We start from the raw sequence: 65,629 nt of genomic DNA, 5'->3' as shown, positions 1-65,629 counted from the left end.
GAAAGGGTATTATTTTTTCCGCAACGTAACTAACGTCATCGGGGCAGATTTAAATATATACAGGTCACGAGTCAGGCAGTGGTACCCTGGTACGCCCGAGAAAGTCGGACTTGTAGTCGCTTTCTTTTGGAAACGCTGATAACGTTGCAGTTTAAACCACAATTGAACTTCGTACAGAGCATTTTTACCAACAGCTTAACAGAAGGCTATTCAGTCGTGATATTAAACTTATAACTTTTTAGCAGAGACACTCTCCCATGACTTCAACATATATACAATAAAGGGCTCTGTAATTTCCACCGTGACTTAACCTAGGTACGTTGGCGTACTTGATGTAATCCCGTCAGCCTACTCACATATACCGCATTACTAATCACATCTACCATGGCCTCGGCTACATCCCAAGAAGCAATTGCCTACCTCTTCTCATTGCTAAAGATTCTGTAGGCGTAAGACAGGCCAAAATTAGAATATGAATGCCCTGTATGGAATTAGCATGGAACCTTCAGTGATATAGAACGTATGCATTACACTCGAGTCTGTCCAGAAACGGGCAGTAACATTAATTTACTCTGACTATTCATTTGTCATCAGTGTTAATAAACAAAAATCACGCTAAGCTTCTATCGCTAGGTTTGCGTCGTGAAGTCAGCTGACCTTGCACAAGTTCTACAATTCTACGCTCTAATATTCCATCATCAAGAGCTCGGCGCTTGTCATCACGTATAAGCTAAAAAGCAGCCTGGCCTTCAGGACGTATAGTCAGCGTCCAAAGCTTTCGCATGCCTCAAGCTGAAAAAATATTATATTTCCACGCCTGAGGCACGGATCGGGGCATTCGGATTTACAGCGTATACTAGTCTAGAGTAAACAAAAGTTTTGCATACTTTTACTGGCTGTGGGCGTGGCTGCGTTGAAAATGAACTTATTCGCAGAATCTCGGCCGCGTAAACTTTTGACGGTGACTGTGCCATTGAACACCTGTATTTTCTTTATCCTGCACATGTTTTTTAATGAATGGCCTTCCAGGCAACGTCATGCAATGCTTACACCTGGTTAATTTTCAGGACAGCCATCTCAGACATGATGTATTAAGTATAAGAACTGAACTACTATGTAGTGTCCTTATTATCACCAATGAGGTGTAATAAATTCGTGAACAAATAAAGGATAATAACATTGCCTATGAAATTTTACTCAAATCTCAGGACTACTTCAAAATTTCGCCTGTTCGTCTTGTGTACCTCCCTATGCTTTCTAGGAAACTGAAAGGGCGAAAATCAAGTGTGAAATTGACATGTCCTGTGGCACCACGGCAGAAAATGGAAGGTTTGGCTTAGTAGGACCATGTGAAAGGTTCAGCTGCCATTGTGCTACTCACACACACGGAACGACACTTTTGTATTTTATTTATAGGCAGTAGACAAAATGATAAATGATGCTCAGTGCACGCTGGCGTGATCATGACAAAACGACCGTACCGATATGGGTCATAAACGATTATAATAAAGGAACATTTCTGCAAACCGTCACGGTCCTTTCTCATGTTTCTTCAATTATTCAAACACGTTAAATTTAGGGTAGAATATTCGCACATAATTACTAAAGAATTGCACCAGTAATCACATCATGGTGCTTTGACCTGATTCAGCAATAGAGTTAGTCAAGAACAGAACAGCAGAATGCTATATGGCGACTTCGGTAATTGTAGCCGAAAACAGTGTCTTCTTGCACAACTTTGTGGGCATAATTCAAAAAGGGTGTGGTCTGTGATTGTAGTCGTTCTCTATTTTTACACGACAGGCTACATTAACACGTCCCAGAGTCTTTTCGCATAACTTCCAATACTCCTCTGCGTAAGTTGTGGTAAAAGGGTAAAAGGATATGAAGACTTTTAGTATTTCTGGAATTTTGTGAAGGTATATGGGAATGGTTCAAATGATAGGACACGTGCGCTGCATATTGAGGGTAGAATGTTTATGTTTCGAGGTACTGGTTTGTACTAAGCAAACACGCTTGTGCAATAATTCGGACAGCCTTCATTTGCACTGAAGGTCAGGGATACGCAAAAATTCTGCTTTGATATAATGCAAATACACTCAGTCAAATAGCTTCAACTGTATTCCTTTGTAAAAATACTACGTCTGGGGCTGCAGCCAACTTTTCTACTTCTGCGTCTTTTAATTGCACACACTGGGCGCTATTTATTTTTGTGGCACGTTTCAAGCCGCACAAGAGTTGCACAAAACTCGCCTTTCCCAATACGTAGCTGAAAAGGCAAAATATTTCTTAGTAATGTCTTCATAAATGTTTGCCTTAAGAAAGAAATCAACTTTGAAAACACAAAGTTGGGTTTATTGTCTAAAATACATTACACCTAAAGTGCAAAAGAAGTTTGGAAGCACGTTCGCATGTTCTCTAAACCAGCCAGCTATTTTTTTAGGAAGACGTTGGTACAGTAGAAAGAAACTAAACAAGAACCGTAACCAAATGTCCTGCATTTCGGAATATGCCATCGGGTGGAAAACTGCCAAACTAAACAGCGACAAAGTGATAAGAAGCAGCGCGGCACAGCTGGCTTCGAACCTGCGAACTCACGATCGTGGTTATCAGCGATCTTGATCTGTGGTCGCTCAACACGCTCGGCTACCGCTTCGAAGCGCTGCTATTGGCGAAAACTGGGTTTATATATGTACCACAATAAATTCCACGACCTTTTTATGAAAACTGCGATTTTGGAACGACTTCTTTGCCATTTCAAGAACTGCTGCTGCAACTAGCTGAAAGCTCATTCATTGAAGTTGATAAATCATTGAAGTTGATAAATCATTGAAGTTGATAAATCCCCAGGAATGCGTCAGTCAATGCAATAGGCTCATCGCAAATTGCTTTTTACTGGCCAAAAAAGCCTCAAAAATTTTGGCTTTTCAATAGACTCCCATAACTGAAACTTCACCTGCAATATGGAACGAGTTTTCTGCCGTAAGTAATGGTACCACTTGCATGTTATTTCAGGCTAAGCGCCAAGAACCTATTTCCACGGGAATATTTTAAACACGGCTTCTATGATTAGTTATTTGGAAAAAAAACGACGCTCTCCCGTAGAACACGCGTATGTTTTCAGAGGCGGCCGCTAGAGGCGTTGTTCGGCGATGTCCAAAATTCCTGGTAATGTATAACAATTTTACACGCCTTTAATTTTAAAATCTTTTTCTTTTAGGCTCATGGTAATTACGAGGCTATTCTTTTATTTTGTTTTTAATGCCTCACCATAATTTTTTTGTATGCTACATACTGGGGCCGGATTCACAAAAACGTACTCACGCTAAAAATGTTCGCAGAAGCAGGTGTCAGCCAATCGTGGTGCAGCACTTACGATCGAAAAGCTTTGTGAATTCGGCCCCTGGTGCTTTGTTACTCTGTTTTAGATCCTGTTTGGTTTGGGTATCACTTCTTATAATGTTACCTTGAAAAAAGTTTTAATGCGTGTATACATGCTCCCCGCTATAATCCTCCTCGAGCGAATATGGGACTGTGGGATAAATAAATGAAAGGCTGTTCCAGTGACTGAATCGTCCTGGTTCTGTTTTCAAGAAGGCTTAAATGTGCGTGCGATGAGGCGAAATTTAGTCACGGTGTTACGCAGGCTAATAACCAAAGTGGGCCATGCAGCAATAAAACATATACGTACCACCGCAAATATACACAGGCTTCAAGCGTTGAGTTGTACGAACAATGCTGAAAATGTGTTCCTATATTAAAGTTTTACCGCATGGCCTGCATATTGGTTCTTGGTTCACCAAAGTCATGTTATTCTATTGATGGTCTAGTCGTATGCACGCCGTCATATGCAACAGTTGTCGCCTTGCGTCACCCTTGAATCACCTGTTAACAATAAGATTGTCGAACTTGGTGTGTCCTAGTGGTTTTTCCCACATTCCTTTGGTGCGAGATATCATTTTGTAGTTGGATTCATGAACTGTCTCGTTAGCGAATTTCTTGTAAGGATAAGACTATGCCGCGTGCAGTTGGGCCTTTTCTCTGTGCTCTATTGTGTCTGAATAGCGGCATTTTCAAGCTTAGTACATTAAATAAAAGAAGCAAAACAATGCAGCACTTACACCATAGAACATTCATTTGAAGAGCACAAATTTTTCATGTGCCAAGAAAATGACAACGTAAGGGTGTGTAAATGGTGTCATGCCACCCAAAACGCGTTTAGCATTTAACGAGAGTGCAGCAATCAGCTGCTCAATATCGTATTTGACCGTTTTTTCCCCCAAATCTCTACACAACGCCACCTCACACGTCGAACTGCGGTAGAAGACGAACACTATCGAAAATGTTAACTTCCTATTGAGAATGCTTATTTTAACCAGAAAAAAAATTCTGCCGACTTTTTTATAGGGCAGTATGGGCTTGAAAGAAAGCAAGTGCTAAGATCCAAATACAAAGAGTTGATAGACTGTCACTATCCGCTTTCAAAAGCACAAAGCCAATTCGTCTTATTTGTGGTAAGGTTATGACTGTTATTTGACCGACTAGGGGGGTTGGACGTTTTTTTGGCGAGAAAACAAAAGTAGTAGCCCTGGCATTGTCCGATAAATGACCATACTCTGACAGTCCACGTCTCGGCCGCACGAGAGTGGAGCCACGTGTGCAACTTTCAATAAAAAACGACTACAGCGCAAAAGCTTGTAATACTCGTCTTCGCGCACTACCGTTAAATGTCGCACGTTTAATAAAAGGAAAAGAAAGATGAAGTAGCACTGTGCTTTTTGATCACCTCGGAAGGAGACTACTTCCAAGAACGCTGAACGCAAATGACTCTACCTTGTATTTGACTCTACCTACTGCAAAAATGTTTAGGTGTTTCCGTCGAACGAGACAGTGACCTTATGTTAATGTATTGAGACGCTGCCCAAAACAAACAGGAAGAAAACAACAAGAGACGGGAAAGAGCGCACACTACCTAATACCACCATTTTGGGCACTTGTACTTTGGATTCACTTTTAAAGCAACGGCTTGCGCGAGACAATATATCCATTTTTCCAACAAGGAATCGACCCACCACCCGAAATTCTCTTTCTGCGTGCTGATATGCGCCATCCAATAGAAAACCGGATTTACAACATGTCTATGCCACCGTATCCGCAGTGGCAGACACCAAGCTGCTTTTTGTAAACGACACGCTGTGCCCCATTTGCTCGAAAAAAATTATCGGCACTCAGTCGCAAGAAGACAGAACTGCGCCTGTATTCGAAACTTGTATGTGTATTGCGCCTGGCTTGAGCGTAATAAGTAATAATAATATTAACTACAATAATATTAACAATAAGGTCAATTTCGCCCGACAGGCGAATCACTGATTGCGACAGAAATTTGTTAGACAGCTGTGCAAACTAAGGTTAGTCGTTTTATCAGCTGCATAAACGGCTGTAAACATTCGCTTACTAACTAAATTAACCTGCACGTTGTCACGCGCGCACAATCACAAACGAGCACATCTCTCTCGATAAGCGCGGACACTCGCTGTCAAAACGATGGCGTGGGGGAGAGTGGCAGCAACAGCGAGCGAATTGTCCATCGTGCTACTTCTAGCTTCAACGCTAACTAATTGCGCCGAGAATACACCACACACGAAGGCATCAGGGGCACCTTAATGAAAAGCTATTCCAAACTGATTCTATTCTATTTTTGCAATCAGGCCTCCTTGATTGCCCAACTTCACTTGTATTTCACGCAACGTAAAGGAAAAATATTAGCGTAGCTTGCAAGGGAGGCGCAATGCTACAGAGAAAGAGGAGCTGATGGGCACCTAGCTTGGCATGGCTTTTGGACTAGGCTAAGCACTACCAAGTCATTCCCAGCATTTTCCGGAATTTATTTATCATTTATCGATTATAGATTAGTTGCTGGTTGACCATCGATTGTCTATCGATGAGAGACTAAGCTTAAGTAGTCCCAACCATGCTTAGCTAGACTTATCCAGGCTCAGCTTCGCCAGTTCACAGAGGTATGTGTCATTGCGCTTGGACGCTTTCTGCACTACCGCCAGGATCGGCCCACAATTTCTGTCCGCAGGTTACGGACTAACGCTCGGCTTAAACAGCTCCGCTGTCAAAAAACCGCGAGAGCTACTCACTCTTATATGACGTGTGCACACTAATCATGCATGTGAGACCGAACAACAGAAAAATATTATTTTTCGATTCTATGCCTTTTTACCATCAGCCATCCGCAATTGGTCAAAAGTTTTCGGGCTGCGTCCACTTCGCCTGTCTGTCACCTGACGTCCAAAAACCGTGAAAAATCACTGCGTCAAGGTGGCTTGTACGCATTAAAGATGCATTATTACGCCGATCAAAACTTAATTTTCTTTTTAATAGCCGGACACTGCCCCGTTCCGACATCAATAGAAGGTGGGTACCCGCCGATCGCTCTGGCACTGGCTAGTCGGAGCTGCCGTGGAGAATGGATTTATTTGCCTATATTAAAAATTTTGCGTGACATTATATGGTTGTCGAGTCCTTTCAGCACGAAAACGACATTGCTATGTCAAATTTTCTTCACTGAAGATTTGTTTTAGCTGCATTGTTACGTTTCCGTTGCACGCCGACGTGATTTTATAGCAGACACCGAAAGCTAAGTAAGAAGAAGCAGGGCAAACGCAGGCGCCGGCAACACCCTGCTCATCAGGTTATCTACTTTCACTGCGCTAGCCCGGCCCCACGTTACCCCCTCCACTTCTGCGTGCTCATCGCCCTTGGTCAGCCAATCAGGTAAGATATATATGTTAAGTTAGGCAATGCTATTCCTTTTGAAAGCAAACATGTGACCTCCTATAAAATAGGAGAGCGTTTCAATAGCCTTCTCAAACAATGCTGCGAGTCACCGCCCGATGCTTGCGTTGGCGGTTACGTAAATTGGACATCAGGTGATTAGAAGGAAAACAGATTGGAATAGTTTTACGTTATAGGGTCCCAGCCATCGGCCCGCCTAGACTTTGTACCCAGCGCAGATCACTTTCTAGATCGGGGCCGCGCGGCCGCGCTCAGCTGCGCCATACGTAGCCGCCACGGGAGTAAAACGTCCCCCACTTTCACTGCGGCCTTGTGCGCGATGGAAGACGGAGCGCTTTTTCCCCGCCTTCCTCACTTGCGCACGCGAGACTGAGCAACCATTCTCCGCTCACCCTCTCACGCTTTCACTTTACCAACACGGTACGGCGCGCGGCCACGATGTTATCGCACTTGGACATTATACGAAACATCACGTTGACGACGACGGCGGAAATGTGCCTGGAGTGTCCATATATTTGCAATCGCAATAAAATTATGTGGATCTGACTCAGTGTGGTAAGCAGAGTAAGCTAAGCTTTCTCTGGTGTTTGCTTTGACTGACGATAGTACACGGTGATCTTAACAGTGAATGTTTAATTTCTTCAGCCTTTAGTGCAACCCGAGAGTGGTGAGTTGATGTTCTGCGTGCACCTGTTTGTCCGTGTAATACACACAATATACAGCGAGACGTGCTTGCTTGAGGCATTGTTGTGCGCCGTTTTTCATAACCTTCGAGATTGAGCCACCAGGCTTCTAAGATGAATCTGGCACGCTTCCACTCGCACCGTCAACATACGGCATCCGGCCGCGATGTTATCGCAGTCGGACTTCACACGGAACATCGCGGCGACAGCGAAGGCGACGCGGATGACGTCGGCGTAAATGCGCCTGGAGTGTACAAGTAACTGCTTTCACAAAAAAAAAGTTGCAGTGGCTCAGCTCGGCTATGCCAGGATATACGTAGCGTTAGCAAAGGTTCAGCTGATTATTCTTAGCTTTCCTGGTTGTCTAGATTGTCAAGGATTAGCTTGATTGTCATGCTTACTGCTGCTCCAATGACACACACGCGGTATACGTATTATGTGGCACAGGTATATTTATTTTTGCGCTTTGCTAGACGTTCTTCCCTTTGCTCCAGTGTCTCCGCAGCACGTTTAGCCTTCTTCTGTTCATTCCTCCTACGCTCAACCTCTAATTGCCAGGCAACTACTTCGGGATCCGATGAGTCAAGCTTCTCCGTTCTTCAGCGCTGTTGAGCAGCATTTGCGCTCTCCTTCTCCATGGCTATACCACACTGGCAAACGCCAGTCAGAAGCGCAGCGGCTCCAGCGCAGTGTCAGACGGCGACTGCACAGCGAGCGCGCGCCGGCGCAAGTGCGTCTACCACGGCTACGACGTCACTCCTCTGGAATGCGCAGACCGGCGGCGGTCGCGCGCGGCGGCGGCGGAGTGCGCGAGAGGTGCCGGCTCCGGTGGCTCCGGTGCGCAAGCCGTGTGACATCACTGATCCTTGCGCATGCGCAGCACGGCTCTTGATGTGCCGCGCGAAACGGGCTTGGCTAGGCCAGTGTAGCTAACGCTACAAAAAGTTGTGTACGGGAAATACCGCTGCCATAAACTAGAAACTTGTTTCCCCACAGTACGACTGAGTCTGTGGAGAAACAAACGCATTGTATGTTTCCTTCGTATTTCCAAGCGATTTGGTGCGACTGCATTTAAAAGCCCGGAATCAGTTTAGTCATGTCCGAACGATCGTCAGACCAGTGTTTTGCTGCGCTACGAGGACATTGTAAGAGTCACCTTACGAGAGGAAATATTCCCGACAAAGCGGGGCTCCGAGAAGTATTCTCAAGAGATTACCAATTTGCTCAGCTAAGCAATCGTGTGGCTCACAGCAGGCCCTACAACAATTGACCCGGTGTAGTTCAGTGGTTGCGGCTCCACTTTCTCAAACCTTCACAACCTTACCTTCGCGTATAACGTGCGAGATTTGCGTACACTTAACAGGCACGCATGATTTTAGTTATACTTCCGAACTGAAAAACGAAATCACGCAGAACCTCCTCTGGGAGTTGCCTAAGTATGCACAAGCATTGTGCCGTTTGCTAATCCCCACGCTGCCCGGTGTCATCATCAATGTTATGAAACTTGATTCGACCAGCATAAACCCTTATAAACCCTCATCGGTCGTTATCAACCTTATCGAACACGATCCGACCCTTACGAACTATTATCGGTCCTTATCAACCTGTATGTCCAGCTAAGCTGTTACAAAACCACCACTACAATTGCTGAGGGAGCATGCAATGTTTATTCATGGTTCGGATGCTTGTTTTGCACTTGTTCTTTATTGAAACGTGTGCTGTTCTGTGTATTGTATGGGTGATCTGAATGAATGTATGGGCTGTTCGCTTCACTTCGCTGAGCGCTTGTAGCCTCTGCTTTACGTGGTTATGAGCCATTGCATTCGTCTTACGTAACGGACGGACAAATTTCTCATTTGGTAGGCATAGAAATGCTTATGCATTTAAAACTAAAACGGGATGGTTTATTAAACGAGACGAAGCTGCTGATTTTCGCTGTAACACGGGGACTATCTTTTCCTCTTTATTTCGTTCCCTCGCGCGCACTATAGATCATGAGTTTTTCCTTTCAATTTGTTTTTACACTGATAATATTCAAACCTTCGCATTGTCGGCACATTGCACTAAACACACGTAACACACGTAACAAATTAAGTAAACACCTAACAAGTAACACGTAAACACACGTAACAAGTGCTCTATTTGGCGATGTCCTTTTGCGTCAAAAATTTGCCTAATACTAAATCTGTCTAAGCACCGTATCTTTCTAAATACCAAATGAAACACTTTACCATGCACCGAAACTTGAGAAAAAGGGGGGAGCGCAACTAGGCTTCGCGCTTCGATGGCACTCCATAAAGCCATTTGGCCCGCTCCTTCTTGCAGAATCTAATACCATCATCTTTTCTTATACGTCATGGCGCAAATATGCATCACAGCTGCACATTCGTGTCCATTTTTGACATGGTCCGCAAGCTCTTTCCCATCAATTCCACGGCAAACGAATCTTTTGCCCCTGTAGAGATGCTTTGCCGCATAGTAGCCAAACAAAAGCGCCCCAGGAAAAAAATTCAGCCGGCGGATTAAAACCAAACTGAACCTACACATATAGAGAGACCTACAGTATGTGCCACTAGAGTGCAATTAGCGGATGAGTTTTTACTGTGCTGCAAATTACATTTTAAAAATTACCCCATGCATTTTCAATGGGTCTACAAAAGTGCCCCAGGAAAAAATTCCAGCAGGTGGAATTAGACTACACTCGACATATACCGTGAGAAAGTTGTCGGGAATTAGTGCCTAAAGTGCAAATCGCGAAAAACGAGCCATTGCTCAGTAATCGATTTTTAAAAAATGCTTCCCTTAGAGTTACGCAAACCCCATCGCCCCAGGGTCGGCTTCGCCGCAGTAGTCGATGTCCCAGATTGCTGGACTTGCCACATCCATCTACATTGGCTGTTTCTGCGAGCAAACCTTGAACGACTACTGTGCGAGTGTCGGTGGAGGCTGCGAGGCGCGCATTTCAGGAAGTATGGAGTGATGTAAATAAGACGCCTCAAGCTCTCTCTCCCCCATTTTTTGTTTTTCGAAAAGAGGTCAAGGGGAAAGTGGAGGGAGCATCTGGTTAATAGAGTTCTGAAATGTTGTTGCCAACTTGTGGCATGCAGACGGAGGTTGTGGGTATACCTGGATTAGCCTACCATTTGGCGAGGCTTTATTAAATGAGCGCATTGCGGCTCCATTTCTTTGCGACTCAGTCTACTCGCATTTCTTCTTAGGCGAAGAGACGCGAAAAAGTAACCAGTTATGCTGTATTAGTAAATCGCGCTTCTGCGACAGCAAAAACCAACGGTTGTGAAATAGTATAGTAGGTATAGTCATTAGCCGTCATGTCTATAGGTGCATCACATCAAGCCCAAGAAATGGCGGCGATTGCGAGGAGGAAAATTCCTTTCGAGACAAATCGTGCGCGTTCTTCTGCCTCTCATAGGAACAATATGTTTCGAGGATATTGGTGGGGGCATTTTATAGCGACTCGGCGTGTTCAGACGTTTTTTCACGTTTCATAATTGGCTTAATCTGGTCAGTTCGGACAATCTGTTACGTATAGTGCTTTTTTAAAATTATTTTCTTGCCACGCAGTGCATCGCCCCGAAAGGCATAGGAGGGTGAGCGCGCACGTTGCTTATCGCATCCATCAGCTGCCTGTCAGTCACGCCGGCCCTGAAAACTCAATAAGGTGCTTATTTTTCACATGCTTGGTGTGAAACATGCCCTAAATAAGAATATAGATGTGTCCTAATTAAGGGCAACTCTCCTCAAATAATGCTAATGACACCAATGACATTGCCTAAGTCATCGATTCATTAAAGCTGACATCATTCACTGCTATAGATAGCATCGGTGCTAAAAATATTGAAGAATACTAAAAATTTGACAAGTGCGATCCTGTCGCATATGCTTCAGCAATCTCTTTCACCTGGACTGATGCCACAAGAATGGAAGGAGGACAAAGTCATTTCAATCCCAAACAAAGGTACCCACATCTTTGTTCAAAAAGTAACGCCCTATATCCCTGAAAAGTATCTGCACAAAAGTAATGAAACGTGCTATCTATTCCCACGTAGTAAAATTTTTAACATCTGTTAATTTTCTTTTCATTGAAAATCACCATGGTTTATAGAAGTGCCCCCAGCGATACTCTTGTGCTGCTTATTAAGGATAGTAGCTCTATTGTTGACGTAAATGTACCGGCCGACGCTCTTTTAGATATCCAAAAAGTATTTGAGAAATTTTCTCCCCAAACGCGTGCTTCTAGAAAAAAAGAAATGTGCCTATAACCTCGACCGTTTCGTTTTTCAGTAGATTCCTGACCAATTAGTTTACGCAAATAATCAGTCTTATTCCCTTACGCCCTGTTATTTCAGGCCCGCGTCAGGGCACGGTCCTTGGCCTACTGTTATTTTTAATACATATCAACGACTTAGTAACATTTCTTTTAACATGAGACTTCTCGCAGACAACTTCGCCCGTTTAATAACTTATGTGATGCTCACTCGCTTCAATCTGACCTTCATCAATTCCAAACCTGGCGTAACAAATGGCCGATAAGCCCTTAAACACGGGTAAAACATCGCTGCTTTCCTCTCATCAACCGAAATGCCGCTTAATGCCATAATATCTCATTAAAGATTCAGAAATTTCGTCTGTGAGTGCATACAAGTATCTAGCTGTTAATTTGTCGCCAGATTTAAAACACGGTCTTTTCACACAATGCGCGTTACTGGGGTGAACCTAACCGCGTTCTTGTTTGTCTACGTCGAAACCTTTATCTAGCACCTCTTTCTGCCTAACTCCTCGCCTATCAGACATTAATCAGGCCGAAACTTAAATACGCATGCGCCGTTTGGTATCCTCCACCAATGTAACCTTATTAAAACGCCAGAATCCATACACAACCATGCATCACGGTTTTCTACAGATTTTAACTAAGGTCTCCTGCTAACCTTGCAAACCTTTCATCACGTCGCTGCACTGCTCGTCTGTACTTTTCTTCAAGTTTTATCACGGGCCACCTCGTGCTCTAGCCATCACGCCAGCCCATCGTCATTGAGATCGCATCAATCACGAGCACGCTGTGTACCCACTATCTGCTCGCGCCACTGCGCACCTTTCTTCGTATTTTTGTGAAGACTCCGCAACATTGGAATGTCTTTCCCCCCGACGTTGTACTTCTCCAGTATCACCGACTTCGAGGGAACGATCGGACAACTGTATAACAAAACAAGAAAATTGTGGCTTTATGTTCATTGTTTGCACTCGCACAAAGCTGTCACTATATAAAATTACTAGGGGTCCCTTATGCTACAAGTAAGCGACATTAAAAAATTAAATTATGGGGTTTTACGTGCCAAAACCACGATCTGATTATGAGGCACGCCGTAGTGGGGGACTCCGGAAATTTGGACCACCTGGGGTTTTTTAACGTGCACCTAAATCTAAGTACACGGGTGTTTTCGCATTGCTATCGCGTTCGAACTAAATGAGTTGTCCTTCCATAACAAGGCATATAACTTAATTCAGACTTGATTCGCTCTTGATTCACCCTATCACTGCTTGGTTCACCTTCATTCACTCTATCATCTCGGTGTTACTTCCGCTACACTTGGTTTGCTCTATTACTCCAAATTTCTAATTTTCATCCCTCTTGATCCACCTATCGCCACTTGATTCACCTGCATTCATTCTGAATTCCCTCTCATTTGCTCTTCATTATCTTAGTTCACCCTATCTCATCATTACCTTTCATTTGTCTATCACCCAACTAAATTCCTTTACTTCACCATCAATTCACTCTTAATTCACCTCATTCACCTCTCTGTATATATACCCATTATCACTTCAGTTCACTTGCTTGATCATTCTTCCACCCTGAATCGCGGTTTTGTGTGCATTATCGCCTCTCATCCTAAGAGGACCATTTCGTGTCGATGACGCGGTTTTGAAACGGCCTTGAAACGGAAACCTCACCATAAGAGGAAGCTTTAGCTTGGGTGCGCCTATCTAAATACATGTAAAAGGATAATTCCTTTTTCTCGGCAACCACAGTGCCAAATTTGGCGAGTTTTGTTGCATTTGAAAGAAATACTTTAAATATAGTGACAGTTAGTTTCGAATTTTTATTTATGTCGTCAACTTTTTATTATAAATTGGTGAAAATCGCACATTTTCTAAAAACGAAACTATCAAGTTTACAACTCTGTCACTCAGCAATGAAAAATGATACCACAATTCTGTGAATTGCAGCCAATAGTACATCTAAAGCGGACAAAATTGGCATGTTACACATAAATCTGTGTAATAAATTGACACATCGAATTTGTCCGCTTTGAATGATCTAAAGGATTCCGTTTACAGAACCACGATATCTGCTCGTCATGCAGAGTTATTAATTTGTAAACTTCTATTTTTTGCGAACTTTCGAATTTTTGAAAATTCGTTTAACAAAATTGCGGCCATAAATCGAAATTACGCTTCCAAGTCACTACAGTTTAACTTTCTCTCTCTTAAATGACACAAATTTCATTAAAATCGGTCCAGGGGTTATCTCAGAAAAGCGTTTCTGCGTTTTACATCTATTTGAATAGGCCGCGTCGGAGTTGGGCCCGAGCTAAAGCTTCCTCTTAATAAACTGTACCGTAATAACCCTTCCGTGCGTAAAACCCTTTCAGTGGGGCATTTGAGGTTTGTAAGTAAATATGAAGCATAAAATGACGCGAGCCCTAGAGGAGACATTTTTTTTAGAGGCGCAATTTTTTAGTAACATTGTTGGCTACCTTCCGACAATGGTTCGAGTGCTAACTATATAGTGAGTAGTGGCTTACTGGAGGACAACAGCTGCCAATCGCTCTTTCCGCCAATGATGTAGATCATGTTCTTGTGGGCGACCACCTTGAGGCTGCAACGCCGCGTAGCCATGGTCAGAACCAGAGTCCAGGCGTCGGTCGATGGGTCGTAACACTCCACGGTGTCCAGAAACCATCCATCCGTGTATCCCCCCGCGCTGAGCGAGAGAGAGTGTCATAATCATCTTCACCATCATAGGTAAGTACACTCTAAGAATAGCGCTCTCACCCTTGTCCGGCGTGAACATGAACGCGAAGTACCTGTACTAAGAAATACTTGACTCACGCGAACTTGACTCACACGAACAACAGTGTGTGAGTCACGTTTAGAACAAAGAGACGAGATAAAGACAAATGAATGAAATGAAGACGAAGTGTTTAATTCAAAAGTTCGCTTCAATTTCAATGCGCGTTCTCCCCGCTTTTGCGCCACCCAATCTCCACGAAAGCGTCTTTTACGTTACCCTGACTGCCATTGAAACTTAATTCAGGCAAGCTGATTTTTACAACCACATTGATCGCTGGACGGATACTGCGACACTTTACCAGGATATCATCAGTGGTAGTACTTCTTGTTGGGCTAGTTGGTGGAATTAGAAGAAGGGCGCAAATTAATAGACATACACGGATCAAGTATACACAGGACGAGCACTTCCTGTCTACCTACTGCCACTACTCTCACTGACGCACCTATCTCCGAAAAACTGAGATAAGTCGACTCCCGTTAATTCGACCCTTGCGGGAGCGCAGTATTTGGTCGAGTTATCCGAAATCTCGAACTGATAAACCGTGGTGAAATGAACCAACTTAAATATTTTTATTGCTTGATGTAGTCTGTAATGTCATTTTGCTTGTTCCTCTTCAAGAGCGAATCAACGCGCATGATGGGAAGAGCATCGCGAGACGCTTAAACGCAGTCTCCACTTTGGACTGTCACGCTTCTGACAGTACCGTCGTCGGTGAGTGGCCCATAAACCTCAACACTGTCGTCGGCACTGACAAAATGCTCAAAAGCGACCAAGGAACAGCGCCGTCTGGTGAATTTCCTGAATTTCCAAGGTAAGCGCATGAGGGGGCCCTGTAGTGGGGTTCGAATTACCCGAAGCGGCATGCTATCGCGTTCGAACTAAATGAGTTGCCCTTCCATTACAATGTATATATCTTTCCGGGTCTTTTGCAGTGCGTTCGAATTAAGCGGCAAGTCGAATTAACCGAGGTCAAATTAACTGGAGTCTACTGTATATACCATCAAGAACCATTCAGAAAGCGCTTTGATGGGACCTGTGACATGAAATCAGAAAACCATTTACCTGTTCTCTTTAAATTCTTTTTTTCATTTATTGTTGCAGTGCTGCGCACGTATTAGGGGTGTCGTGTGCAGTAATACAGGAGAATTTCGAAAACCTAATAAAGTAGTTGGTCGTAGTTCTCGTCCTTTCTATACTTCATCTTCGTGTGCGTGTTAATTTGCTCCCCTCTTCGAATAGCTACGTTCAATGGTTTTTGCGTCCTTCGCACACGCTATGCACGATTCAAACAGTAGCATGCACCTTCCGATAGGTAGGTAGGTAAAAACTATTTTTGTCCGTCCAGTTAATAGGGTTGGCTTCCCCTGCCAAGGCGTCTGCCACGAGCCCTTGGGCTCTGGCGGCGTCGACGGCCCGCTGGACTGCCCACAGTTGATCTTCTGGGGCTGAGCCGAGCAGCACAGCACACCAACGCGCGCGGAGGCTTTCGCTAGAGGCTGTCTTCCCGTTGCTACTCGTCAGCCCTTGGCATTCCCACAGCATATGCTCAAGAGTTGCTCTTGAGCCGCATGACTTGCATTCGTTTGTTTGGTAGATATCTGTATATAGTGTATTCCACATTACTGGATTACAGCATGTCCTCGTTTGTAACTGCCGCCACTGGACAGACTGCAATTTATTTAGTTTTTGATGAGGTGGTGGATAAATACACCTCTGCATTTTATAATGTGTTGTTATATCTTTCTATTTGACCAATCTGTCTCCCCAGTCCCAATCTCCGTCCTCATCTTCTCCGGTGGCCCCCGAGTTGACGGCACCAATGTTTGTCGCAACTCGGTCGGTTAGCACTCGGAGTAGCCTAGTAGCCTAGTGCTTATTGGTAGTCCTAATGCCTTCCGATATATCATCAAACTTTTTTCCTTCCGATTTCATTCCTTGCGTTTCCATAGCTGACTTCCGTTCCATTGTGCCAACTTACTGTAGTGATTCTGTGGACCTGATTATGTTTACCCCGATTTTCTATGCCGGTGACGACGACGATATAGCGTAACACCTACTGGTTAGCTTCCTTGTCTTATTTTTAACATACAGGTACTTAAGATACCTAGCCACCCATCCATTCTCATTTGTATCCCTTAGACGTTCTTCAAAGCAGATTCCGAACTTCGAAGGACGCCCAGCCCATGTCTCTCTGTACTGTTTAATTTGTATATTTCCCATGCGGAGCCATCAGTGGCCTTCCAAAAGTCCTGTGATTAATATCCAATGTCGACTGCACTTCACCGCATGCAATCAACAAACGCAAGCCCGGGAACCATTACCATTTCCCTTACACCTGTACTTCACATTTGGTCTACCCCCGTAGAAATCAACAGAACTCTATAGCAAAGTCGATGGCGGCGCCGATCCTTGGTTGTCCTACGCTGTCCTCGGACAGTGAGGCTCCATGGCGTTTTCAACGACTAAACTTTTGTAACCATCTGCTGCTCTCGATACCTACGCGAATACAGTGGCGTGAATGTGTGTTTCTCCGGAAGCTCCTCATTCAATAGGATCCACTGTGCGGCTTTAATAATTGCCTCATAAACTGAACGCCGCAGGTCTCTGAGGCGCTGATTATTGAAGGCCACGTAGTAACTTTTTATTCGACGTTTCATGAAAAGTAACGTGGTGGAACGCAAAATCGCATATAACATTAACGGTACAGTTGGATGTGGTGGCACGTGGTACACTTCCCGTTTTTCAAGGTTAATTCACTCAATTATCGTCATTACGAGAACACATCAGAAGGATATCCACCGCGCCTGAACCGTGAGCAGAAGTCTACCTTACGTCGATCCAGGGAATATATCCAAAAACGCAAGCTTTCGTTTCACACCAGCGATTCGGAAGCCAATGAATCAACAACAGCATAGCCTCCTAGATTTGCTCGCGCCGGTTAGCTTAGCGGGCGCGCGCAAATCTCAGAGGACATGAAAGAACGACCTCACATGTAGATGCGTCCGCATGCCGACGCGGCGCTGGCGTCGCTGCGGGCCTCGTTCATGTCGGCTACCATGGACCACTGATTTTTCTTGACGTCGTACCGCTCCACCGTTTTAAGGCGCGTGCGGCCGTCGTAACCGCCCATGGCGTAGATGTAGCCCTGCGATAACACGACGCCCCTGTTAAATAACTGCTGCGAAACCTCACTTCAGCTCAGTTTGATAAATAAAAGAGTCGTAGTGTAATCAAAGTAGTTGCGTCAAAGTGGTAAGGCTGGCAACCACACTCATATTTAATCAGCAACGTTCGCATTAACCCATAGCAGACGACAGACATCCTAGCTGCATACCAGGAGACTACACACAATGTGGCTGGTATGGTGTCAATTCCCGTATCGCACAGGAGACGATGGAATTTTTAAAACTATGCTAGAGTATTAGACTGGTTAGGTCAGGTTAGGTCAGGTTATGTGAAAAGCAGCTAAGAGCCACTACGGCTCGTGTCAGGCTGAGAATGGGTGGTACGTCATTTCCGGCGAGCTACAATTGTGGCGCTTCGTACAGCGAAAGAGAGAACATTTCATGAATTTACTTCGCTTCACAACATTACAGCAGAACATTCTCAACTGACATGCCCCCCCCCCCCCCCCCCCCCAAGAAAAAAAAAAAAAAAAAACATTCGACATTTTGTTGAGCCAGGCATCTCTTACGAAGCGAGAACCAGAAAATCCCCCCGCTGACTGCTCGGTGCAGCACACACGATGAGCCTTTCACATCCGCTACCAAAGCCGGGAGTGGCGCTAGCTGACGCATTCCAAGGCCTCAGAGATCCGGAGCGCGTGGCGCCGAATCTCGGACGCCATGCACTCACAGCGCCAATCTTGCGAACACTCCGTCACGTGGCTGCTGCTTCGTGGCAGGTTCTGGGCATTTTAAGCAGAATTACGCTACTAACACGTCATCGGTATCGAGCGCGGCTTTGCTTCAACAGACATTTTACGCGCCCACGCCCTGATCGAGTGCGCGACCCGTGTCACTACAACTGCATGCGTTAGAGCCTCTCCGCTTTTAGCGAATTCCCGCTTACAACAATGTGCATTCGCCATCTCGATGGCTTACTTATACAAGGGGCTTATCGCGTTTGAGAACACGATGGACCCCAGGCGCCGTTTCCTGATAAACCTAAGCTGACAACGCCTCAGAACGAAGGACATGACTAAGAAGAGACAGGCGCTGTTATTGGATGACCATGTATGACCAAATCCAATTGTGGCCCGCATTCCCGCTCTAGTGATCGAAGAAGTCCCTACCAGCGCTGCCCTGTTGGTGCACACGTTCGCGATGTTCCACTATTTCAAAGGGGCAGAAAACACGGTGATATATATATTTAGGGTTAGGCTAAAACTACGAGCCACGAAAACTCTAGTAGCTGTAGAGCGACTGAGATTCGTCGCCGGTGCTCACCTGGAGGACGGCGACGCTGACGTAGCTGCGCGCGAACGCCATGTTCGCTTTGGCGCTCCATCGGGAATGGCGCACGTCGAAGCAGACGACCGAGTGATAGCACGATCGGCCGTTGCACCCGCCCACGAAGTAGATACACTGGTTGATCACCGCGGCGCCGTGGTATGCCCTGTGGTCGACAAACAGCGCAGTATATAACCCTTCCGTGATACCAAAAAAAAAAAAAAAAAAAAACTACTCTTACCACGAGAAGCCGCTTGGTAAGTAAAAAAAAAAAACACAGAAGGCTAGTAGCGACGCCACCTTGAAGTTCCCGCACCAGCTCACCATGACGTCATGGATTTTGACAGCGTCTTCTAGGTGCCAGTTAATTCTTTAACGGTAAAGATTGACTACATCTTGTTCTAAAGGAGCCCAAGACTGAACGGGGCAAGTGCCGCGAACTTTTGCTGAGCCAATGTGGCCCAAATACAAAAAAAAAAATTATTGTAGAACACGTGACATCAGACTGAAGCGCTGGCGTTGGGGTTTCCGCGCGAAATTAAAAAAAAATAAACTTTCAGCTTCGTTTTCGCTTCTAATAATTGACATATTGCAGTGTAACGACAGCAGAGGTTTCGAAGACTACTTTATCGGTCCAAGTTGATTTATTGCTTTGCTTTATGTCCCTTTATAACATCCGAGAGCATTTTTGTTGCGCACTTCTATCACCCCCCCCCCCCCCTTTCCTTCCCGCCCGCGTATATTGAAAACCTAGAAGGGAGAGTGCCTTAGAAACCGCGGTTGAACGCGATTGGCTGAAATTCCGCCAGCGACGCTCTGATGTCACACCGTGAGGATTATTGAATTTACGTGTCGCCCACGATAGATAAGGTTAAGGTTAGGTTAGGTTAGGTTAGGTTAGGTTAGGTTAGCGTAAAAGGCGTTAGGCGGCACTGCGTACTCACAGCGGTTGCAAAGGCCATCGAGCATCGTCGGCGGTGTTTCAGCCAATCGCGTTCAACCTCGGTTGCTAAGGCGCTGTGCCTTCTAGATTTTCGATATACGTGGGTGGGAAGGGGGTGGGGTGATGGAAGTGCGCAACAAAAATGAAAAAAAAAAAAAAAAGACGTGAGCCATGCGTGGAAATCAATATCAGGGGATGTGTGAAAGTCGAGCGTACCCACAATATACAGGGCGTTCCAACTGTCATGCACCAAGATTTAAAAATATGCAAATGCCACGTAGCTGGACAGAACCGCGTTACTGTTGCTCTACGTCATTTGGAGATACTCAGATTATTTTTGCATTCAGCCTACCTACATAATTATTCTTAATTAATTGATCAACTTCTCGAATATTGTAATTAGATGAAACGTGTCATTGAGAACATTGTAGAGCAACATGAAAAATTCCCGGTACAGCTTCCTGTTGCTCAATATGTGCTACATAAGTGTTTTTCCGAGCGAGAAAAAAGCTCCAACACACGCAAAATTGCCGCGCGAGTGGCCGCTCGGGGCACTTTCTGCCTACGCGGCTAACCAAGAGCTTAAGAGCTCTTGCTTAACAGCTTAACAGCTAACCGTAAAAAAGTGGCGCCTGCTGTTGCAAAACCTCGCTGAGCTATGACGTCACTGCGTTGCCTAGCAACCACCTCGCGGAGCGGCGTGTGCCTCACCTCCTCTCCATGCCGTGCACAGGTTGCCTTGACATGGGACGTTAAGGAGAGGGAAGGAGAACATGCGCGAGGCGCGCGCAATGCTCGGGAGAGGGAAAGAGAAAATGAGAGCGAGATAGAGAAATTGTAGCAGCACCAACGAGGCAACGCGCAGAGCTGATGCCGACGCCGCCCGCATTGCCTAGCCGCGCATGCGCCGAAGCAGCAGCAATGACGTCACCTCGCGTTGCCTAGTAACCTCCGGCGCAGGTGCGCGCTCGCTTCGCCCGACACAGACACGGTTCCTGCCTGCCTGCCGGCCTTTGTGGCATGCCAGGAAAGCTGTCGCGCGTAGGCGCTGACGCGTCCAGCACTAGTCACGCGAAATGTCGCGAAAGGGAAGGTACCTTCGAAAATGATCGCTCGAGAAAACCTTCCCTACATGCGTAGTTAAGTTAAACCAAGGTAAGACCTAGCAGCAACCAAGTTATTACCTAGCAGTAGCAGCCAGTATGACTTTAGGATTCACACTTTCGCTGTGCCTAAGCTTTGCACGACCGAGTACCTAACTTGCGCGCTTTATTTTTAAACCTTGGTGCATGATAGTCAGGACACCCTGTATATAACTATATATATATATATATATATATATATATATATATATATATATATTGCACTTTCCCGCCTTTTTTACTTGATTACATGCGCGTGGCTACTTCCAGCCCACCCCCGCCCTCCTCGTCCCCTTTTCTCCCCAATTTCAGCATTATATTCTATACAACTTGCGACAAGCCCTGTCCATTCGTGCATACCTCTGTTGTTAAGCACACTAAAGGCCGGCTTCCGATAGCGAATTGCAGCATTCGCCTTTCCTGTGGTACATAATTGTGGCGCTATACGTGTATAGAATGTACTCGAGAAATTCCGGCCGGTTGCCTATGAGATTTCGGTACACACCCTTGCGTTTCCCCCGCATTTTCTTTGATTACACATATGACAAACAAGAGGCTTCAGGCAAGGTAGCATGAACCATCGCAAACATTATGATTTTCTCTCGCAGGTACAAGCGCTCGTCAAAGCCGGTTTGCCGACGATACGATGCCGCTTAACTTACTCCCATTATTTGACAGGCGGCAACTAGGATCGGCGTACTATGTATGCGTGGTGACGTTAGAGCCAGTGGCGACTCTTCCTATAGCGCATTATTTTGCCATTGCAGCTGTGTAAAGTCCCTTACTGACACAACCGGGAAACATTTTCGTCGCCACAACTACCTGCGGCAATGTTGTACGCATGCGCAAACGAACGGACACGTTACCTGGCCATGGTGTTCTGGTTGCCCATCATGCGCCACTTGGCTGCGCGGCAGTTGTACGTGAGCATGACGTTGGTGGCGCCCGTTGTCCAGCCGCCGAAAAGGAACAAGATGTCCTTGGGCAGGCGAGGCCTGAGCCACAACCTCGGGGACAGGTCAACGCCGGCAACTACGCCAGCGGCCATGGACGGCCTGGACAGCGTCTGCGTAATGGAGGAAGGAAAAAGTTAGGACGGAGCATCGCGCAGTGCGATTGAAGCCAAGTGTGTCGGCCCAACACGTGACAGCCACGTCTAACGCGCGGGAAATTTAGGGCTCCCGCTCTGCATGCAGCGCTGCGGCAGGGCCCCCGAACAAGCTGCGCATTGGTTAAGAAACCACCGGGCACCAAACGTCTCGGCAAATCACGATTCTTGCTCCGTGATCTCGACCGAAGAGGTCACGTGTTGGGCCGACACTGCGCAAACGGCTCGCTTCACGGAGCGTTCGCTTCCCAAGGCTGGCTGCGTGACGTAATGCTCTCTCCTGTAACTTTTTTTCTTCCTCTATGGTTTGTATGGAGAAAGCGTGTTTTAAGCAGGTGCCCGGTTGGCAGAACGTGCCGATTTGGCGGAAATCCAGACAAGGGCTAAAGCGACGCTCACTGCAGGAGCAAAGTACAATACAGCTGGATACTGCGATAATAGTTCTTTGTTTGCCCGGTTGAGCTTTGCGTCGCCAGGCGGCGACACCAACACGGTCGCTCTCGTTTGCGCCTGAGGTAAACGGGTAATCCGGAAAAGGTAGGAAACTCGCGGACAAACTAAAATCCTCCATAATAAATCTTCAGCTTGTTCGTATTACTTTTCACGAAGTGCAGAAGTGTTCGTGGCGCCAACGTGTGTGTGCAGAGGGTTATTGCATTGACCTATCATATTTTACTCATATAGTATTTCGTTTCATACTTATTGTTCAACGTTGTGGTAGCTACGCAAGCTCGGTCATCATAATGCATTACTCCACGTGTTTATAATAAAGTCCCGTGGTCACAAATGTTGGCGCGAGCCCGCGCCAGAGGCTTCCGCGAGAGGCTGGCAATTAAAAAAAAACCCGAAAAGTAAAACAACGAAAAGCAACATGATTTAAAACAACGTATTAACAGCAAAAAGACACATTTCTTTTTTTTCTGTTTTAATGATTTATATATATTTAAATGCGCAAGCATTTCTATGCTTGCCCAACGAGAAAACCCGTCCGACCCGTAAGACGATCGCTTTCAAGATAGGGCCCGCAGCCCTCGAGCGATTTCACCTTCGTGGTGCCTCTCGCTTGAACGTGAACGAAGCGGCGAGAACAGAGCGCTAACGAAGCTATCAGCAATCGCGGCCCCCATTGGAGATCGCTTCAAGAAAGGGGCCCGTGCGGCCGCCGCCGGAGTATGGTTGGTCACAGTTGATAATGGCTTGACTCGGATGGATAAGGCGCTAAAGAGAGATACCGGCTTGTAATAATCGGAAAGTCGTCAGCGCAACTGGCGCCGTCGTCTGCAGTAATTTGCTTGTTTCTTCAATTCACCTTGCGCCGCCGTCCGCAGCAGTTGGGGTCGCCGCAGTGCCGTCGTTTATATGGTCGGATCGAGTTTCATAACATTTATAATGACACCGTGCTGCGTGGAGATGAGCAAGTGTCACAATGCTTACGCATACTTAGACAACTGCCATAGGAGTTTCTGCGTGAATGTTGTAAAATTTGTTACTTAGCCGAAGTAAAACGTTTCACATGACTGTTCGTAAAAATCGTCAACTCTTGTTGTGACACAGCTACTGCAGGAAGTCTTGCTAGCTTCTCACAGTGTTGCACGCCATGTATGAAACGGAGCGTAGGTGTTGCGTATATCACTGACAGCGAGCTTAACGTACAACTGTTTTTTTTTTCATCGCAAGGAACGCGCATGTAACAAATATTCGTTGCTAACGCGCCGTGCTTTGAAAGAGCATCGCGTTTTTTTTTACTGCCGTACACGTCTGTAATAACTTGTTACCCCGTTAAGGGTAGTCCGTACAGTGGGCAGTTGAAACTCTCCATTGCAAAGCAAATGAGTAAACGGAAATCGTTTTTATGTGTCAGGGTTAAAAATTTAATTATGGTGCTTTACGTGCCAAAACCACGATCTCGTGCTTAGCAGCCCAACACCACAGCCACTAAGCAACCACGGCGGGTTGTGTCAGTGTGTTTACTGCTATTTATAACATACCGGAACAAAGTTGACGTTGACACAGCAGAATAACGACATCTGGAGGCGGTTTGCTCAACCACAAAACGTCAAAAACATGTTCAACGGGAGCCCTTCCTTGCCGCTTCGTGTTGTCTTGCCGAGTAGAAAACATGGGCCACAAGGTACGTGAGGATGGTTATGTGACACTGAGTATTTTCACATTCTTGGGGCAAAACCCCTGAAACAGTACGAGTCACCGTGTTTGTGTTTGAATACGTACACAAACACTACATTAATCGAATCCCGGCCGCGGCGGCCGCATTTCGATGGAAGCGAAACGCAAGAACGCCCGTGCGCTTGCGTTGTAGTGCACGTTAAAGAACCCCAGGTCGGAAAAATTCATCCGGAGCCCTCTACTATATGGCGTGCATGCCTCATAATCAGAACTGGTTTTGGCACGTAAAACCTCAGAAAGAGGAAGAAACACTCCATTACATCTGCGTCATGAAAGCTACGTTTGCGTAAATTTACAATTCATTTGCGTCATTTGCTTAATTTGTAAACTTTTGCATAACATTCCTTTTAACATTTTCACAAACATCAAAGAAAGCTTGACTTAAGCACGAGTTCTGCCGATTTTTTATTTGTTCATGATGTTCTCGTGAGGGGGAAAAGACAAAGGCTACCATAAATTTGCAACCACGCTGTTGCCGGCGCCTTTACACGACCAAATGAGTAGAAGATAGACCGTCAAACGCAACATATTTTTGTACGCTGTGGTTGAACATAACGTCACGAGATAGCACTACCACCTTTGCTGCTCGCATCTGCGTACGCAGCAGCCGTAGCACCAAGGGACATCGCGACGCGAGACCTTGCGAGACGACAAACTTTCTGGAAGCACACGTGACTGTAAAGCTTGACAGGAATAAGTCTTCCTGGCTTCATTTACTTGTTTATATATATATATATATATATATATATATATATATATATATATATATATATATATATGTCGCCGTTCAGCAGAAGGATTCATTGTTCTTTCTAAATTTTATGATCACAAGAATATCCGATTCTGCAATTCTAATCACTAGCTGTAATCGTCTGTCATTTAAGTATACGTGTTTATAATGACACCTGGTGAGTCTGCGAATCGCACCGATCATGTGCGATAAAAAAAGCCGGCAGATCCCACGCCCTGTGAGAATCGATGTTATGTGAAGCAGTGTGCTGAGGAGCCTACCAAGCCTACCTTCCTGTCTTGTCGTGTTTTTTTTTTTTTTTTTTTTTGCGCTGTTTCCCTATCGAGTATGTACCGACTAGCCCAAGCCTCTGCCGCCCTACCAAGTTAACCAAGACGTAGACGGCTACTTCATGGCTTACATGACAAGCATGTCATGACATGACCTATCATTTATGTTCGCCATACACTCTTGTCATACTGTGCCAATTTTGGTATGTACCAAGTTAACGAAACGACCATGAGAGCATCAAGACGTAGATAGATGGATAGATAGATAGATAGATAGATAGATAGATAGATAGATAGATAGATAGATAGATAGATAGATAGATAGATAGATAGATAGATAGATAGATAGATAGATAGATAGATAGATAGATAATTTCAAAGTGGCAAATGTTCGCCAAATGCTTCGCATTTAATAGCACAGAGTCTGCATACCGCGTTTGTAAGTATGTACTCATGGAGCGCTACATATTAACGCGATAGCGTTAAGGGTCCCTGTCGCATAAAATCCGGCGTCGGTGTCGGCGTGCGGCATCCGCGGCCAAGAAAATCATACCGAACCACCCCGACCACGCAGGCCTTCCGCGTGGCGAAGAGGCTCTGGTGAACTAATTGAATTTCTCAAAGTGAAATGCGTCAGAAAAATCGTAAAGTACGACTTAACCACAACCTACAGGCATGATAGCGTCGGATTGTAATTTGAATATACGAGAAAACATAATACCGTTACGCGGAAACGCCAACACAAACCCCTTTTCCAGCATTTCTACCATTCATACAGCGGCGCGACCCAGTCAGGGGTCCTTGAAAGAACGACATCCAGATGGCGCAGAAGAAAGCAAGCTGCAGTTGCCGGGAAGCCTGACAAACAGTCAGGGATCTTTGAATGCTATCGTGTTCCACTCTTAAAGGCGAAGCTTAAGTGTCCTCCAAATTTTTTTTGTCGACGCAGCATGCACCAACATCGCCATAACAGCACATGCATTACATTCACATTTCGATAATGGTACGTGTATATGCTGGAACGCGTCATTAATTTCTGGTGATCGAACCTACAGCACACCTATAAAAAGTACGTACGTCGCGATCAACGCGTCACCAACTGCATTCCAATGCAATCGTAGACAGCGATGGTGTCGATCAGCGAAAAATCAAGCGAGTGGCCACAGTGCAGAAAAGTATAGCAGCCGACCTGGTGAATGACGTTCAGCACCTCCAGGCTGTCAGCATCACCCTGCACTTGTGAGTTGGTGATGACTTTCTCGAAGTCCCTGCAACAAGAGGGGTGTGAAGCGAAGCGAAGTGGCAGGTGACCCAGCCACTGCGGGCCCCACGTGACGCGCTGCCGCAAACATTTCTGCAACGATTCTTAATGCCTAGCACCTGGAAACAGAACACGTCATACATGCAAATATGTCGACTGCATCTCGATCACTGAAATCGGAGAAACCTGTCATCAACGTAGTCTTCCTTGTACAGACATTTATGCAATAATTAACTACAAGGTCCCTAATTACAATTACCTACAATCAAAAGGTGAGCAGTATAAGCCGATATTCACTCATACGCACTCACCTTCATATTCACCGGCTATGTACCCGTCCGCACTCATGCATACTCTGGCACTCGTTTACGGTATTGCTCAGGCCATTCATGCTCACCAACACTTGGCTTGTTGCATTTAAACGAAAAAGTTAAAATCTAGTCACTGTCGGTTGCAAATTTCCGATTTAGGTCACCAATTTTTAAATAAAGATTGTCAAAAATAGCAAATTTCTGGAAAACGAAACTATCAAGTTTAGAGCTCTGTAACACAGCAATGAACAATGATATCACAATTCCGTATATTGCACCTAATAGTACATCTAAAGCGGACAAAATTGATATATTATACATGGCTCTCAAATGGACCACTCACTTGTGAGTAGAACTTTTGCAAAACCCCTGTAAACAATGTAGCAAATTCATGTAACATTTAAATTCAGTACAAACGCAACCCACAAAAGTGTGCCGCGCCACCACTAAAATACGTTGAGTGGCTCGACTGTGACGTCATGAAAAAGAATGAGATCACGTGCGCCACGACAAAGTCGATGCAAAGACGCGTGGATGACGTCAAGAGGGGCGCGCTCACGTGACAGAACACCGTGCGAAGCGCACGAGTGGCAGAAACTTGGCCAGGTAGGCCTTCCTCTTGTCCACGTTGGCGGAGATCCACTTGATAATGGCGCCGAAGGTGTCCTCTATTTCCTTGGGAACGTACAACCGGTCGTCTTCCAGGAGGGTGCGCATGTCCTCTGGTGTCAGGGCCTGGAACAGGTCGCTCTTCCTCCACACCTGCGCAACGCATGGACCCTCTGCAATATTTACGAAGGGGACAAAGAAATCCGTCCTCCGTCCATTGATATTGTTACGTGTAGCTGATTACCAAGGCTATTTACAATTTATTTACACGGAAGCCAATGGAGGCCAAGATGGCGACGCTATATCAAGAGGGAGCACGCTGTCTTCCTCCTCTTCAGTGCAGCCACTCTGTGGCGGTTGTTCCGTATGTATCATCACCCCCGGCAGTAGACGCACCTTGTTGAAGTTGCTTAAGAAACATATCCGCGGTGAAAGATGTGTGATATGGCTTTAGTCTCACTACGTGAACGATGTCACTTGCAGCTGACGACGACGCCGAGAATATCATCACCAAGAATCGCAGCATCGGTAGTAGTGATGAGCTTCCTAGAAACGTTGCCGGAGTGAACCAGCACTGGCCGTTGAGCAACCACGGATAGGACTTGTAGCGCACTCTGTAATGTTCGTGTTTGCGGATTCACACGTTCTCCTAAGATTGAAATATTAGGCTTAACTTTCCGAAGTTCTAAGCAAACATTTCTTTTTCTTTCCTAATGCATGAAGGCACCAAGTTCTTGCGGGTTTGGAAAATGCTAAATGCTGCCTTTATAATGTCTTAGTTTATTTATTTACTTATTCATTCATTCATGTACACCACAGGTTCCTATTGGAACATTATGTGAAGGGTATCCAATCATCTGGTATCTCACCAGTTGATAAGGACTGTTCAAAAATGTGGCACAAGATGATGCTGGAAACGCTGCTAGCGTTTTTAAGGATTTTCGTGTTGATGCCGTCAACGCCGGAAGCAGTTGTTGAAAAGTAGTTTGTTGAAAATGACCAATTTCAATGTTCGTACCTCGTTGAAGTTCCGAAGCAGATAGCGAAAAGCGTCTCCGGCGAGAGTCTCGTATCCGGAGCGGGAGGCCAGGTCGTAAATGTCGATGCAGAGCTCCGGTTCAAGATTCTGCTTGAGGGTGTTCAGGCAGTGATCCCGTATCTCGATTGACTGCGCGGTCAAAATCAAATTGGGGGAAGCCGCTGTTGAACTTCGGCAAATTTCGTATATACTCTAAAGTGCCACCTGTCAAAGATAACGTTCGTGGTTTCAAACATACAGTATACAGCGCGCGGCGACAATTTTATTGCCCTTGGACTTTATACAGAACCTCACGGCGACGGCGACGGCAGAAATCAGCTTGGAGTGTCCATATAATTGCTATCGCAATAAAACAGGCGACACCGTCTTTCTGCACAGTGCTTTCCGCTTACAAAGTAGAGGTCAACCGCATAAAGAAATATGTTATTCGTTGGTGTACTCTCAAATTGGTTTGATTGATTTGTTATGTTTATCACCCCGAAGCCACACTGGGACTCTTTGAGCCGGCGTAGCTGATGCCTTCGGAGTTAATTCAACCCCTTTACATTCTTTATAATGTGCAACCGAATCTGTGCACTCGCTCGCGGTTTTGATGCCTCAAACGAGGTCGTGGTTTTGACGCCCAGTTTGATACCTCAAAATGCCGATTTAAGCGCGGAGAACTTAACGCAAATCCGTAGTTGCGTTTTGATATGCTGGAGTGAAGTTTCAGCTGCGGATCGCGGAACAAACCGATTACAGGTTAATTATTTACAATAGCAATTAGGCTTTAACTCGTCTAACAGCTCATAGTTTTGTGTACAAATGCAGTCTAAGTAATAAAGGTGAACAAGTTGTTGCAACTTTCTTTTATGTGGAACCGCGTTTGATCATTACGGGGCTAAACTTCACTCGATTGGTGTACACGTGCCGTTTCGTCAATCGACGACAGCTGCTGAACAAAGACGATGGCGCACAACGCAGCGATCATGTTCTCCCAGGCGCGCAATTTCGTGCGCCGCCTTCAAAAGCCGACTTCAAAGACTTTGGATATTGGACTACATTTGCGGAATATGGAACCGCTTGAATAAATCGCCTTTATGGGTTGGCACTGAAGCACAACGTTTCTTGTTTTATGGCAAGCCGACGACACGTCGACCGTCTTTATATATGGTGTTATTATCTGTAAACAGAAGATTCAGCAAAATTTGAGCACATTTGTGCTTACCGCTGCAAACCACGAGATGTTCTTTGATCAAATTTGGAGGCAAGATTGCATTTTGTGTTGCAGATCGTACAGTATAACACATCGCAATGTTATACTTGCCTTGTTTGTAAAAAAAACAGTGATAATATTTTTTTAATGAAATGGGAAATGTGATGGTCTTTGCTGCATTCGACCTCGAAGATCATGCTTTGTCGTAATGCAGGATAAACACGCGGCCAGGAGACGTTTTAGACTCCATTTTTCTAAACCAGGCAAACAAAAGTGTTGTATCTGAACGACCCGCACCATAATATGCTTCCTTTCAATGCTGAGTTCCGTCCCACAGTCGTGGCTAGCCGTCACCGTAACTCTAGGGTCCCTTCTTCCTCCCTGCTGTAATCCAATCCAACGTGCTTTCTGCGACTGCACCCTGATCACCGCGCTCCCTTCAACTCTATAAGCTATACCAAGGTCAGGTTAAGTATTACCCCTTAGACTTCCCACTGCGCATCTGCAGCGCAAAAAACTTAGGAGGCGCTTAAGCTTCGCCTTTAAGAGTCGAACGCGATAACATCAAAGAGTCCCTGACTGCTTATCACGCTTCCCGGCAATTTCAGCTAATCCAACCTTAATATTTACCGGGAAACGCTCGCGGCGAACGCTACGCACGAAGGCGAGCTTTCTGGTTATTTTTCCCTGCATGACCGGCGCCGCCGCTACCGCAGAGGCGAGCGCCATCTGGTGGTGCTGCACGGAACCGAGCGGCGCACGCTGTGTGCGCCCCTCTGTAATTGGCAGAAACGCACCCCGCACTTCGCTGTCATTGGTAGACAATTTTCTTTCACGGTCAACGCACGTTCAACGCCGGCGACGCCGTACTTTCTGTGTAACCGGACCCTTAAACCTATCTCTTCAATATATAAACACATGCTCAAAAATTCTAGCTGCCATCGTCGCGGTGTTGCTACCCGCGACTTCGACCCATGGCTTAGAAAGCTGGCCGATGATCACGATATAGAGCTCAAGCAGGCTAATGGCAACGCTCCTGATATGTGCGTGCCACCTCCTCAAAAAATTGGAGGACGCTTAAGCTTCGCCTTTAAGAGTGGAACGCGATAGCGTTATCGGAACCCGTTCGCATCGCAGTCTTCTTTGAGTAGGCTTCACTGCAACAGAACATGGGAAAGCCAGCTTACAAAGACCAAGCTTACACTGATGCCCTTAAAATCGGCTTCAATTTTAAAGAGAAATGCATTGCTGGGAAGATGTTTTTCCAGGGGCAATATATAAGTCGTCTTATCTTAAAAAGTGTAGGCCCTAGGAACGTTTTATTATTTTGATAATTGTTTGCTATTGCCCGAACGCGCGCGCGTGTCCAAAACGGATTATGCAGGCCAAGTCACAATTTGACCTGCCGAGGATGCGAGCGCCATCCGGATAAGATTTTCGCAAGTAGCCTACCGAGCGCGCCGATGTTGGCATGGTAGAAATGCTGGCAAAAGGGGTTTGGCTTTGAGTTTCCTCGAAACAGAATTTTGTTTTCTCGTACATTCAAATAACAGTCCGATGCCACCATGTCTGTAGGTTGTGGTTAAGTCGTACTTTACCATATTTCTTACGGATTTCACTGTGAGAAATTCAATTTTTATTCACTAACACCTTGCACCACGCTGGGGGCCTGCGCGGTCGGGGTGGTTCGGAATGATTTTCTCCTGCACTAACACCTTTGCGCCACGCGGAGAGAGAGATAAACTTTAGTACAATATCGTGGAGACCATGCAGTTGTGCCTCGAAGGTGGAGCCCTTAGTCCGGGGCCCCATAGGTAGCAGCCACCGCCTCGGCACGGTCGACCAGCCATTGCTGGCCAGTCTCCGTCGCGTCTGTCAGCCGCTCCTCCCAGGAGGTGAGCGTGGGGTTTGGAACGGGAGGGACGTGGGGAATGTCTTGGCAAAGCCAGACCATATGCAGTAGGGTGGGGCGGTCACCGCAGTGCCGGCATTGAGCTGGACGCGGAAGGCCTGCGCGGTCGGGATGGTTCGGGAAGATTTTCTCCGTCGCGGACGCCGACGCCGGATTTTCTACGACACAGGGCTCTTCACGCTATCGCGTTAAAACGAAGCCTCAGAAGCGCCTCCGCTAATCACGACTGACCTCGAGTTTACCGGCGAGCTCGAGCATCTCGCCGACATTGTGCATACCGATGCGCTCGTGCAGCGGAACGTGGTAGGCGACGTCGACGAGCAGCTCGATCATCTTGTTGCTCAGATCTTCCACCGTGACCCGGATGGGCGGGGCACACATCTGTTCGGGACTCATGCCTTCTTTGGCGAGAGTGAAGAGAGCGTGGCAGCCAGAATATCTGCACGCGAAATGATCGATAGTGCAAATGTACAGTGCAAAATAAGTTACGTCTTTAAAAAATGTCACAGTTTCGCCCTAAGGGCGAAGCAATGAATGCGATAGCAACACAGCAATGTCATACGAAGTAAGGTGAGCGGCTTTGGTAGCAACAACACGCAGAACTGTTGCCGACGCCATCGGCGTTTTGCCCGCGTTAGCTCAAAATGCGTGCGGCGTTGGTGACTGTTGCTGGAGCCTCTGATATAAATAGGCACTTGGTGCCGCAGCTAAACGTCGCCTCCCTTCCCTCCCCCTCCCCCACGGCCTCTCGCGCGTCTGAAGAAGGCGCGTTTGCTCTACCTTTCCCTTTCCCTCAAGAACCACTTATCTACATATATGGTGATTGTAAAGGAGAAAAGAGACGCCTACTTCTGCAGCCCTTAAGCGAGCACGGCGCAGAACGCGCGTTTGTTCTCCGCCGCGCGTTCACTCCCCGTGAAAGACGCGCCCCTCGCGCCCTTTCACTCGCACATACAGCGTTCGGCGCGCGGCGACGATTTCATCTCCAAATGACGTCATACGGAACCTCACGGTGACGGCGACGGCGACGGCGACGGCGACGCCGACGGCAGAAATCTGCTTTTGAGTGTCCATATAATTGCTATCGCAATAAAAGTCAAGAAAAGGTTAAATGTGTCTAAAACATGCACCCTTATACCCTTTCTGTGTGGAAGGGTGCGAGCTATAGACAGGTTTACACCCTTATTCACTCTAAAGGGTGTAACTTATCTTACAGTGGAGCGCCTGAATGGGTGTAGGACAAACGAGCGCATAAAGAACACATGCCCCTCATTTTACCCACCGTAAAAATAGAGTTGGCACTACTAGCAGCACAGGAACTTGTTCTCTCGTGCGCGTGTCACGTGGCCTCGGTTGGTTGGTTGTGCCTAGTGAAATTGTTGCTGTTGTTGTCGTTGTTGTTGTTGTTCTTGTTGTTGTTCCCTCAAAACGAGAAATTTCACAAAGGGATCGATCGTGAATCGGGCGGTGCGAGAGCTAAAAAATATGAATTTCAAGGAAAATAAATCGAAACTGAATTTGTAACGGGCAATTGTGAAATAAAAGTTACGAATCGTGGACATTAAATATTACAGTAAATACCTCTCCCTCGTCGTCTTTTTTTCAGTCTCCGCAACCAGCAATGCTTTGCGTGTTAACTAGCCGGATCCTCAGTCTCAAAGCTACAATTTTTAGACACACTACTCACGCATCCTCCGAACTTGAAATATGCCGCTGTGTTTACCACTAGCATCACTGCACTACTATTTTTGCAATCATCCCGTACTCTTCTTTTGTTCCTCTTTTCCCCTTTCCCATGTGCAGAGTAGCATGTTAGAACGCACAAGCTCGAGCCGACTTCACCGTCGTTCTATAAATGAATTCTATTACTACAGTTGAACCCGGATATATCCAATCTGAAGGGGATCGCAAAAAAGTTCAATATATAGGTAATTCTATATATCAAATGAAAAGTTTATACAAAATTTTTAAAGGGGATTTTACTGCTGTTCGTTATACACAATAATTCGTTATATGTGGGTTCGATATACCCGGGTTCGACTGTAATAGGCGCTGTTCAAGACATGGCGTCCATGACGCGTTTCTGGTTCTGCGATTGCTTCCGGCTCTTGCAGCTATCAAAAGCACAACATTCGGTATTGGTTTCTACTACTCTGAGGGGGGGTACGAGATCTTCTTTTTCGCATTTGCCCCACCGTTGTGCGCATGCGTGAGCTGCGAGAGGGATATGTGGGGACTTTCGAGGAAGACTTTCGCGAGACCGGCTGGGTACTTTTTGCTGCGAACTCTTGCTTCTGTACATGTTCGTTTGCCTAGGTAGTACGGGGGAAGGCGCGCGTTGCTTGATTCCCCCGTTTGAGCGCCGCTTAAAGAACTCCCATCCAGACGGTATCATAACGGCCGATACAGAGTCGATAATGGCGACGTGGCAGTTGTTTGTCGTCAGCGGGTGGTCCGTGTCACTGTGGCACACGTGGCGTGAGGTTCGCCGCTTCGCAGTGCGTCTTCAGCGCTCTGCTAGTGCAACGATCGTCGGCGACAGGAAAAGTACATACGTGCCACGAGGGCACGCTCTGCGCATGCGCCGCCAAGCCACGCGCAAGAAGTATAACCTGCAAATTAACATTTTACAATAAAACGAATTCGCAGTAACAACATGTCATTGTGCATTGGTCTGCGGCCGCTAAAGCGGCATCGGCAAGCGGATTAAGTACTCTGTTTTTCTTTCCTCTCTTCTTGAGTAAAAGCAGGACTAATTGTAGCGACCATACAGAACCGCGGTACTTCTATTGGTGACCGTGCTATTATAGACCCATATAGGCCGGACGTGTGCTGTTCCACGGATGATCTGTCCCACGAAGTCCATGCCTTAGAGCCCGTTTCACGTGACTAACTCTCTTTATGCGCACTATTTTGTAGTGTTCGCATATGCTCAGCTTCTATGCCAACAGCACTTGCTGCAATTGCCCGCGCAGCCAACGTACACGCGATTTGTCAAATTTGTCACGTGACCTTGAGCAGTAGTCTTTATTTTAACCCTACGCAGCATCCGCTGCTACACATCAGCGCAGCAGAGGGCGTTCTACCCGTTAGTTTAGTCATATATAAGCCATCAGCTGAAAGCAATAACCCACAAATGTGACTGATCAAGAATACAGCCTTCATTCGCACAATAAAGCGTTTCTCTGTCTGTCTCTCTCTCTCCCTCTCTTTCTCTCGCTCTCCCAATCTCTCTAATTGGCCAACATTATGAGCACAGCAACTGAGTAAGTGGCTCAGCCGTGTCTCTAATCTTGAAGAAAGGATTCTCAACTCACTACATTCTTGATTTTTTTTTAAATTGTCACAGTTTCGCCCTAAGGGCGAAGCAATGAATGCGATAGCAACATAGCAATGTCATACGAAGTAAGGTGAGCGGCTTTGGTAGCAATATGAATTGTAGTAAACATGAGCTGATTAAGTAAGCAGGTGTGCTGCAGCGTAAGTAGACCGACATGAAGAGAGACTCGATGACCACGAGAAGGCGCGTGTGAAACGGTGGTGTTGATGAGAAGCGCTTCCCGTGGGCAGCGCGTGCGAAGGGACACATCTGTAGCGCTGCACTGCCGATCCGGGCAGCATTGCATGTGTAGCGTGTGTTGGAAAATGTGGCCCGTCTATTACTAACTGAATGAACAAGCGTGGTGTGAGCGCGCACAAACAAACATGAATAGATCACACTGAATGACTGCAGACGACTGTCAAAACGCTGGCAGCAAGCACATACGCCGCAACGGACGAAGGTACGTGCGGTCTATCGCTTCAACGGAAACTGAGCGGCGAATGCACAGCGCATAAAGGTCAGAGCCGTGTGGAGATAAGAGACGGTGCGGGCGAGCGACGAGCGCGGTTGTTGGCAGAGTAAAAGTGCCCCCCCCCCCCCCCCCCGCTCTCTCCTGGCGTGGGAGATTGAGTGCGTTCGCTCTCCGTGATAGCGCGCGTCCCCGCACGCTTCCGCTCGGGCATACGGCGCGCGGCGAAGATTTTATCTATACGGAACCTCACGGCGACGGCGACGGCGACGGCAGAAATCCGGTTGAAGTGTCCATATAATTGCTATCGCAATAAATATCGAGGACTGCCCAGAACAACTGAATCTTGCTGCTATAGGTATTTTGTAGTCGCGAAGGTTGCATGAAGTCGTAGCGATCCTGGTTTCATCGGCGAGATGCTATGCTCGCATGTGCGCTTATCTCAGCTTCCAAGTTTGAGTTAGCGAAATTGTTAATCCACAAACTTCGTAAATTCAGTACTGCTGCTAAAGCCGAACCCCACTTTGTAAGATGCGTGCAAGCGCGGTTGGGTCGAGCTGCGTCCACTCCACTTCTGCCTCGACTCGCGCTCGCATCGAGTTCATGTAAGCGAAGTGATTTTCAGCTGGCGAGTCGAGTCGAACGAACCGAGCGCGTATAATCTAATATTCGCGAGCAGGGACGGTGGCCGGTTCCTCGACAACCGGTGTGAAAAGAGTACGCTGTACGGCGGGTCGCTATATCTCCTAAGCGTATACCCGCCATCAGCACTTGTCCGCCTTGACACAGGACATGGAGCCGAGAAAGTCATAGCGATTCGGTGTCACCTCGTTCGCGTCAAAAAGCAAACAAGCAAACTAAACTTGTGATGTCTGAGCAAAACAAAACAAAAAAATTGGGTTCTTTACTTCGTCTAAACGTTGGAGTTGAGCCAGGAACGTCTAGATGGACCCGCCGCACCATGCAGTCGACCCGCAGATTTTGAGACCACGTGAGAACGAGTACGGTCACTGCGGACTTTTGTACAAATGCCGGCACTTCATTTGTCAACAAAAAAGCGGCACCCGAATACTGTGCTCGTACATATGCACGAGAATCTGACAAGTGAAAGATTAAGTGGCGATTTAACGGTAAATCCGAGAGAAATGCGTCAGCATTACACCGCACCTTTTTGAGGTCCTGGATCCATTTTTTAAACCGCGTTCACCTCATTGTAAAACGGTGTTCAGGAGCTCACTCGACAAACGCCTTGCCTTTTCGAGGAGCAAAGTGCAAATGACCGTAGTCAGGAGCAAACCACCATCAGTTGCACTATATACCTCCATCACGTACGTGACCAGTTTCCCACGCTTCGCGTGTACTTTTTTTTTTCGCTCTGAAACTTCTAATGCTCATGCATTAAAATGCATGAGAGAACGTAACTCACTTGGCAGCCAATACGAACCGATGCGCCCAGGTCTCCGCACCATTGGCAGCCTGGAACACGACGTCGCAGAACTGACGCATCTTCCTCTGTTCCAGTAGTTCAGGCATGAACCTAGCCGCCGCGCCCGGCGCGAATCCACTGTGCCGGCCACCGTCGTGGAAGAGCTGCGCCGCCTCGAACGCCGCGGTCATCATGTCACCGTAGCCGGTCTTGTTGTCGGCAGTGTTGTCGGCCTCCATGGATTTCTCCGTGGCTTCGACGGCGGCGCACGTCTCTGGCTTGTCACGAAGGAATCGCGGTTAGGGCAGGGCGACTAAGCGAGTGAGCTGGCCATGGGCAAGAGCCGCCCAGCCGGCCACACTCCGCTCCCAGAGATAGCAGCACACCGGTCCGACAGAGCCAAGTCGTCTCTCTTGGCTTGATAGTTCAAATAACCCGCTACCGGCTAATTTCACGCGCTGCGTGGCACGCAGTTCCCTTCTCGTCTTCATCTTCGGTGTTGCATGCTGCTGTTGCTACTGCAGCCCGATAATTAAGAGAAGTGGTCTTAATGCCAGGGTTCTGTGGCTACGTCTTTTTCTGAACAGCTATTCCGGTTGTGCCCTCTAGGATTCGTGTCATCATACTCGAGAAAAAAAAAAGACAAGAAAAAAAATCAGTAGTCGCTCCCCTGTTGAAGAAATGGGGGTAAGCGAAGCTTGCCGTGTGTTTATTCGGTGTTCCTCCGAACGAATTGCACTGATGAGTACCACGTTGTGCTCGAGCCACAACCGGTCACACGCACTGCAGCTGACTCTGAAGTTCTGGTTGAGAAACTCGCGTTGAAACCTGGCCGTCGCACCGGGGAAGTTGGCGCTAGCGTTGCCGAGACGTGCGCCACCATTGTCGGGTTTCTGGAGGGCTAGACGATGCTGACGTTTGGCCTCAACATCACGTGATGCTCCCGCAACTCGGGGTTAGCGGCTCTTCGCTGACGTTTCGCCTGGGATTCGGAAGCCCTCACGCTAGAATCGGCACGTTGCGCTGTTTGTTTTTAAGGAATCTCGTATGATAGCGACCTCTTTCTTATAGACGTTTGCGATGGAAGAGACCAGTTTCGGCGTTCTTGCGCGTACGCGGGACAAACGCAAAATATGTGATCAAGTGTTTCTGGCATCTGACAGTGTTCACAATTTGGACTAGTGTCACTGCAACCTATGAGGTGTCTGTAACGCTTGGTGAATGCTACATCAAGGCGAATTCGATGCACCATGCTCGTTTGGCTTCCTTTGAGCTTTTGAGGCATACGAAATTTCCTTTCTGGGTCCCAATTGTGCGCTCGCCTGTGTTGTCAATCTGGTTGGGTCCAGTGCTCCAACGTAGCGTTGTGTATTACGCAACGAAGCAGGGCGTTTGTGTCTGTTCGAGAGAACGCAATGCGCACTTCAAAAACCTTATCTTACGGAGTTGCAAGTTCAAAATGACCGAGTATGTTGTACTTGCAGTGTAAGTTCAGGCCGTCTGGTAGCGGGACGACCCAGGATGAAAGGAGGTACGAAGTGGCGTTAGATGAAAGTTAAAGCAAGACTAAACAAACACTTGCCAAATTCAGGAAAGATTAAAAAAATAGAAAGCGTTGGCGTTTATAGGCCCCTATGAGCCCCTCCTTCGCAATAACAGTATTTCCAAGGATCTACATCTACAACAACGAAACTGCACAATGCTTGCTTATACGTATACTGAACCGATACCCTGTAGTTGGTTGAGCCATACCCACATGCACCAAATTAAACCAAAATCAAACTGGGAAGATGGCGCAATAAGCGTGGGTAGCAAACCGGTAGAGTCTCCCGTGTCCTGTTTATCACATGCGGTACTCGCTGGATGTAGAGACAGTCATAAAGCTTTATTATCGGTACTGGGAGTGATGGGTTCTCCAACCCCACCAGATGGCTCTCAGTCGGTGCTGAAGGTGACCTCTTGGGCTCGTGCTGTGACCCGGACTTGTACTTCCGGCGTGGAGCTGGTCAGCAGGGTCTCCCACTTTTGCGAGCCTACAAGCTTCTGGAGTTCTTCGGGTGGTGGGTCTGCGGTGCAGTCCCAAAAGATGTGTTCCATCGTGGCTCTCTGGCCACATATTGAGCAATAGGGTTTGAACTCGTCTGGGTTGATGTGGTGCAATCTGACCGGGTTTGGACTGGATGCAGAATGATTCAAGTAATAAACGTGTAGATATAGAGATATGTCTCTTTAAATGGTAGTTTTTGGTGCCGAAGTCCCGACGTTCCTGTTGAACCAGTAGGCTACAAGGGTACCGTTTAGTGCTCAAGTCCCAGCGTCGTCTTTTGGGACTAGAGTATATGCGCGGAAAGCCCGGTCGAAAAGTGCTAAGGCTACTGACCACTTGTGTCCAATGGGGCGCGTTGAATGGAAGTCACTTTCCCGCTATCCGAAGTCATAGATTCGTACCAATTAGCCCGATCACAGTGCTTGCTAAGATGCTTGCCGCTGCATCCGAGGGGATGATATGGCCAGTCTTCTCGTGATGCTCGGCCAGCTCGTTTCGATGCCGTATTTATCTTTGACACGTCGTACTGGTACTGATTCTTTCTTTTCCTAACATTGCCCGGATTCGTCGATGTAGGTTGCATCACAGTCTTTACAGAGAGGTCGGCCTGAGCCACTTGGATGAAGATCACGCTATGTGGGGCCCTTCGCGCGCACTAACTGGCTGCAAACTTTCTGGTAGGAACATGAGCCACCCATCATCATCATCATCATCATCAGCCTATATTTATGTCCACTGCAGGACGAAGGCCTCTCCCTGCGATCTCCAATTACCCCTGTCTTGCGCTAGCGTATTCCAACTTGCGCCTGCGAATTTCCTAACCTCATCATCCAAGCCAAAACAACCAAGCTTCTTCCATTCGAAATAGTGATGAACCGGATACAGAAGCTCCTTCTATAACTAGCGATGAAGTTAGAAGGGCCTTGAAAGACATGACCAGGGGAAAAGCGCCTGGAGAAGATGGAATAACAGTAGATTTAATCAAAGATGGCGGAGATATCATGCTTGAAAAGCTTGCGGCCCTTTATACGAAATGCCTCACAACTTCAAGTGTACCAGAGAGCTGGAAGAACGCCAACATTATACTTATCCATAAGAAGGGAGACGTTAAAGAATTGAAGAATTACAGACCCATTAGCTTGCTTTCAGTATTGTATAAAATATTCACCATGATAATTTCCAATAGAATCAGGACAACACTTGACTTCAGTCAACCAAGAGAACAGGCGCTTCAAGAAGGGATATTCTACGATGGACCATATCCATGCCATCAATCAGGTAATCGAGAAATCTGCGGAGTACAATCAACCTCTCTATATGGCTTTCATAGATTATGAAAAGGCATTCGATTCAGTAGAGATATCAGCAGTCATAGAGACATTGCGTAATCAAGGAGTGGAGGAGGCATACGTGAATATCTTGGCAAATATCTACAAGGATTCCACAGCTACCTTGGTTCTCCACAAGAAAAGTAGAAAGATACCTATCAAGAAAGGGGTCAGGCAAGGAGACACAATCTCTCCAATGCTATTCACTGCATGCTTAGAAGAAGTATTCAAGCTCTTGGACTGGGAAGAATTAGGAGTGAGGATCGATGGCGAATATCTCAACAACCTTCGGTTTGCAGATGACATTGTCCTATTGAGCAACAATGGAGAGGAATTACAACAAATGATTGAGGACCTTCATCGAGAAAGTGCAAGAATTGGGTTGAAGATGAATATGCAGAAGACAAAGATAATGTTCAATAGCCTGGCAAGCGAACAAGAATTCAGGATCGCCAGTCAGCCTCTAGAATCTGTAAAGGAATATGTTTATCTAGGTCAATTACTCACAGGGGACCCTGATCATGAGAAAGAAATTTACAGAAGAATAAAATTAGGTTGGAGTGCATACGGCAGGCATTGCCAAATCCTGACTGGGAGCTTACCACTGTCGTTGAAAAGAAAAGTGTACAATCATTGCATTCTACCGGTGCTAACATACGGGGCAGAAACTTGGAGGTTAACAAAGAAGCTCGAGAACAAGTTAAGGACCGCACAAAGAGCAATGGAACGAAAAATCTTAGGAGTAACGTTAAGAGACAGGAAGAGAGCGGTGTGGATCAGAGAACAAACGGGGGTAGACGATATTCTAGTTGACATTAATCGGAAGAAATGGAGCTGGGCAGGCCATGTAATGCGTAGGATGGATAACCGGTGGACCATTAGGGTTACAGAATGGATACCAAGAGAAGGGAAGCGCAGTCGAGGACGGCAGAAAGTCAGGTGGGATGATGAGGTTAGGAAATTCGCAGAGCCACCCATACGTCATGGTTATTAATTCCTCACTTACACCACGCGCATACAGTATAGCAACGTGTTTATTCTTCTTAGGAGCCGCTTGGCGGACAGGTGCTGAGGCCCGACGTTCCTGTTGAACCAGTAGGCTACAAGGGTACCGTTTAGTGCTCAAGTCCCAGCGTCGTCTTTTGGGACTACAGTATATGCGCGGAAAGCCCGGTCGAAAAGTGCTAAGGCTACTGACCACTTGTGTCCAATGGGGCGCGTTGAATGGAAGTCGAGCTACCTATCGGTATGCGTGGGCTTGTGGTAAACGCTTGTGGCGAGCCCTTGCTGAATAAGAAGGTCCAGAAACGTAATGCAACCATTTTTTTTTCTCTTCTTCCAGGGTAAACTGAATAGTAGTATCGGTGGAGTGGTCCAAAAATCATGCGACGTCATTGCGGCGAATTATGCAAAAGCAATCGACGCTTTGAGCTAATAACGTGGGAGCCGGGTCAAAGGGTGCCAATGCCGAGTCTTCGATAGCTTCTGGCAACATGGGTGCAAACCTCTCAGACTGACGCACTCATGACCGTTCTATATAGGCCTGCTTGTAAAAGGGCTTGAACACAAAGTAGCTGTAGGCCAAACAGAAGTTCAGGAACGGAACAGGTCTTGCATGTCAGTGGCTGTGCGGGGAGGCCAGTGCGCGGTCACATTCCAAGACGTTTCTCCTGCATTGCACAGCAAGTTCGTGGCAGTGCACAACAGTGCAGCAAATAAAAGCCTTCGATCGCATAACTCATTTATTGAAACGAAGCTGTGTTTGCCTACCTTCCCCGGCTTTGGTGCGTCTGCTGGATCGATTTTCTGACCGAGTTATGTGCGCCTACATTGTTCACAGTGAAATAGCAAACTTAGCCGTTCCCAGAGGCAGTGTAATCAGCGGTCGCATAGGTCAGGCGTTGAGCTCACGTGATGAAGACTCTATCGGATGTGCCGCGCGCTTCAGAATACCGGTCAACGGAATTTGAAATTTGAAAGGAGCAAGCACATTCTATGACGGTCATTGTCGACTATTTCTACCGTAATTTTTTTATTCGTTTAATTTTTCATATCTTTTCAAATCCTCTTTTAAGTTTTTCTGCCCGCTGCCTTGTGGCATTCGTCCGTCCGGGCCAATTCGCAAACTTCGCACCCGCTAGGGGCGCAACGAACGACACGGCTCGCGTTCCTGTGAAGACCACGGCAAGCTTGCGAGTCGTCAGGGTCCGTCGCGGTGTTCCGCACTGCATGACCGATATGCGGTGAACTCCTATACCCAGGAGGCTACACGGAGAGAAATGAGGGAGGGAAAGAAAAGCAGTTAAGAAGAGAGATAACGGGTGCTTTCAGACGAACAAAGCAGAGCAACGAAAAATTCACAGGGTCTCTTATGTTATCCCTGAAACGACTTCAAGACGAAAGCCCAAGTGCCGATGCATTAAAGACGACACATCCCCCTTAATTCGCTTAGTCAACTTCGCTTAGTCATCCCTCTTAATTCGCTTACTCATTCCTTTAATTCACTTAGTCATCCTCTTAATGCGCTTAGTCACCCCCCTCAATTTGCTTAGTGCACTTCGCTTAGACATACCTCTAACTCCAAAGGTCGAAGGTTCGACTCCCACCAAAGGATGAGGGTTCGTAGCCTATGTACATTTCGTGTCGTCGACGCGTTTTCGCTCAAGGTTGACTGATTCATGAGACATATGAGGCTTTCGCCTTAAAATGGTGCAGAAACTATCGATGATAATTGGTCACAGCTGAACGCTGCTAGGAAGCTATTCGCGTTATTTTAAAGGAATGATGCACTTGAAGGCGTATATTTGTCGGAGCGAATAGGTAGCGTTTGTCGTTTCATTGCGCCATATTCCGTAGAAAGTAGAATCGTTAGTCAACGCACTTCCAGCGGTAGTATAGGTGGCTATATACAGATAAGCCGATTTGTCATGTGCGAGTTGTCTCCTGTGGCGCGAGCGCTGATGTTGAAGGCGACAGTCATCCTCTTCTTCTGCAGCCGCCATACAGTGTAAAATAATTTACAGCCTTAAAGGTGAAAAAGGGTGTAACTTTGTCTTTAACTGACATCATTACACCCTTTTTTTTGGTGCAAGGCTGTGGTTTATAGACAATTTTGCACCTTTATCACTCTTAATTGTGTAAATTATTTTACAGTGCAGGGAGAGAGGGCGGCGGGAAAAGTAAATGGCTGTCCTTCCCGAGCGCTCCACCACGTGCTATCGCACGATGGCACGTGATGGCTTCAGACATTGCCTCGGTAAGCTCTGAAGTCGCAGGCTTATCGAAAGTCGTGAATGGCACGGGGGTCGACTGTGTCCACGAATGCACCACCGCGGACTGATCCTGAGAAGCGGTGACAGTGGCGATGACTAGATGGGCACAGGGGACGTGATGTGCATGCGGCAACAAATAAGTTCCATGTGAAAAAAAAAATATATCGTTTCCTCATTTGATACAAAGGGACTGCGTGGATAACACACAGGGCTGAGAAAATTAAAATGAAGTCGGCCGCCGCCCAGTAAGACAGTGTTGCCACAGGTCATAAGAAAATAGTAGTAGATATTTGTTTAGTAGAATCAGTAGAGATCAGTAGATTGTTGAAGAGGTATTGTAAAGGAAAGTTTTGCCGTTGATCTCAAAGCACCTATAGTTGGCGTTCAGCGACAAAGCATTCAACGACAGTTGAATTTCAGCAATGGCTGCGCGAGAACCCGTGCCCTTTCTGCCGGCGCATTTGTATCAGCAGCGAATGTCCAACCAATGAAGATGGGTGAAAGATGCAAAGAAAGTTATTCGCTTCAATAGCTTGTTAAAGTTGGATTGCCCCGACAGGTCATACCACTGAGTACTTTATAAACAAAGCAACAAAGCTAGAAATGGCGACCGTAAATGCAGGACGTCCGCGCGCGTTCAACCCCGTGTCCTTGACGCGTACGTGATCGTGCGTCATTGTCGTTATTGGGTTGCCGTCGTGTCGACTGCCCATTTTCAGCGGTCGTTCCACCACCGCGAGGAACAATTTTTCATTTCTATTACGCGCACCCCGCTGATCTCAAGCTAGCCTCTGGGTTACCTGCTTCCTAATTCTTCGCAATTACCCCTTACATAATATTGTCAACCCGCAGTCATATTGTAAACCACTTTATGAGGGTTATGTATACGATCATGACGTTGATGACATACCAGGGTTGGCGACGTCATGAACAATGCAAGCGGCGGAAGCGCTGCAGTTCATGCCGATACCAGGCGCCGCGTACCACTTCCGGGCGGCGATGTCGTAGCGCTCGACCAGTGGCACAGTCGTCTTTCCTGTTGTAGGACGAGGAAGTGCGATGTAACCGAAAAATGAAATGGCTATTGAGAACACGTTAACTGTCAGCGAGTTCTGCAATGAAATCGCCTCACAAAATCTACCGAGCGCAATCAAAGTTTCGGATCCCACCTGAGTGTCCACCGCGGATCCTCCCATGCACAAAATAATGTTGAAACGAGGTCCACGGAATCAACTGTCGTGCAAACAAAACACGCGAATAGGGGAACGATGGATACATCGTCCTGCGTTTAGCCACGACATCAGTTATGAGCTCGAAAGTGCGTATGTCATGTCCGCTCCTCCGTCACTTTGTCTCACTACGGTACACATTCGCAGAAACTTGGCTCATACATGTGCTTTCGTTGTCTTCAATGATGCATTTGCCTCGGAACGTGCCCGTTCACCCACGCTTTTTTTTAATTCGCAGTTTAAGAAGCACGGACCATCTGGCATGTTTAGCGTTGCGCTCGTGCTCCTCGGACGGTGCTTTAATAATTAAATACACACGTGGTGACATGCAGGCGCGAAGCAATACGCCAGGAAACCGCTACCGCGCAGCATAAACAGCGCCCCGGCAGCTACCAGGCGTCCCACAATGCTGACGTGACGATCAACGTCGCCACAGCCGTTGCAGGCGTCGCACACCGACGTTGCTAGAGACGAGACCGACGGAAAACTATCGGCATTCGTCAGCGCTTAATCGAATGATTATATAGGATCAGCTTGACGTCTACTGTCCGCACCGCTCAGACCAGTGTATATATGCACTAGAGAGTATGCACACGGCTGATCAGCAGGATCACTAGTGTGTGCGCGCGCACAACCAGCACCACCTAGATCCCCATGGCAGCAGCGGAACGCAGAACGCTGCCCGCCTTCCCTGCAGAACCAAGTGAACCGAAAGGGACGCTGACGACGCTTGCCGCCGCCATGCCAACGTTCACGGTTAACATGCGCATATAAACGCGTCGACTCTATAAGATAGCAGTCATTGAGGTCAGGCTTCTCTGTGCAGTTTCTCTTAATGCGGTAAAGCCTTCTGTGGCGAGCTGGCAAGACAGTTTTTGATGTGATGTGAGTACTCGGTCCACATTCTCTAAAAAAAAACAACATTATTTGCTAATCACTAGCTAAACTTATTCCATGTGTTTTTGCCAAGCCACCACCACGTGCACTTTCCGTTGCGCCATGCTGAACGCTGCATTAATTACACTCCGGCGCGCCTCGTAATCAGATAGCTACTTTGGTACGTAAAAGCTCACGATTAAAAAAAACCATGAAGCCATACTTCCCTGCAGATCACGAAGATCAAACGATGACCCTAGAGCACAGCGCGCTATGACATCACTATTGTTTTCTTCAATGTGTAGAGATCATCTTACGGATTTAAGGCTCGCGTGGGGACACCAGGGAGTTTACGAAGGGGGTCCATAGGGACAGTAACCCACAAAACGTGGTTGCCACCGCAGAACTATTGGCCTGTCTTACCATTGAAACCTCCGATGGCGTAGATGCAGCCTTCCAGCACGACCGCGGCGAAGTTGCTCTTGGTATGGGGCATGCTGGGTAAATCTGAGCAGCGAGCTCTCCTCACGTCGAGCTGCTCCACTGCAAAGCGTAAATGAGAAAGCCTCAAGAACGAGTCAGAATGCATGGCTCGTCTTCAGATACGAGAAAATGATACAGCGTAGCGCAAACCTGGCATAGCGCAGCAGAGTTCAAGTTCCTTTACACCTTTAGCATACGCAGAATTACAAAAACAATGCCGATCCTATAGACACAGTGCTGGAACCAGCTAGCACATGCATATAAACCAGTCGCCTCTATAAGAGAACAACAAGTGAGGCAGGTTTCTTATTTTAGGTTCCTGTATACACCACTCTGCCACCGCGTCTTCATGACATCATTGCTCGCGCCAATCAGTCAGCACCGCTGATTGGTGGGCGCACTATGACGTCATAGTGCACTATGACGTCACTTCTCGCGCCAACCAATAGGCGGATTGAAACTGCCTCTCTTCTCGCCTTCCTTATTTCAGGTCCAGCTCCTTTCCCTTATCATCACTTTAGCATCCCTTTAAAAAAGGCCTGCGGCACATAATTTTTTAAATGCCTAATAAAAGCCATCTATTTATAAAGGCCGATAATAAAAGCCATCTATTTAGTCGAGTCGTCTAATCAAGCCCAGCCTAAAGCCGTCGTGTTAATTGATGCGTCACAATGTGTGGTGAAAATGCGCGGTCATTACGAGATGCTAAAAAAGCAGACGTTCTATCGAGACAAATTGAGTCTGCTCAGCCGCCTTCTGCACGAATAAAATACCGCACGGTTTCTTTACGGGAGCCTTGTATTGCGACTAGGTTAGTTTAATAAACGCATTCCAAAAGTGTTTCAGAGCCCCTTCATATGGCCTGCAAAAAAAGAAAAGAAAAGAAGATGCGCTACGTGGTCAATTGATCAGGAAGACCTACATAGGAAGGTTGCCGTCAGCCACGTTTCTTCTCTTGCCCCAAATAAGAATAAATGCGCCCTAATTAGTGGTAACTTGTCCCCAACTATGCTAATAAGTTGCCTAATATGCATGAAGTAACAATGCAGTAGTAACTTCGTAAGGAGCACATTACGGTTTGCTACACCTGAAACTCTTTTTCTTGCTTGTAATGCTGTTGTACCACCAATCTTGGAATATGCTGTTATAATCTGGAACCCTTACACTAAGACCAATATTTATATACTAGAAAGAGTTTTAAACGAAGCAGTGAGGTTCATCCATAATTCTTATGGCCGTACATAAATAAATAGATAAATAAATAAATAAATAAATAAATAAATAAATAAATAAATAAATAAATAAATAAATAAATAAATAAATAAATAAATAAATAAATAAATAAATAAATAAATAAGATTTAAACAAGGCGTGACGTGTCGGGTTTCAGCGCCTATTACATGCCGACTGACGGCGAATTTAGACGCATATTTCCCTTAGCAAAGTTTCAATAATATCGATGGTGCCTTCGTGCCTGACGAAGACCGTGCTTAGAATGGTAACAGCTACAACGAACAGTTGTAGTCGTTACAGAGTTCTAACGAAGTTAGGAAATTTGCAAGCGCAAGTTGGAATCAGCTAGCGCCACACAGGGGTAATTAGAGAGCGCAGGGAGAGGCCTTCGTCCTGCAGTGGACATAAATATAGGATGATGATGATTATGATGATGACGACGATGATGATGATGATGACAAACAGTCGTACTGGAGGAGAGCCGCGCGTTGCCGTTGTATCCGCCGATGATGTAGAGCGAGTCCTTGTGCGCGACCACCTTGAGGCCACTACGGGGCGAGGACATAGTTAACACCCGGGTCCAGACGTTGGTCGACGGGTCGTAGCACTCCACAGTGTCCAGGACCTCTTGACCCGTGAAGCCTCCCACGCTGCGCAAGAGTGAGTTTCATCATAATCATCATGGCAGTTAAGTGCACTCTTGGGATAGTACGCATCCTCTCTCTGGGTTATCTCTCTCGGTCGGTGGACCGACCTTTTTCAAGGTTTGTCCTTCATTTTCTAAATATGCTTGGCCCATTGAAAAATGGGCCAAGTATATATATATATATATATATATATATATATATATATATATATATATATATATATATATATATATATATATATATATACACGCTGTGACAGTTCAACGGCACTCTTCTGTCGAATTTCCGCACGCTATGCACGAAACAGTATGCTAAATTGCAATAGATGTTGTAACACCCAGTCAGCTCATTCAAGTTCGGTGAATATTTCCCACCACACAGATTTCATAGGCAATCATCATCATTATCATCCATTCGGCTACTCGATTAATCTACTTTAAACGAGTACTTGTATACTTTGAGCCGAGAACCGTTGGCGAGTAAGAGCCACGGTCGTACAGCGAACCTCTATAGTAATAACCTGATCAGTCGATTCACTCCCACAAAGCGATTCGGAAGCCAGTGAATCCGGAAACGACCTCACATGTAGATGCGTCCTCCAGCTGCAGCGGCGCTGGCGTCACTGCGGATGTCGTTCATGTTGGCCACCATGGACCACTGGTTTGTGTTGACCTCGTACCGCTCGACCGTGTTTGTGCGCATGTGGCCGTCGAAACCTCCCATGGCGTAGATGTGACCCTGCGAAGACAGGACGACACATGTAAAGAGACTGCCAACTGCTGCAAAGTCTCCCTCGAGCTCATTGTGTTAAAAAATTATCACGAAACAGCAGCAACACTAGCAACTACACAAATAATTAACAGCAACGTAGCAGACGACAGGTTCCCCTAGCGGTGTGCCGCTCAACTACGGATAAGACGGATATGACGTAGGTTACAGTACGCGAGTGAAGTAGCAAGAAGCCGCAGTGGTGTTCTGGTGGGGCAGTCTGCGGTCTACGTCACTTCCGTCGGGTTCTTATTGAAGAGGGAGGGAGGAAGGGGGGGGGGACTGTTTACAGTTATGGTATTAAGGGCATGAAGTTTTACGGTTGTTTCTGATGCATCTGTTCACATTTTGCACATAATCTTTCACTGCGTCTTCCCTGTCTTCTCTGTAGTCATACCACCGATGCTTCTGACGCAATGCAGAATTTGACGGTAGTTGGCCTTCGGGCACTTTCGTTGTGAACTCTTTACGTAGTTAGCTCAGCACCAGCCAATTATACCTGCGGATTCTACAGGGACTGCTACGGATACTGCAGGGACAATATTAATAAACATTCCACTTCCATGGAGCAAAGGCTTTTATTATAATAGCATATGCGTACGTTCTGCTCAATTTTTCGCAACTCTCAATGGGAAAGGAGAAGAATTGACTGGTGCGTAAGGGAAGTCGAAGTGTTGAAAGGTGGGTGTTTAGTTGTGCTCGAGTTTTTCAAAGGACCGGAGGTGACCACAATGATAAAGGATCTCTTTCCTCAGACAGCAGCATAACGTTCGAGGTAACATAGCGGAAAAAATCTGGCTAGTTTGGTTTCTGAATTAGATAGCATATCCAATGTCTACGCTGTGTAGTTATCCATTTATCAAGTATCAAGTCAAGCCCCCATCGTATGGCTGTAAAACTTGCTGATCTCGCATCATGTTTAGACCCAAAACATTTTAATGCAGCAAGAGTTTTACGCCAGCGTCGGTATGCTAAAACACGTATACGCCACTATGACCGAAGCAACAACATGGCCACTCGCTTTTACAAACGTCTGCGCCAGGCGACAGCAGGGGGCGTGTGGGTTTCCTTGCATTGCGGTTGGATACGAAGCATCTTTACATGCAACAATTTGCAAGCTCCTTTTTTTTTTTTTTTGCGGTACTACATACGGTAATCACTCATTATGGTCATATTACTTTGTTTGAAATATTGCATGTATTTTGGACTGGTGTATCCGAGGTGCAGTTCGGCCTTCCGCTTGGATGCACGATACGCGATGACCGTCAGCATTTTAATTTTCAATGCATTTGCAAACAGAGCACCATTCCGCCACAACAAGTCATACAATAGCGCTATAACTCGTTGCGGTTCAATAAAGCGTCGAGAGGTGTCGCTTCTATCTAAGAACACCCGTAACACGAGTGCTGTGACAAAGAAGATACAGAGTTCTGTATCAGTCTCTTTATCACATTCTTCGATATGCGCACCGTTTAATAAATTACCATGAATAACCATGAAGCCAGAACTTCCGCTCTATAGTGAAGATTTCGCTACCGGTATTGCTGCTACTGTATGTGTTCGTGATGTACATACACGGCAATGTGTATATAGGTATAGCTAAAATTACAGTTCGCGAGAACTCGCGCCAGCTGTGTAGCTTTGCAGGCTTTGCAGCAGTACAAGTGGCTGCCTTTCTTCGCTCTTGCTTGCCTGGAGAACGGCAACACTGACGTAGCAGCGCGCTTTCGCCATGTTGGCCTTGGCGCTCCATCTGGCCAGGGACAAGTCGAAGCAGGCGACCGAGTGGTAGCACTCGCGACCGTTGAATCCGCCCACGAAGTAGATACACTGCCCGATCACTGCTACGCCGTGGTACGCCCTGCGGTGGACGTCGGTGAACACTTTTTAAATGTCATGTACCCCCCACCCCCCCTTAACACATGCCTTTCCTACCTGGAAGCTTTATCAATGTACTCTACTTAATATGTCCTTGGTACTCCTACAAACTTTAATGCATTGTCTAGCCATTTGGCCACGATTTCCACGGCTGTGATACTAGTACTTGCCACTACTCCGCCGCCGTTTCGCAATATTACTCTAGTTAGAAAAATTGTTTGATGGGTGCATTACCATGATGCCATGACAGAAGGCCAATGCGAAAGCGTACGTTCGTCGAGGCCACGGTTTATCAACAATTCGGAGTCGCATCACTTGTGCGCGTAGACCTGTCAGATTATGCGGACTCTTTCTATCGCGTTTCCATTCTCTGCAAAGTATTTGAAGCCCCTTACCGAGACATCTCGAAAATATTTTTGTCGCCACCACTTACAACGAAAAAGTAAGCAAGTGTTACCCGTTTGTAAAACGTGAAGGCGAAAGCCTGCCCGCTGTGGAAGACGACGACGACGAACGCGCGAGCAGTGGCACGAGCACGAGGGGCAGTGTGGGAACGCTGGCATTGTCAGCGGCATCGGAGCCAGCTGTGCAAAGACGAAGGAAGGCGCGAACAATGGTACGAGCACCTCTTTGTGACCACGTGACGCTTGCAATCAGCCACGTACCAGGCACGCCTTTACCCTTTAGTAAGCCAGAGTCGTGGAGCAGCCGTGGCTTCTGGGAAGTCTGCTCGTCTCGCACTGCAAAGGCCCGGGTTCGATTCCCACCCAGAGCGAAATTTACCAAATTTTATTTACTTTGTTTACAGGAACCTCCCTGAGAAATCTGACGTCAATCCGAGCGTTTGTAGTCGTGCTTTTCCTATTTGCGGCGTCGGTCATTTTAAGTGCGATGCATTTCTTAGCGAACATTTGATACTTCGACAGTATCTATCTATCTATCTAGCCGCCTTCGTTTTGGTGCTCTCATGGTCGTTTCGTTACCTTAGTATAGGTACCAAAATTGGCATACTATGACAGGAGTGTATGACGAACATAAGTGATAAGTCGTGTCATGTAGGTCATAACAATGACTCAGCGAAGAAAGATTAACGCTCAAAAACCACTGAAATGAGTTCGGACACAAATGATAGGTCATGACATGTGTGTCATGTATGTCATTAAACAGCCGCCGACTCTCATGGTCGTTCCGTTTGTCGGTTTCCCGCACTCCGGCATCGCCTAACATCGATTCCCCCAGGGCGTGGGATCTGCCGGCTTTTTCGTCACAGCGCAGTTTCGCCAAGGTCACCGCCAAGGGCCGCGCCAACATCGACACTTAAGGCCTTCGCCTTAATATAGCTTATTGTCGAGTGGACACGTTACCTGGGCGTGGTGTTCTGTTTGCCCATCATGCGCCACTTGGCTGCGCGGCAGTAGAATGTGAGCATCTTGTTGGTCGCGCCCACCGTCCAGCCGCCGAAAAGGAAGAGAATGTTTTTGGGCAGGCGAGGCTTGAGCCACAGCTTCGGGGACAGGTCGACGCCGGCAACTTCGCCTACCGCCATGGACGGCAGGCTGAGCGTCTGCGTGATTAAAGCATGTTTTGCGCGTGTGTCTGATTAGAAAGACCTGCTCGTCCCGGGATCTAGAAAAAGAGACAACTGCTTCCGGAATATAGTCCGTGGACTGTATAAGTTGAAATTTTGCGGGGGGGGGGGGGGGGGGGGGTGCGGCGTACTATCTATCGGTACGGACTATACATGATTTTATTTCTTATAGGTCGAAGGCGCGCTGAAGGATAACGAGGCCAGACCGCGCCTGCGAACTTTTCCCTTGCTGAATCAGTTATCAAAATCAGCTCTGCAATGGTCGTTGTTCCGCAAGGGCAGTTCTAGCAGTTCGTGTACTGTTAGGCTTAAGGTGCCGCCTCCCTGCCATGGCAGTGGTCACGTCACTGCCTACTTCCTTCCAGCATTACATGTGCGATGAGCGATGGTCGGACCTTTAGAATGTTTGATAAGTGAGTTTTACGGCTAAGTACAACTAGAAAGCTGCATACATAAGCTCGACGCATGGGGCACTTTCCTTATATTTGAACGCATCAAGAACATCTGCCTTCGCGGCATAGTTCACGCTCGGTGTACTCGACCGTGCGCAAGAACTAAAGAATGTGAATGCGATGAAGACATCGATGAGCCGTTAACGGAATCCGACATGCTTGACTTGTTTTGTTCTGGCAGCCCCCGCAAGATGATTTTGATTTTAAGGTATTGGCTCCTTTTTACAGTCTAATAAAGGACCCAGGCTTTTACTGGTTGACAATAAACTTTTTCTTACCTACTGTAAATTTGCTGGTTGCAGACAAGCTGAACAAAACCTAATTTCTATCCAAGTTCCTACGGACTATACACAGAGTGCGGGCTAGTCTAAGAAAATCTTTTTTTAAATTTTAGGCCCAAATTGGCCCCTGCGGACTATACAGCGGGTGAGGACTATAGTCCTAAACATATGGTAAGTATAACACGACGAATATGTTACAGACCGTTAGCTTGTCCGTTTAGTACGCAGGGGTACCGAAGGCGTTGACGTGAGCAGCGTCATTGAAGGTCATAGTAACGGAATAAAAGGCTGATAGAGACATCTTGTGGCTGCTTGGTCAACCACAAAGCGTCAGAAACTGTCGCGCTGTTCTGCACAACGTATAAGACGAGCGGCGTTATAAATTTGTGATTACGCTTGTGGCGCGTTTACAGACGCAAATGAGATTCGGACAAACATTGCTGTGTGCCCCAATTAAATTATATGTCACGAGATTGGGAATCTCGCATCTACGTAGTAGCCACAAGGCACGAAGGCCGTCGCGGCGCGAGACGGCCTCTCCAGTAGCACCGACTTCAAGGCAACGATCGAGCAGTTGTGCAACACCTATCAAGTCTGTTATAGCCCACGCTTTATGTAAAATCCCTTCGCTGGGGCCTTTAAAGTCCTCATCATCAGCCTATATTTTATGTCCACTGCAGAACGAAGGTCTCTCCCTGCGATCTCCAATGACACCTCCCCTGTCTTGCGCTAGCGTGTTCCAACTTGCGCCTGCAAATTTCCTAACTTCATCATCCCATGTAGTTTTCTGCCAACCTCGACTGCGCTTCACTTCCCTTGGTATCCATTCTGTAACTCTAATGGTCCACCCGTTATCCATCCTACGCATTACATGACCTGCTCAGCTCCATTTCTTCCGCTCAATGTCAACTAGAATATCAGCTATCCCCGTTTGTTGCCTGATCCACACCGCTCTCTTCCTGTCTCTTAACGTTAGTCCTAAGATTTTTCGTTCCATCGCTCTTTGTGCGGTCCTTAACTTGTTCTCGAGCTTCTTTGTTAACCTCCAAGTTTCTGCCCCATATGTTAGCCCCGGTAGAATGCAATGGTTGTACACTTTTTTTCAACTACACTGGTAAGTTCCCATTCAGGATTTGGCAATGCCTGCCGTATGCACTTCAACCAAATTTTATTCTTCTATAAATTTCCTTCTCGTGATCAGGGCTCCCTGTGAGCATTGACCTAGATAAACTCCTTTAGAGACTCTAGAGTCCGACTGGCGATCCTGAATTCCTGTTCCCTTGGCAGGCCATTGCACATTACCTTTGTTTTCTGCATTTTAATCTTCAAGCCCACTTCTTACACTTTCTCGGTAAGGTCCTCAATCATTTGTTGTAATTCGTCCCCATTGTTTCTGAATAGGACAATGTCATCTGCAAACTGAAGGTTGCCGAAATATTCGCCGTTGAACCTCACTACTAAGCCTTCCCAGTGTAAGAGCTTGAATACTTCCTCTAAGCATGCAGTGAATAGCATTGGAGAGATTGTGTCTCCTTGCCTGATCCCTTTCTTGATAGTTAACTTTCTACTTTTCTTGTGGAGAACTGACGTCGCTGTAGAATCTTCGTAGATATTTTCCAAGATATTCACGTATGCCTCCTGAACTCCTTGATTACGCAATGCCGCTATGAGTGCTGGCATCTCTACTGAATCAAATGCATTTTCATAATCTATGAAAGCCATATAGAGAGGTTGATTGTACTCCGCAGATTTCTCGATTACTTGATTGATGACATGGATATGATCCATCATAGAATATCCCTTCCTAAGGCCAGCCTGTTCTCTTTGTTGATTGAAGTCAAGTGTTACCCTGATTCTATTGGAAATTATCTTGATGAATAGTTTATACAGAACTGAAAGCATGCTAATGGGCCTATAATTTTTCAATTCTCTAACGTCTCCCTTCTTTTGGATTAGTACAATGTCGGAGTTCTTCCAGTTCTCTGGTACACTAGAAGTCACGAGACATTGCGTGTGAAGAGCCGCAAGCTTTTCAAGCATGATATCTCCTCCATCGTTTATTAAATCGACTGTTACTCCATCTTCTACAGCCCCTTTCCCCGAGTCATGTCTTGCAGGCACTTCTAACTTCATCGTTAGTTATAGAAGGAGCCTCTGTATCCTGTTCATCACTACTTTGAATGAAGGTAGCTTGGCAGCTCTGGGAACTGTACAGGTCAGTATAGAATTCTTTCGCTGCTTTTAGTATGTCATCGAAATTGCTGATGATACTACCTTGCTTATCTTGCAGTGCATACATCTTGTCTTGTCCTATGCCAAGTTTTCTTCTTACTGATTTAATGCGGCGTCCATATTTTACGGCATCCTCAATCCTTCCCACGTTATAATTTCGAATATCCCTTACTTTCTTCTTGTTGATCAGTTTTGACAAGTTAGCGAATTCTATCTGATCTCTTGAGTTTGACACTTTCATGCTTTGCCGTTTCTTTATTAGGTCCTTTGTTACTTCGGAGAGCTTACCTACTGGCTGCCTTTGTGCCTTACCTCCTACTTCAATTGCTGCTTCTGAGATCAGCCGAGTTACCTGAATTCCTTGTTAACCTCCAAGTTTCTGCCCCATATGTTAGCCCCGGTAGAATGCAATGATTGTACACTGATCGATATAGTTTCATTCATTTCCTCTATGTTATCTTCTTCTTTCTGTTAGTGCTAGTACAAAAATACAGCCGTCCCGGTGACGTTAGTGCAAACAATGTATGCGCGGATTTAACTTGCGCTAGGAACTATACTGTCGTATTGCATCTAATTGCATGCAATATGCTCGTGCCGTGTTCGCGGCGTGTTCTTGTGCGTGTGCGGGTAAAGCGAGATTTCGTTCAACGCGCTTTACCCGCACACGCACAAGAACACGCCACGAACACGCACATTCAGCACAAGCGCGCGCGCATATTGCATGCACTTAGAGGCCATACGACAGTATAGTTCCTAGCACTCTTAAAAGTGAATAAGGGTGTAAAACGGTCTACAACTCGCACACTTACACCCTTTTTTGCGTGTGTGCGCCGTCAACCGCATGTTTAATGCAATCCTATGACAGCCACGCGTTCTACCAGTAATAAAGCAATCGCCATGCTGTGTAGAGAAACAGCAGCTAACCTGGTGGATTACGTTCAGCACCTTCATGCTGTCTCCGTCACCCAGGATTTGTGGGGTGGTGACCACGTTCTCAATGTCTCTGCAACGACACGTAAAATATGCTGTCGAAAGTGAAGGAGCGCGAAGCAGCGCGAAGCAGCGCGAAGCAGCGCGAAGCAGCGCGAAGCAGCGCGAAGCAGCGCGAAGCAGCGCGAAGCAGCGCGAAGCAACGGGAAGCAGCGCGAAGCAGCGCGAAGCAGCGGGGGACTCGATTGCAAGGTTAACGATATACTGCACACTTGGCGAGGTGATTCCACGCGACGCGCTATGGCAAGCACGTTTTCCAACGTACTTTAACGGCCCGGCGTCTAAAACGCGGAACACTACACGGCACTTCATCCTTTGGACAGCTGATTGGACCTCAAGCGAATATAGCTTCATTTCTAGCAGTGCTTTGTTATCGCCGTGGTCACCGATATCAGTTCATCGCGCCGGGCGATCTGAGAGGCCAGGCGTGTACACCCCGCACTGTACCATATAATCGGCAGTCAAATGGCGCCAAAGGTGAACCATTTCGGTACAGTTTACGCCAACACCACAGCTGTACAGACATCTTCTACAAGAAAGTTAATACTTTCGAGAAATAATTCGCAGAAAGCCTGTATTAACCATTCATACTTGGCGCTACACTATCGTCGACGATAGCCCATTAATTCAGTACAAGCTCCACCCACAAAAATCGCACTGTGCTTGCAAGGTCCCTGCAGATATAGTTTCAGAGAAGCTCCACCATTGAAATAATTTCGTCTCTGCCGCGATGCCTGAATTCAAATGAAAATCAAAACGCTTAACAACTCGATGCGCGTCGAGGCGTTCTTGTCGCGTTAGCGCGCAGACGTGCGTGCGTCTTCTGACGTCAAGAGGGGTGCGCTCACGTGACGGAGCAGCGTGCGAAGCGCACGAGTGGCAGGAACTTGGCGAGGTAGGCCTTCCTTTCGTCCACGTCGGCGGAGATCCACTTCAAGATGGCCCTGAATGTCTCCTCCACCTCGTTGGGGGCGTGCAGCCGGTCGTCCTCCAGGATGCTGCACATCTCCTCTGGCGTCAGAGCCTGGAACTGGGCGCTGTTCTTCCACACCTGCGTCACGTACGTGCAGACACCCTCTTCCACCGTTTGTAAAAACAAAGGCGCCGGAAGACGTCCAGCTCCGCCATGTTATATCATCAACAACAGCTGCATAAGCTAACCGACATGCATAATCTGTCTTATTGTATAAATGTGACCGTTAACTCTACACTCGACAGCGCGAGTTTTGTTTAAACTGGGTACAGCTAGTCCTGGCGTTTGAGCTAGGCTAAGCACTACCAAGTCATCCCTAGCAATTTCCGGAATTAATTAATTATTGATCAATTATCGATTAGCTATTGATTCTCTGTCTATTGGCTATCGCAAGGTATTGAACACGTACTTATTGGCCACGTACGTATTGGCAACGTACGTATTGGCCACGTACGTATTATTGGCCACGTACGTATTATTGGCCACGTACGTATTGGCCACGTAGCCGTACGGCCACGTACGGCTAGGCTAAGCACTACCAAGTCATCCTCAGCAATTTCCGGAATTTACTGTATATTGATCGATTATCGATTAGGTATTGATTGGCTATCGCAAGGTATTGGCCACGTATTTGGGCTAGGCTAAGCACTACCAAGTCATCCCCACCATTTTCCGGAATTTACTTATTATTCATCGATTATCGATTACATAGTGACTGGCTATCGATTTGCTATCAATGACTGACTAAGCTTAAGTAGTCCCAACCATGCTTAGCTAGACTTAGCCAGGCTCAGCTTCGCTAGTTCACCGGGGTATGTGCCATTTGCTTGGCCCCTTCTGCACTACCGCCAGGATCGGCCGCATTTACTGTTTTTTCGATCGACGAGCACGGTTTTACGGGTGGCTTAAACAGCCCCGCTGTTAATAAATAAATAAGTAAACACTCTCCACTGAGTAGTTCACATTTTCGGTATGATGAACTAATTTTGCAAGCCTTTCGAGACGCCACAGTATAATACAGTATTTCCAATGTAAAATTTTAACACGAAAGTGTTTTATGCCGGGGTCCACCAAGACTTCACTGACGTATTACGGAAATACGTCATAGAACATAATACAAAGAAAGAAACCAGAAGAAAAAGTTCCACAAACATGCAAAATTTGGAAATCGAACCCACGACCTCTCGGTCCGCGACGATAGATCGCCGAGCGTTTAACCCATTGCGCCACAAACGCATTTGCAGAGAGCTACACAGACGCGCCTTATATATCTAACACTCCTCCGTGTACCCGCGCTCTTGCTCGGGGCGGTGCCGCCGCCTACGAGCAGAAAAGAGAAGTACTGCATTATGACACTAACGCGCACCGACAGTGAACGCTTCGGTGGTCTCAGCACTACGACGCCTCGATGCCACCATTCGAAGGGACGCTGGCATCAAGAAGCACTACCAACGCCACCTAGGTGGCGTTCACCGTACTCAGCACAGCGGAGCGTGGCCTCCGCAATTAGCTCTGAAATTGTTTCTGTTTCAATTGTTTCAAAGTTGATCGCGGAGGCTGCAATTACGACGCGCTGTACGCGCTGATTTGACTCGGTGACGATTCAGTTACGTGCTTTGTCTTGCGCGTTGTATTAGTGTGTCAGTTACGTGCTTCGTCTTTCGCGTTGTGCTAGCGTGTGCAGCGTAGTGCAGCTTCCATATGCACGACGGTTGCTCATGGTCATCGACGTTGGTAGTCGTGATGGAGGAGACGTGCCACCAGGCGTCAGCGTGGGTGCATCAACGCCTAAGGGCGCTTTAGCCACAAAACACCAATAGACATTATATATCAATGTGCAATAAACATTACACTACTTCTGTGAAGACACGTTTCACTTTCGTGTTCTATACCGATTCCTATATAAGAGGGATCAACCACATTTTTTCAAAGGAGGCCTGGTCTATACCTAGACAATCTCAAACTGTGCCTTTTGCTCGGCTATTTCAAAGCGCCTCATCAAGGCTTACTTGAAAGCGAGACACTAGGACGTAAGATTGATCCGATGCGCCGATGTTTACTACTTGATTGTCAATACCAGTAGCACTGTAGCTTGCACATGAAAGCAAAGCTACATATAGGGGGCACCAGCTAGCGTTAGCAAAGCTGCTGAAAAAAAGAGAATTTAAATAACATGGTGCACGATACGACTTTAAAACCGATGGTGTTTGGTCGCCAGATCACTGACAACTTAACGTCGCAAGTCTATTAATCGTATTCTGCAGCATAATTTTTTAATATATTTTTTTTTCTTTAGACAGCTTGGCTAACGTTTGCTGGGTCACACAGCATAGTCGGTGACAGTTCCGGGGAGTGATCGGGAAAATAGTTATTGCAGGGTTGGTATATACATGCCTCATCGAATCATGTCGTCCGAATTTTATGCTCGCCTTTTTTTCTCGGTTTGCTTCTAAGAGGAAGCTTTGGCTCGGGCCCAACTCCGACGCGGCCTATTCAAATACATGTAAAACGCAGAAATGCTTTTCTGGGATAACCCCTGGACCAATTTTAATAAAATTTGTTGTTTGAGAGAGAAAGTTAAATTCTAGCGACTATTGGAAGCGGAATTTTGGTTTATGGCCTGAATTTTTTAAAGGAGTTTTCGAAAATTGTCACCTTCGTGCTTCTATTTTTTTTCGAACGTTTGAATTTTTGAATATTCCTTTAAAAAATTCAAACGTTCGAAACAAAAAACAGAAGCACGAAGATTACAAATTAATAGATCTGCATCAAGAACAGACCCCGCGGTTCTGTAAACGACATCCATTAGATGATTCAAAGCGGACAAATTTGATACCTCAATTTATATCTTCCGTAAATTTGTTACGTTGTGTACGAGGGTTTTGCAAAGCTGTATTTCCATATTACTACATTATAAGCGAAGCTTTATAGGCTCACAAGTGTCGACGGTGACGGTGGTGATGTCATGCTAAAAAGTGGGCCGATCCTGGTAATCATGCAGAAAGGGTTCAAGCTCAATGGCACATACCCCTGTGGGCTCGGGGACTTGTAACGCGCCCTTGTCACACGTGGAACCCAAACAGATAAAATCACCAACCCTTCCCCTGTCGAGAAAATGGGGGTAAGCGAAGCTTGTCGTCCGCTTCTAGCGTGGCGATTCTATAGCGTGAGGGCTTCCGAAGCCCAGGCAAAACGTCAGAGAAGAGCCGTGGACCCCGAATTGCGTTAGCGCGATGTTGAGGCCATACGTCAGCGAAGAGCCGCCGACCCTGAGTTTAGGGCAGACGAAGCAGAACACTTGCGACAACGTCGTCTTGCAGCAAGCTTCGCTTACCCCAAGTTTCTCGGCAGGAGAAGGGCTCCGAATGTTTTGAGATTCAGGTGTAATACATCAATTTTGTCTGATTCAGATGTTCTATTAAATGCAAAGCACAGAATTGTGATACCTTCTTTTGTTGCCGAGTTGTAAACTTGACAGTTTCGCTTTCGTAAAATTCGCGATATTTGCACATTTTTTTGTGAAACATTGACGAACATTGACGAGTCACTAAAAAAAAAAAAAAAAAAAAACATTGACGAGTCACTAGATTGAGTTTTCTTTTAAATGCAACAAACCTCGTCGAATTTGGTGCAGTGGTTGTCGATAAAAACGAATTCTCCTTTTACGTGTATTTATATAGGAACAACAGAGCTAAAGCTTCCTCTTAACGTCATCGCATTACTTCCTCTAGGTGGCGTTGCCTTCACTCGGGCCCTAAGGTGCTAAGAACCCTAAGCGGTGAGGTTGGTTGTGTGATACACAAATGGTACAGCCGGTACAAATGGTAAACCGGTGCATTTCGCTGCAGATATCGAGCATTTTGTTTGCTCAATACCAGCTCAAGGCACACAATTGCTACCAAAAGCTAGCTCCAAGTCCACGATTACAACATGACCTTCATGGATTGGATAAAAGTTGCAAAATGAGGTCACTAATTACTCTTACGCACGGATATTGTGCAAATTATGATGTCCGCGTTGCCGCTGAAAAGCACTGTCATCAAAATTTTGATCTCCAATCCCCGACATTGAATGATTGGAATGACGAATAGTCGTCGTAAATCCGTGTGGAGAACTTTCAAAGTTCGTACCTCGTCGAAGTTCCGCACGATGTATCGAAAGGCTACCTTGGCGAGGTAATCGTATCCACCGCTGGAGGCCAGGCGGTAAGTGTCGATGCAGCTCTCCGGTTCGAGGTTATGTTTCAGGGTGTTCAGGCAGTGATCCCGTATCTGAATTATCTGCGTCATAAAAATTTTAACGCGTGAAACCCTCTGCTGTACCTTGAAATACCTTGCTGTACCTTGCTGTATCGATTTCAAGGTATGCGGTCACCAAAATAGGTAACACGGTCGTCCTGAAGATGCGCATTTTGTATACTGAGTAGATATTTTTTTTTGCGCCGTGTAGAAATTTCGGGCACGTAACGCCGTGTGTTTTGGTTGTACAAGGTAATAACGCTTTCTCGAAATGTTCCCAGATAACGATTTGCTAACGATGGCAATATACGTGGAGCGCAGGCCTGGCAACGAGGGAGACAGGTGACAGCGTGCGATTTTGGCCCACGGGAAACTGTAATGATGGTTTGCCGACGGATGGTTTCACGGTTGATTTGCAGGTGCCTTGTTGGCATGGTGTCGCTTTTTATTTTTATTTTTTTAATTTTTATCCAGCGGCCGTGGTCTAGCTGCTATTAACACGATAGCATTTAGGGCCCCGTGTCGCAGAAAACCCGGCGTCGGCAATGCCGCCCACGCAGGCCCCCCAAATATATTTCACCACTAAATTTGCTCCCACTTTGTCTTGCATTCTTTACAAAGTTATTCCTCGGAATTTTGAGAGTAGACAGCCCACAAACAATTGTCATGAAACAAAACACCGACAGCGCATGCCTTTTATGCAAAATCTTCTCAGGCTGAAATGTTAAAGGTGCAAACAATAAAAGAAGGCGGGCCCACAAGAGAGGCCGCGTTTCTACCAGAAAGATGATAAGTGGTTCTTGAGGGAAAGGGAAAGGTTGGCGCTATCTTCTGCAGCCCTTGAGGGAGCACGGCTCAGCGCCAACCAGAAAGCGAGCCTTCGTGCATAGTGTTCACCGCCAGCGTTTCTCGGTAAACATTACGGTTACATAAGCTGCAGTTGCCGGGAAGTGTAAAAAACAGTCAAGGATCTTTGAATGCTATCGCGTTCCACTCTTAAAGGCGAAGCTTAAGCGTCCTCCAATTTTTTTTGGCAACAGCTATATTGTTACTTAATTTTGTTATACAAATGTCTTCTTGCTTAATTTTGCTTTGTCTTCGGAAGCCACGTAAATGAAAAAATAGAACTGCTGCAACTGATGGATATGCAGTCGCAGTTCGTTTATGCTATCAAGTTGCATTCGTTTCACAATGCTTAACAAGCCAATACTACACGTGTCTGTGAGAGTCACCGTAGTGAAGGGCCTGATGATTTACTGATTTTTTTGGTGCAAGGGAAAGGCCAGATATGGCCAAAGAGCGCCAATGGAGGGCCTCGCATTGATTTTAGGGGCGAAGCTCCTTATAGCGGCACCCGTTCCGTCCCCGTCGTCGTAGTAGTAGTGTGTAACCAGTCTGAGAAAAATGAGAAAAAAAATTCCGAAGTTGTGTCCGTAGCGCGGAATCGAACCAGGGACCCCTCGCTTCCGAGCGCGCGGCGTTAGCCCACTACGCCACGAAGCGGACATGGACACATGCACCACGATGGCAATAAATACCCAACATTAACGAAAGGCCGCGTTTCTAGTGTGTTTCTAACACGTTTGTGCTAGCGCGTTACGGCCCGTGTAAGAAGCTGGTGTAAGACGCTGTGGCCTCTCCGCCTTACCTTCAACGCGTTTCGAACGCGCTGCCCAAAGCGGTGGCAAGTCAAGTTCAATTCGAGGAGCGTTTATGAATACGGGGGGTATACTCTCTCAGCAGTCATGTGATGGCGTCGGCAAACGCGGTGCACGTTCCGGCATGTGTAAATGGCTGCGTAAGACGCTGTGGCCGCTCCCCCTTACTAGAGAGTACTGCACGTTTGTAACGCGTTTGTGCTAGCGTCCCCTTAAGCGGGAGATCCGATGATTCCCTCCGGAGCTTCGCCCACTCATCATCATTCACCCCGTGGATATGCTGTGATTTTTTGATGATCTAGCTTTCCTTAACCTGCCAGTGAATTCATTAAGCACACCTCTTTTTACGATTTCATCCCCCATTGAAATTCTGTCGCCGCGATTGGGAGCCAAACCCTAGACCTCGTGTTCGGATCCAGAATGCTATAGCATCCGAGTGACAGCGGCGAGCCCCCTTCCCATCAGGCGGAATATGTGTGCTCTTGAGAAACTGAAAGTTGGCCTAAACCATTTCTCTGCCAATTCTCACTGACACTGCAGGTTGCATCTTGCGTTTAGAAGTGTCCAGCCCTTAACGGTTGGGAATTCCAATACTTACCGTACCACCAGGCATCGAGCTTGCTTGCTTGCCTTTAAAAGTGGCTCGTACCCACTATCTTTCTTCTTCGTCTTCTTCTGAAGCCGCGTAAGCTCGTCAAAAGCATACTAGCTGAGAAACGAACAGACGCCACACGACGCGGTGGTTCGAAATCATGACTATTCATCATTTTATACTATAACATTCTTTAATTACCCGCTGAACCCATCTCACTATTATAATTTCGACGTTAATGCGATTATCATGAACCAATGCGGCGACAGATCGTATTGCCACCGCGGAGACGCGTCGTATGTGAGGCGCGACTGCCGCCGTGCTTTGATGACGATGATTTATTGGCACCGCCCTTTGAAACGGGGTGGTGAAAAATAGTCACCTAGCCTGCTTCAACTAATCAGGTTTGCTATACATACATGGCGCATCTCATATACATACCTTCGAAACCTGGACAGGCTGCGCCACCTGGTGGCGCGGCTGCGAATTCTGCGCGTGGCGCGTGTTTGAATATATATGCAGTTTTTTTCCCCATGCGCAGTGATATACCCTTCTTTTCTTTTTTCTTTTTCTTTTGGTGTATATGTGCTCCTTTCTGAATAAAGAATTCAGTCAGTCAGCGCTGGTGTGTGTCTCCCTTCTTGTCTTCTTGTCGTGTTTTTTTGCGCTGTTTCTCTATCGAATATGCAGATAAGATTGTCTGAATATATATGACACGGGTTCGATTCCGCTCCGCATCGGAGAAATATTAACTTATTTTTTTTTTGTCACATAAGAGCCGCACGTACCCAGCGACACAAGGTGCCACCAAAGAGCTTCATTAAAGAGCACATTAAAGAGTACATTAAAGAGCGCATAACCAGTGAGAGAGAAAGAGAGAGAGAGAGAGAGATAAATGAGATGCGAAAGGCAGGGAGGTTAACCGGAAGGAACACATAACCAGTGGTACATACAATGACCTAACGTGGTTCTACGGTTAGTTTCGAACTAAGTTCCCTAAGCACAGCCGCACAAAGCTCTACCCATTATAGCATGGACTACCCAGTGACCCAAGTTATCGGGAAAATGGTTAGAGATGTAGGGCTGCAGACAGGCAGGTAGACACCTGAGAGTTGCGCGAAGAATTCTAAGAATGCTAATCGCTATACGCTCTTCTCTACTGCCACCCGATTTATGGATTATACGCCGTAGTGGGTTGAGCCATATCACAGAGGTAAGGATCGACTAACCAACCAACTCGTGGGAGCTTGAACTGCTTGAATACTTGCCTTTTTAGGAAGACGGGAAGGCACATCCCTGTACATCAGTGTGCTACTGGCTACGGGATCGACGAAATGACTGTGTAATTGACCGAGTGACTGCGCGATTGAGTAAGTGTCTGTGTTAATGATGAAGTGAACGGCCGATTGATGAAGTGACCGAGTGAACTGTCAAATGATTGAGTGATTTCCTTAGTGTTAAAGACAGCCGCGTCTCACAGGTCACAGTGGTTTGATTGAATAAAACTTGGTTTATTAAGGGAAAATGGAAAGGGAAGAGTGCTCACACAGAAAGCAACGCAGGGGCTCACGTTTATCGCACAGGAACTCGCACATAGCGTTCCTCAAACACGCACACGGTAACTCGCGCTCACACTCGCACAGCTTCGTCGTCGCACTATCGAACGCGCACTCTCACTGCCACACAGTCCCACAACACAATAGACGCGTCTCGGCCGCAGATCGCGGTGTACAAGGTAAGGGGCGCTAGCAAGCAGCTTGTGAAATAGCTAACATCTCGGCCGTCCTGAAATCTTAACGTCCTCGTTAAGGTAATCGCAGTAACACCACACACACACACACACGCACACACACACACGAGAAGCTAGCGTCTTATGGCATGCCGTCGCGTAG

At 46.7% G+C, this 65,629-nt stretch overlaps 2 protein-coding genes across 2 annotated transcripts; both read right to left on the bottom strand.

The window, feature by feature from the left end:
* Positions 1-14,288: 14,288 nt before the first annotated feature.
* On the bottom strand, positions 14,289-39,069 carry LOC119458633 (kelch-like protein 10). The gene is made up of 10 exons (XM_049670931.1): positions 39,010-39,069; positions 36,973-37,250; positions 31,987-32,194; positions 28,628-28,777; positions 27,560-27,762; positions 26,525-26,696; positions 21,983-22,182; positions 19,029-19,197; positions 17,571-17,725; positions 14,289-14,490 (listed from the first exon to the last, which is right to left on the bottom strand). The coding sequence occupies exons 1-10, from the start codon at positions 39,067-39,069 to the stop codon at positions 14,289-14,291; spliced, it is 1,797 nt and encodes a 598-aa protein (XP_049526888.1).
* A 9,597-nt stretch (positions 39,070-48,666) lies between these two features.
* LOC119458632 (kelch-like protein 10) lies at positions 48,667-63,758 on the bottom strand. Its single transcript, XM_049670930.1, has 7 exons — positions 63,744-63,758; positions 61,380-61,529; positions 57,125-57,327; positions 56,211-56,289; positions 52,098-52,297; positions 50,548-50,716; positions 48,667-48,825 (listed from the first exon to the last, which is right to left on the bottom strand). The coding sequence occupies exons 1-7, from the start codon at positions 63,756-63,758 to the stop codon at positions 48,667-48,669; spliced, it is 975 nt and encodes a 324-aa protein (XP_049526887.1).
* Between the last annotated feature and the right edge of the window lie 1,871 nt (positions 63,759-65,629).

Source organism: Dermacentor silvarum, chromosome 7, assembly GCF_013339745.2.
Source record: "Dermacentor silvarum isolate Dsil-2018 chromosome 7, BIME_Dsil_1.4, whole genome shotgun sequence".
Classification (NCBI taxonomy): domain Eukaryota; kingdom Metazoa; phylum Arthropoda; class Arachnida; order Ixodida; family Ixodidae; genus Dermacentor; species Dermacentor silvarum.
This window is presented reverse-complemented; position numbering and strand designations above follow the sequence as displayed.

Excerpts from the sequence above, each read along its gene's own strand:
- LOC119458632 (XM_049670930.1), bottom strand. Across the intron at positions 52,298-56,210 it reads TGCTGAACGTAATCCACCAG|ACGCTCAGCCTGCCGTCCAT; the intron begins GTTAGCTGCTGT and ends TTAATCACGCAG. Across the intron at positions 48,826-50,547 it reads TCAGTGTTGCCGTTCTCCAG|GGTCACATCTACGCCATGGG; the intron begins GCAAGCAAGAGC and ends CTGTCTTCGCAG.
- LOC119458633 (XM_049670931.1), bottom strand. The coding sequence starts at position 39,069 with ATGGAACACATCTTTTGGGACTGCACCGCAGACCCACCACCCGAAGAA. Across the intron at positions 19,198-21,982 it reads AACCAGAACACCATGGCCAG|GGCATACCACGGCGCCGCGG; the intron begins GTAACGTGTCCG and ends TGTCGACCACAG. Across the intron at positions 17,726-19,028 it reads TCAGCGTCGCCGTCCTCCAG|GGCTACATCTACGCCATGGG; the intron begins GTGAGCACCGGC and ends GTGTTATCGCAG.